Raw genomic sequence first — 72,089 nt, forward strand, 5'->3', positions numbered from 1 at the left:
CCTCCGTATGGGGATCGTTGTCGTTGACGGCGACCCCATCCTTCAATTGTGGTCGCCCATCAAGGTATGGGTCTGAAGTAGTCGTATTGGTTGGCGGGAACTCTGGCTATATAGGGAGGATTGATGACCTCTGGTTCTTCTTCACTTTCGTCTTCATCCATGTCTACCTCGATGTCTTCCTCTTCTTCTTCTTCCTCTGGTTCCTCCCCGGGTTCGTCTTCGGGATCCTCTTCAGGTTCTTCTTCGGGATCCTCTTCAATCAGTTCTTCGGGCTCTTCTTCAATCCAGTCGGCATTTCCCTGATTGGGAAAGTATGGGTCTCGAGGTAGCTGAAATCCTGCCATGTTGTCTGTACGAGAATAGGGGTGTAAGAAGCATGTACGGATAATAATAATAATAATATTATGCTATAACAACAAACAAATACTCTTATAGTATTTTAAGTATTTAGATTTGGTTCTTAGAGTGTTCTGTATAGGGTGTAGTTAGGTGGTTAGATTTGTTGCCCACTATGACTATCCCCTGGTATGTGTAAGTCACTTCTCGAACAGATATAGTTGATCAGGCTACATCCCTCCCAGACTTGGTTCACATATACCAAGGCATACTCATAGTGTACAATTCCTATTCTTTTACTTTATGTTCTCCTAGTTATGAAACTATGCGAGTATATAATGCATGTATGTATACCTTTAAACAAGAAAACTATTTATTTTCTAAAAGTATATCCAATAGAAAAATGTTCAAAGTAGAGACTTTTAGTCCCAAATGTGTTTATAGTTTGTATATGTTATGTGGTTCGATATACTTAATTCACTATAAACCGTGCTCTAATACCAATCTGTCACACCCCCAAACCAAGGATGGCGGAAACGTCCGGGGGTGGAGGACTTCATGTATAGTATCATAACAAAAATTGCAATACTGATTAAAGTAAACACAACCAACATAACTATAATTGAAAGAGTTACACCATTGTATGAGTTTACATGTTTCCGAATCAATTACATTATATTGACAAAAATGAATTGTTTGACGCCTTAACGTCCCATCCTCAAAAGCACTTGGTTACATGTTTAGTGATTTCCTAAAAATAAAAGTTGTTTTGAAAAAGTGTCAACACAGGTTGGTGAGTTCATAAGCATTGGTATGTAGTTATGAAAACATTTTCTTGGAAAAGTAGTGTTCGTTCCAGAAAATCCAATATTTTCCTTAATACGTAAAATGTAGTCTTAAAACCCAAGACCAAAATGTATAAGCAACGTTCCTTACTTATAGTAAATAATGAAAGTTTAAATTGACATAAACTCATTTGATTTCAATGAAACCCCCGTAAATCCTATGTTTGTTAATACTTAATGTGAGTTATTATAACCATGCTATGACATAGATGGCCTGAAACGACGTTCTTCAGGCGTCGGAAATATTATGACATTTGTCATCCCAGACTTGTCGGTCTAGCTGTTGCATGCAGCTAAGGTGTGAGTTTGTCAGACCCAATATAGACCTATATACAACTATCACGCTCTCCCTCCAGGAGACTCTGGTTACAATACATGACTTATTTGTAAAGTGAAGCGAATGTCTCACAAAACTTATTAACAAATTTACGTGTAATGTAATGAAAACCCCTTTTTGTATAAATGTCCCCTTTCATAATGAGTTTGTTATGTAAATGTATCATCAACTATACCTATTATATTTTACCCAAAACGTTTGTAATTCAAAGGAACTCCATTTTATGTGAGTCGAATGTATAGCAAAAACATAACTATGTTTATCATGCCTTATCTTGTAATATTTGTAATGACAAAAGACTCTTACTAATCATTGAGTATTTCCGTTTATATAAATATTCCACAACAGATAACATAGGTAAAATATGAAACCATCAAAGATTAACACTTTTCTCAACATGTTGCAAAGTGTGATGAAAGTTGTAAGATGTCAACTTGTTTTTAACATTTCTGCACTGTTTTGGAAAAATCACAGAAAACTCATACGAAGTTAAAAACTGAACCCGTAAAATCTGGGAGTTTATAAAGTATGTCTAGTTTTTCATAAATTTTATCATGATTTTTAGATGTGTCTAACTTGTGTGAAAATGTCTATATTCAAAGACTGGTCCGGAATTGTACCTATAGTGATAGGCAGTTTTGTAAAAATCGCCATAAATTTTGGAAAAATCGTATGAACATGTGCAAGTAGTCATTTTAAAGGTATAAACCTGAAATATTTGCCTCTAATACATTTTCGAAAACTAAAATGTTTAAGCTGACCAAAACTGTCCGTGAATGGAGTTAAACTTTTCTGATGAAAGCTGTTGGATGAGTTTAGTTATGTTCTTGGTGTTTTAACTTGTATTCCCCCCCCCCCCTTAAAAGTTAAGAAAACATGAAAAGATAGGGGTATGAACTCATATTGAGTGATTTCAGTAGATGGATGATGGAGAAAAGAAGTGTTCAACTCATGAACACTTGGGAGGTGCTTGAAGATTTGAAGATCTAACACAAATATGATGATATTTGTGTAAGCATTCTATGATTTGGATGAAAGATAATAGAATATATAAGTGTAGGAGGAAGATACATACCAAATGTGGAAGGAAAGCTTGGAAACAAGCCTTGAATCTCAAAATCTAGAGAGAGGAAGTGAGAGAGAATGAAGTTGTCACTTGGTGGAAAAATTGAGTAATGTGAGGAGAGGGGAGTGTTTTCCAGCTCTTGACCAAGTGTGTGGCTGCAAAATGGTGGGAAAAGTACTATGGAATGACTAGGTATGGTGTAATAGTAACTGGGGTTGTACTATGAAGGTATGGGGAGGTTGCTTGTGTCCTTGTCCAAAGGATAAGTCAACACTCCACCTAAATATCTCACCAATTAGATTTTATTCTTAGGCAAGGATTTTCCACAAATTATAGTTAAAATATGAATATTTAGGGTTTGTAATGTGAAAATACAAGTTTGGGCAAAAATCCCACGTTAAAATAATTAAAAACAGGCAAAAATGCGAAATTCCGAAATTCAGGCCGAAGGTGCGACGGTTCGGCTCCTAGGGAGCATAGGACCGATGGTTAAGCTTGGTTATGCATGGGAACCGACAGTAGAAGAGGAACCGAGAGTGGAGGGGTTCGGCTGCGCAGGCTCGCTCCTCGGACAGAAGGTGGAGTCCTCTCGAACCGAAGGTAGGAAGGGATGAGCCGAAAGTCAGGTCTCGGTTCAGCATGATTATAGGACCGAAATAGACCGAGTGCTCGGTCCATTTCGGTTGAGAGGGTTTCGGTTCTAAGGAGGTTCGACTCTAAGAGGTTCGGCTCCTAAGAGGGTTCTGTTCCTAAGAGGAGTTTCGGCTCCTTAAGGCTGTTTTTCGCGTAGACTTCCGTTTTGGAGCTGTTTTCGTTAAATTCGAGGGTCGGGATTCCCCGAGTGATTTTTAGAAGTTCAGAGAGATTTCGAGATAGATTTGGGAGGGATTTCACATACTTGGAGAGATTTCTCATACAGAAAGAAATTTGGGAGAAATTTCACATACTTGGAGAGATTTCTCATACAGAGAGAGATAGTGTGAAAACAATTGAGAGAGGTTTCGTTTGTGACATTTTTGAGTGTCCGGATTCGCAACACAAGGTCCGTAAACCCTGTTAAGCCATGTTTAAGGGTCCTACACAATCCCGATGAGTATGCAACATTGTTTTATTGGTTTGGTTCATTACTTACCACAGATTTAGGTTAAGGAAATCTAGATATACGAACTTTTCAATTGATGATTTCTCATTAGAATAGCGAGTTGTATAGATATTACATAACGTAAACCCTAGTATACAAGGGTTAACTGAGTTGACCGGTTTGACTTGTTGACTTTGTTTGACTTTGACTTGACCAGAATTTGACGTTTGTCACATGTATTATGCTTTGAGCATTGTTAGTAAATTTCAAGCAAATCCTGGTAGTGCCCAAAGGATAACGGTCATGAACATTCTCTCGTATTTCCAAAGAAAAAAATATATCTTCCTAGTCCTTGGAAGTAACAATAAGTTAAGTATGAGTGATTACAGTGAGGTCACATTTCAAACTAATCTTGACAACTTTTGTTCTTAATATGGTTGAGTTTTCTTATTCAATAGTGGAGCGGTGACGTGGAAGACTTTCAAGCAGTCAATGATAGATGACTTTACTTCTGAGTCAAAGTACATCACAGCAAGTGAGACATCGAAGCAAGCGGCTTGGTTGAAGAATTAAATCGGAGATCTCAAAGTAGTCGCGACCATTCAAGAGCCAATAGAACTGTTATGTGATAATAAATGGAATTGATAGAAAGTCCACTACATCAGACATAGGATTGAAGAAGGGAATCTTCTGGTGAAGCAAGTATCATCAGAAGACAATTATGTAGATCCGTTAACAAAGGCTTTGAGCCCTAGCATGCTAGGAGCATTGACTTGATAGATGAAATTAGTTTTAGTAGATAGTTAATAGTTTGAAGCTTTGTAACAAGATATATGTAATTAATTTTGTTGAATGAATAATAAAGAATTATTTATGAGTATTATACTATCTTTTTCAATTATTTATTCTTATATTTCACTTTGCATGTTACTTCTAAATAATTTGATCACCCAAAATCTCACAATCGTTCTACTATTCGGAGTAGTGATTTAAGACTGTGATGAAACGCATATTGTCTATATAGATTAGAATGGCCGATGATATTTTATCATAACCTCTAAAACTTAATGGAACTACGAACAAAAAAAAAATTTATAAGAATAATTTCCTTCAACCACTCAATTAACTTTTATACCCTCGCAAAATTTCATACATTTTTTCTCAATTATACATCTCGATGTGATTTTATAAGAAAACCTAACTCGAAATGTAATATTAACGGGTTAAAAATCATCATTTTCAATGTGGACGACATCGTATAGCATAAATAGAACTGAAATAATTTTGAATTTGACTCTAATGCAAATACATCTTACAACCAAATTCCAATTTACCCCTTTTACGCTTTATGAAAAAAATAAAAGAGCTATGCAAAATTAAAAACAAAAACATGGAACTTTAGCAAGTTTCTGGTAGCTACTTTCTTGGAAACATAATAATGTCGTTGGCAAGCTTCTCAATATTCAATGAAGATGAGCCTTTCGGACCAGTTGCAATTTCAATCTTTTTCTTCCACTCCTGAGCCTTGCTCCTTATGCGTTTACCCTTGTCTCCTCCAATCAACTCCTTCGTAAGCCTCTCCACTTCATCCCTGTTCACCTTATGATCGATCTCCATGCCAACTTCCCATTCCATGCACATTTGCCTGCAATTAGTTAGTTGGTCCCATAAAAATGGCCAACATAGCATGGGGACCCCAGCTGTTAAGCTCTCAATGGTTGAACCCCACCCACAGTGAGTCAAGAAGCCACCAATTGAAGGGTGCTTCAACACTTCTTCCTGGGAACACCAGCTTGCGATAAAGCCTCTCTCATTAATCAGCTCTTGGAGTTCACGAGGAAAGGAAGCAGACTCACCAATAACCAAATCAGGTCTGATGATCCAAAGAAAATAATGGTTGCTATTAGCAAGTCCCCAACCAAACTCTAGCAACTGTTCTAAAGACACTGATATTAAGCTTCCAAAATTGACATAAACCACCGAATGTGGTTCCTTTGATTCCAGCCATTTAAGGCACCCATCTTCTTCTTTCCAGAGACTGTAGCCCTTAATATCCAACTTCTTTGTTTCTTCTTCAAGTTGTATTGGATTTAGAAGCAACTCCAATGGTCCAATCGTATACACATGAGGAATCATCGATGTGAAAACTTTGATGACGGTTGACTCTAACTCCTCAAATGTGTGAATGATCATGTTTGAGACCCTCCTAGTTGCCTTTACGCACTCAACGACATAATTATAGGAATCATCATTTGGGTTTGTGGTTCTAATATAACCCGGAAGGTCCTTTAAACGGAACCCTTCTAATCCCGGAATCGAATCAATTACAGTGTCAAGATACCCATTGGTGAAGCAACTTTCATCTGAAACATTAGCAAATCTTAGTTACGTAAACAAATAAGTTATAATATATAATCAACAGATAAGTAAACATTTTCTAAACAAAAGTAAACTACCACTTACGATTCTTCGTCCTTATTTTCTTATATACACGTATAAACAACAATATCAACTTCAAGATTTTTATAATTTGCTTGAGAAATGTAGGGAGCTAACAAGCTAACCTTTAAATGGGATAAGTCCTTTCTCAATTAGAACTGGAGCTTGGTAATATCCCATGAAAGCACAAGCAGCAAAAGTCCAAAAATGGATGATCGGGAGTTTAAGCTGCTCAGCAGCTTCAACGGTGAAAGGCATCATACCATCAGCAAGAATACAAGTACCTGGATTCTTTAACCTTCGCATAAGGTCAAGAAAGGGATCCAAGAAGTTGACTAGAATAGAGGCAGTGACTGCATACATGAAGTTTGGTGTACCCTCGGGAACACCATCGGGAATGGTCTCGAACTGGAACCCTGGTTCACCATCAAGAGAGTTTGGCCCTCCGGACTCGAGTAACTGCCTGTGGTTAACCTCGGTGTTGACGAAGGTTATGTCCAGGCCACCCTTGTGGTGCAGTAGCCTTGCTAGTTTCAGCATGCACTTAATGTGGCTCTGTGCTGGATATGGTACGAACACTACATGTGGCTTGCTTTCAGTTTTCACCAGTACTGTTTCCATCTTATAAATGTCTATAGGTGTGTAAGTTTTATGATAATGCGTAGCCGAGGGTTATTATATAGGGAGACGAGAAGTGATTAGGTGATGATATTGTGTTTGTATGGATTCGAAATCTGCTCTCACCGAAGCACAATATTTTATAAAACACGTTTTATAATATTAATAATATAATAATTTCATAACTGAAGTATAAAATATTTTTTGTTGGCAGCTGGCACACGATTTCATAATCAAATTAAAAATTTTCTTGATATTTATACGTATATTTGCGAACCATGTACCAACACTTCTCTTGTAAACTAATAAACTAGAGGGTGTGCCCTCGCGTACGTTGCTAGGGATCGGGAAATTTTTTTATTATTTTCTTGGTTGTTTCAGATTTCACAGTTCGTGTTTGTTTATGGAACAATTTTTTAGAATATGCATAAGTGACCAAAGTGGAGAAAATATAGAAACTATGGTGGTTAGATGTTGAAAAACGAAAATTAATATTAGAGAAGGGATCAAAATAGTCAAGTTATAGAAAAATATTATGACTTACTGTAATTAACATTAGAGAATTGACCAAAAGTGTCAAGTTGTAGAAAATGGACAAAAATTGATAAAATATAGAAACTATGGTGGTTAGATGCTGGAAAACGAAAAATAATATCAAAGAAGATACCAAAACTGTCAAGTTGTAGAAAATATTATTACTTATTGTGATTAATATTAGAATATGGACCAAAACTGTCAAGTTGTAGAAATTATTATAGCCAGATAATATAACCTTAAAGAACATGGGACCAAATGTATTAACATGACAAACAATTGTTGCCGGAGTTTGAAGTAGAAACCTTTACTATTCAAAATAAATAAATAGATAAATAAATAAAGGTCCAATAAGAAACAGTTACTGTTCCTACAGAACAAAACAATTAATCTATATATAAATATAAGTTATAAATCATCGGCGTTATTTTATACCTCTACCCCTCTTATGTAGTAGGTCAAACGCTTTTATTTTCCACTAATTAATCATGTCTGGATCATAGCTCGGTCTGGATCATAGCTCGTAGATGTTTACATGCTCCTTCCTCGGCCATATGTGATATGTGACATTTTTTCACAAGTTGTAGCACAAATAAGAAAAGAAGAGTAAAGAAAATAAGCACAAATAAGAAAAGAAGAGTAAAGAAAATAAGGAGAATATATATATATATATATATATATATATATATATATATATATATATATATATATATATATATATATATATATATATATAAAAAGAAAAAGAAAATAAAGTTGTTTTTTGTGCTCTTGGGTTTGAAAGAAGTGGAAGAAAAAATTAAATATTTTGTTATTACCTTTAAATTCTTCTAAATCGGAAAGAAAATTAGGAGAGAAAGTATTATTTCATTTCCTTCCATTTCCTTTTCTTTAATAAAACCCTGGAACACCAATTTGGTTTATTTTCTTCTCACTTCCACTCATTTTTTTTTCTCTCATGAAGTTGAACTCGAAAATAGTATGTAAAAGTAACCATCTAGGTTGCAGAGGTCTTTCTGTAGAATCGATTTACCTTTTGGGTTCGTCAGTAAAAAAATAAAATTGGTCGATCATTAGAAGTAGTGGCTAAGCGAAATGACCATAATATGGTTATTTAACAGTTTCTTATGCTGACTAACCAATATATATATATATATATATATATATATATATATATATATATATATATATATATATATATATATATATATATATATATATATATATATATATATATATATATAAAGATTACAGAAAACGTTACACGTTAGCTAGTTGGTGGACTGGAGTTTAGGGACTAATCGGCTAAGCGGAGATTAATCAGGGACCATTAATTATTAAGAAAATTATTCAAAAACTTATAAATCTAACTTTATTCGTAAGAATATAAATAAATAAGCATAAAATTTTAATAATTAGTTTAACATGCACTACAATTTATCAACCAATTAATAAGAAAAGTTATTCAAATTTTAATATATCTTAAGAAAAGAAGTAAATTTGGGTATTTGTATATTTGAAAACATAGAAATTTGGAAAATTTTGGAGAAAAAGTATAAAATTTAATTTTTTTAATTTTTTTTTTATATATTAGTTGACAATTGAAATACTATGAACTTTTGAAATTTTGAAAATTTTGGTTTAATATTTAAAATTTTGAACATTTGAAAATTTGGCCGATTAGCCCGCCTAAGACTGATTAGGGCCGTCTAGGACCGATTAGAACCGTCTAGCTCCGAATTTGAGCCCCTTTGACCAAAACCGATTAAGCTGATCGATTAGCTTTAATCCTATTCGGTTGAAGACCGACCAGTGATTAATCCCCGATTAATCGACCGCCTAGACCGATTTTTCCAACACTGATATATATATATATATATATATATATATATATATATATATATATATATATATATATATATATATATATATAGAGAGAGAGAGAGAGAGAGAGAGAGAGAGGGGAGGAATGATCATTTGAGAACTTATAGCTTCCAAGAACCTGAGAACTAAACAATGACCGATATATTAAAATAATAAAGTGTTAGGATGTTTTGTGGCATTTTCGTAAATACCTGAAAATAAGAAGGGACGGTGGCATCTTATTAAAATAAATCAGTGGCATCTAGGGAAACTGTAATTGATACCCCATTATCAGATTAATCACATCCAACAAGAAGGTGTGATATGGATGTAACGAAGAACGGCACATTTCGAAAGACTGTCCAAAGAAGAAGGAGGTAGTGAGGCCCAATTTCCCACCGAAGCCGAAAGCGAGAGCTTTCCAGATGACCCTGGAAGCCGAAAAGGATGCAGCAGATGTCGCTTCAGGTGCCTTTCTTGTAAATGGATTGTCTATTAATATATTGTTTGATTCCCGAGCAAATTAGTCCTTTATATCACACAAATTTGGTGGAAGACTATCATTGCCTGTAGATAAACTTGATAATGCTTTAGTTGTAGAAGTTGCCAGTAGCAAATTCATACCTGTTAGCGGTTACACTAAGAACATCGTTATCTACTTGAACTGAAACGAATTCCACAAGGACCTGTTACCCATTGAGTTGAATGGTTTCAACATCGTACTAGAACTGGATTGGCTTAGCGTCAATGATGTCGAGATACTGTGCAAGAACAAGATAGTAAGAGTGAACCCACCTGGAAAAAAGTCATTTATGGTGTACGGGGACAAACACAAAGTAAATTCTAGAATCATTTCCCTGATGAATGCCATAGAATGTTTGTCTAAAGGATGAACATCAAACATGGCATTTGTAATCGATGCAAAGAAAGAAAAGAAGGAGATACAAATAATACCAGTGGTGTGTGACTATCCAGAAGTATTTCCCAAATATCTTCCTGGATTCCCCATGATAGACAAGTGTAGTTTCGAATAGACTTGTTTCCAGGATCAACGCCAATAATGAAGGCACCATACCGATTAGCACGACAGAGATGAAGGAGATTATGACGCAACTTCATGAGTTGTTGCACAATGGTTTCATTAGACTTAGTTCATCACCCTGGGGAGCTCCGGTGTTATTCGTAAAGAAGAAAGATGGAAGCATGACGTTGTACATAGATTATAGAGAGCTGAACAAGGCAACGGTAAAGAACATGTACCCATTGCCAAGGATTTATGACCTATTCGATTAGCTGCAAGATTCGAGCTATTTCTCAAAGATCGATATTAGGCCAGGATATCATCAGCTGAAGGTGAGAGAGCAAGATATTGAGAAAACAACATTCAAAACGAGATACAGACACTATGAGTTTGTGGTTATGTCATTTGGACTAACCAATGCTCCAGCAACATTCATGGATTTCATGAATAGGGGGAACGACCTGTATGGATATAAAGAACATTAAAAACAGAGCTCACATGTGAAAGTTATGAATTTTAGAAGTCGAGAGAAGATATTGTGAGGTTGTCCGAGGGGGAACGCCCTACGTAGAAGGAAGGAACGCCCCGCATTCGGAAAAACTAGGCTTTGGATCCTCCAAGTCATTCCATCCGATGGTTGACACACATTGTACAAACCTCGGTATACGCCCCGCTCCTACGCGCTACGTTCGCATGAGCGCCCTACACACCAAGGAACGCGTTGCGCTCCTCCGAGGAACGCCCTATGCAACGACGCTTCGACCCTATAAATAAGATGCGAAGCCAGCCGATTTTCTCACACTTTAAACCTATTCTTTGTTTCTCTACTCTCTCTTTCTCTCTCTCTCTCTCTCTCTCTCTCTCTCTCTCTCTCTCTCTAAACCTACCAAACACCCCCAAGCCTAGGAAACCTCCGTAGCACTAGAATAAAGCCCCGGAGCACCGGAAGGCTCCAAGAAAAAGACTTTTTTAGCTCGGAACTCTGCTCGTGCAGAGCCCGGTTTTCACGCAAACCTCCCGGTTTCGTCAAAGGAAATCATATTTTTAAGAAGCGAAGCGTTGTCCAAGTTGGAATCACCACCATATCAAGTGAGTGCATAGTCACTTTCATCTTACACACATATATGAAGTATTTTATATAAATTACGTGTTACGTGTGCATATTATCTGTTTACTTGAGATCTATATTGGATGAACAGTTTTATGGATGTTTTTAATGATTTAAATTGTATGTGTATTTTATATCTACATATATCCTGGGTAAAACATGGGTAGATGAAATAGTTGATGTGTGATGAAATAAAATGGTGAGAGACCTCGATGTTGACGATGTTCTAGTCATCTAGCGGAGTATATATGAGGACCACAGACTATTCTAAACAATCTAGTGAAACGCTAGCAGGCTCACAACCTGTAGGTGTTTGTGAACGATGTGTTCACCGGTGTACTCTATCCCCCTCATGGTTATCTTACGGACATTTATTTCTGAGGAACCCGTTTAGCAGTAGTGTTCATCCTAGTGTTCCTTAGGCTAGGTCCCTTATAATAGATGCTTTATGGACGTAAAGTGAGGATAACGGGAAAGGGTAATTGGGTTGAATGATTTGATGAAAATAATAAACTTATTTATTGTGGGTTGAAAATCCTATGTGCTCACCAGGCTCCCCAGCCTGACCCACTCAGATTTTGTATTACAGGTAGTAACACAAGAGTATAGATGCGATGAATCGATGAGAGATTATGGATTTTAGGCTAGTAGAAATAAATCGAATGTTCTAAGGTCTATGTTTTATTTATGCCTAATTTGTTTGTGGTCTATGTTGTTTTGTTTATGCTTTTGATCTGTATTCACAATGATATCCCAGGGTTTGTAATGTAATGAAAACACGTTTCTTTGGAAATTCTTTGATAAAACCTTTATCATATTTTTTTGGGAACAAATTCCGCAGCATTTTTCTTAAAAAGTATACTCTGATTTTCAAATAAACCATAAACATATCGGTCTTTTATGGCCGTGAATTTGGGGATGTCACATGCCACCTCCCTCACGATCTGCATGACCATCCTATTTTTCTTCTTTAATTCATATTTTTGTTCTTTGGGTTCTCGACAGTCGACACTCAAAGTCAAAATTGGTTGGTCGCTTTGACTCCTTCAAAGCTTGGAGGCTATAACTTTTCGGTTGAATCTCGATGGACAACCTGACAAAGGACTGAAGCGTGATGGAGCTATAGAACTAAAGAGGAGTTGAATCTCCAATCAAATATAAATCTTTCTACTCCTCTTTTTGTTTTGAGTTATCGACATTGAGAATTCATACTTCAGAATCAATAGTTTCTAATTTTCTATAAACTGTCACCTCCCTCAAGATCTATACGACCATCCCTCTCAATCTCTTTCGTCTTTCAGTGACCATTGCTATAATTTCCTTCTATATGTTTGCTTAATTCGAAATTCAATTGAAAATCTTGAACTGTCAATTCTAAAATATGAACAATTCTTTGGGTTTGTTAGTTGTTTTGATTATATGAACTTGAAGATTATCATTTTATGTTTTTTCATTCTAGGTACAACATACCTATATGATAGATATTGCAGCTGATGAGTGTCCCACAGTGGAATTTGTTGTAAACAATATGCATCGTTTCTTTTATTCAGTTGATTACATGGTTATATCCTCATTTGATTATAAGTTTATACATTATATTCTGTACACAATCATCTTCTTTAGGGATTTAGAGAGAAGAAATACAGAAATAGAGATGGAAATAACACATTAACACTAGAAAGATGCCAAGGTTTTCTTGAGATATTTCTCTGTGAATGTATATTGGGTTGTTGTTATGTTTGGTTTTACTCCTAAAAATCATGATTTTCTTCCTTTACGTTCCTAGACATATTACTTGCTCAAGACAAAATGAAAGGGTAACATGTATTCAACCTATTATATTTATTTCTTCAATATGTTATGGTTATGTCTACGATTATAGGCTTTTAAGGAAAACATTGTGTATATTTGTGTAGATAGGATTTCAACTAGCCACTTGTCTTAAAATCTCACAACTCTTCATATTGGTCTCAAGTACAGGTTCAGGAATTGAAAGTAGTAGAAGGAAAGTTCACTGTTATCTTTGTAAAAACTCTTACCCACAATAGATGTGTAGAAAGTCATTAAAGAAATCTTGAAAGAAGGGGAGTGGTATTGTAACACCCTGTTCCAAATCGTTTCCTAATTCGGGGTTGTGACCCGAGGATCGGACATCATAAGACTTAGGGCCTTTGGGGAAGAGAGATTTAGACCCTTTTTGGGTGTGGGTAATGTAGGTTATATGATTCGGGAGTCCCGTTTGCGATTTAAAGCCCAAGGGTATATCCATAAAGTGGCAGACCAGGCTTTTATGAATATTGGATTTTAGTTCGGGAAATTTTAATGCAAGGATGAGTTGAGAGAAGTGTACAACTTCTCATTTCCTTTTCTTGGATATAAGGATTTTCAAAAATGGGCTTCAAACGAAGAAATAATGGCCAACAGAAGTTGGGCGGTATTAGGGTTAAATATATTATGTTAGGCGTACATAGGAGTACATTGGGCATACTATGCAGAATGATCATGCGTGCTTAAGGGAGTATGTTGGGCATACCAGAAGTACGCATGATGTACTCCAGTCAGACCCGAACCCTAATTTAGGGTCTTAGAACCTATTTAAGCTCCTTAACTCAACACCAAACCCTATTACCTTCAACCTCCATCCTTTAAATCCTAGAAACGAAATCTTAGTCCCCGTTGGTGTGGTTCTTGAGCTTTTGGTGGAATTTCATGAATTTTGGTGATCACTAAAGAAGATGGAGCTTCTTCGAGAAGTGTGGGGTTGCTTGATGCTTTTGGATCCAAGATTTTTGTATCTTGATCTATCTTTTGGAGGCATAAGGTTTCTATCTTGATGAATCTAGATGTTAGATCTGCTTTAAGGAATATTTTGGGGCTCATTTTGTTCCTTAGAGTCAGCCTTGTGAGTATGAGCTTAGAATGCTGGATTTTTGGCATTTTTGAGGTCCCTTGTTCATAAACATGTCATCTTGAAGAGTTATTTTGGAACATTCATTAGTTTGGGTGTTTATTATGGATTTTATTGAGGAATTGGTACCATTAATCCATGTAAAGGAGTAAACTTCCCAACTTTACATGTTAAGACATCTCCTTGGGGTCATATATGAGTTTAGACGTCCTTGTCTTAACCATTAAGAGATTTTGTGGGATTTTGGATCTCTACTGAGTATGTTAGGCGTATGTAGGAGTACGCTCAACGTAATGCATGGTTTGTACATCTTCGACTTGTACCTTGTGCTTTGAGGGTGAGTACACGGGGTGTACTCCCCAACATGACAGTCTTCGGCCTTTTAAGGTTTAGGCCTTGTTGGGCCATTAGACTTCTGACTTTGGGCCATGGATAGACTAAGGCTTTTCTTGGAATTAGGTCCATGTTGGTTTGTTGGCCTAATTAGGAAGATAGGCCATATTGGGCCTTGGGATGCCTTTTAGGAAATTGGGCTTTTTGAGCAAATGGGTTGAGCCTTGGTTTTTGGGCCAAGTAAGAAAATGGTAAAATGGACTTTTATCCTTTAGGAAGTTGGATTATGGTCTGGGCCTTGGATTTTGGGTTATTGGGTTAATTATTAATTATGGTTGTATTTATTGTTAGTTGTTGCGAGGTTATCTGATTCAGCGACCCAAGCAGTTATTTAATTATCAACGGATTGAGGTGCGTCTCCTCACTGTACTCGTGGGTTGAAGGCACCAATGACAACCCACTAGGTTATATTATGTTAGATGTCTTTGTGACTCTTTGATTATATGTAGGGCTAGGCCCAATTGTATGTTGGACTAGGCCCATTATATGATGGGCTAGGCCCGTTTGTATGTTGGCTTGGGCCCTTGGATCAAGAGGGGCTATGCCCATTATATGTTACATAGGTGCTAAATATCTTTATGAATTTCACATTTGTATGATCGGGTTGGGCCCATTGGTTTGGTAGGGCTAGGCCCATTATGGAGGGATGGGCCCAATATGTGGGCTAGGCACAATGGTGTGTATGGTATGTGGTATTTTGGGGTACTCACTAAGCTTTGTGCTTACATTTTTATAGTTATGTTTTTCAGGTACATCCGGTTCGAAAGGGAAGGGACCGGCTTGATTGTAGCGCATCCACCCATGTTTTCACCTTGTCATGATTTTTAGATTGTACTCTGATAACTATTTTCTGATGAAATACTTTTAAATAATTAGAAAAAGGACTGTGGATGTTTGTCTAAAAGATAATTAGTCTTTTGATTGAATTAAAAATGAAATTTTTACCATGTAATTCTCGGGTCGTTACAAGTCTGCGCTCTTCCAATCCTAAAGATTTGATGGATTTCCAATCTATCTCGCAACCTTACGAATAAAACTGTCGAAAACCCGAGCTTACCCATACTAGCGCAAACAACTGAAATCCAGATAAACACTTCCAAAAATGTCAGCAGGTCTAATAACCCCATACTATACCGGAACTAGAGAATCTTCACTCTATCTTCTCATTCTCAGAAGGATCTCTGCAATCTAACCATCTTTAACCTTTGCGATTAAAAATAAAAATTCACTGGTGCTTCCAATGTACAAACACACTCATGCGACTGTCACCTTCATCCTCTTGCTACCGCTCCTTCCCTAGCAACGATAGTGATCGGACCCAAAGGTCCTTCCATAAACGATTGTTGTGTCCTACTTGAACAAATTCTAACACATCCGAATTTTGACTTCGTTGAGGAACTAATTCTGTTAATTCATCCATAGATCTTACAAGAGATACCTCTGAATTGACCCCAACAAAGAACCAGAACAACAATTGAACAAACTAAATCTCTCTCAGCAAGATACGACCCACTAATAACTCTTGGCATGCAAAAAAGGCATATAAAAATTCTCGATGATATAACCTAGTCAATAACAGAGAACTACACCAAAGATGATGCTTACACATACTGACACAAGATTCCAAATCAAATTTAAATATTGACAATAGGGCATGGAAGAATATAAAATATAACATACCTACGGCAGCATCTGCTGAGAACACTGTCATCCCCCGAATGACATTGCAATGCTTGGCTCCTCGCTTCTAGGGCTCCTGCCCTACGCACATGACCCTTAATGATCCTTAAAGTAACTAGAGCAAGTTCACTCACTACTCCACCCCTCAACATCGGACAGTCGACTTTCGTATGACCTACCTGGTTGCAATGAAAACACATTGGCACCGACCCACAGGCAATCCCTACTAAAATGACCCATCTCAGAATAACTAAAATATCATCAACCTGTCTCTGGACATTCTCTCTCATGGATCCTCCCACACATGGCACAACGGACCTGACCCTGATGGCCTCCAGAACGTAAATCCTAAGTATTGGGCCTCTTCGCCCGACTCACTACAATCTGAGTCTGCTCTAACTTCTTCTTCCCTAGGTGAACCAAATCAATATCATGCTCTCAGGCTCTAGCAATTATATCATTCAGGGTCTTGCACCCTGACAAACTCACAGACTCCTTGATGCCATCCTTCAGTATATCATGATACCTTCGCTTCTTCACCTCCTCCCACCAATCTTGGGCTCTGTCTTTTAGAAGACAAGAGGAAAATGTGACATTTGACTCCTCAGGGGCAGAAACTCGTCTAGAAATCCTTATCCATATCCGCTAACCATCTCGTACCGGCAATGGGGTCCTTCTCCCCAAAGAACTCGAAAGCTCCACAAGTACGGAACTCGTAGAAGGAAAGAGTACAAGCTCTGACAATAGTCGTAATATCAGTGTGGAATGCTCCCAAACGCTCATATAAGAGTGATGCATAGGCTAGGGTAGCCTTATCAGTTTGACTCTTAGGAACCTGGTGGTTGGATCAGGTATGAGACTGGTAGTCTCAGCGGCGGATTAGGGACTTTATATCCCAATTTAGTGGAAGGTCATCGTCAATCTAGATATTTCGGGAAAGATGCAAGTGTAAATCCTTGGATCTCCGGTTATGACTTATGAGTCGTGTCGGCTTTTAGATGAAACTAGCGTTGGGAGTTGTTAGTGTATATATGCAAGATATTTACTTCAAAAATTTATGGATTAAGGAATCTATATGCCAAGGATATCAGTTGCAAAGTTAAGGGTCAAAGGACGTTTTCAGTTTTGATGGAAGAATGAGGCCCTAGTGATTGTGTTTCGGAATGGTTCCACCTGTGTCGAGGTCATGCAAGTTATGGGGCTTCGGAATTATAACAGTAACATATTGGTTTGACATTTTAGGGATTAGTGATTCATTCAACATTAGGAGGTTTTGTTCGGAACATTGGTACCCAAGAGGGTGGTGAATAGTGATTTCGAGGATGAAATCTAACTTAATTAGGGGAGAGTTATAACACCCTCTTCCTATTCATTTCCTAATTCAGGGCCGTTACCCAAGGATCGGACATCATCAGGCTTAGGGCCTTTGGAAAAGAGAGATTTATACCATTTCTAGGTGTGGGTTATGTAGGTTAGATGATCTGGGAGCTCGGTTTCTGATTTGAAGCCCAAGGGTATAACCGTAAGGTGGTAGTTTGAGCTTTTATGAATATTGGATTTTAGTTCAGGAAGTTTTAAGGCAAGGATAAGTTGATAGAAGTGTAGAACTTCTCGTTACCTTTCCGTGGATATAAGAATCGTTGAAAACGGGCTTAGAAGGAAGAAGTAATGGCCTTCAGAAGTTTGGTTGCATTAGGGTTAAACCTAGTACGTTGGGTGTATATAGGAGTACGTTGGGCATACTAGACAGAATGATTGTGGGTGCTTAAAGGAGTACGTTGGGCGTACCAGAAGTACGTATGACGTACTCCAATAAGACCCAAACCCTAATTTAGCATCTTGGATCGTACTTAAGCTCCTTAACTCAACACCAAACCCTATTATCTTCAGTCTTCATCCCCTTAAACCCTAGAAATGAAACCCTAGTCCTATTTGTGTAGTGCTTGAGATTTTAGTGGTATTTCATGAATTTTGGTGATCATTAAAGAAGAGTGTGCTTCTTGGAGAAGTGTGGGATTACTTGAAGCTTTTGGATCCACGATTTGTGTATCTTGATCTATCTTATGGAGGTATAAAGTCTCTATCTTGATGAATTTAGGTGTGATACATAGTTTAAAGAATATTTCGGGTTCATTTTGGTCCTTAGAGTCATCCTTGTGAGTATGAGCTACTCAAAGAGCTTAGAATGCTGGATTTTGGTACTTGTGAGGTCCATTGTTCTTAAAAATTTCATCTTGATGAGTTATTTTGGACCATACATGAGTTTGGGTTGTTTATTATGGATTATAATGAGGAATTCTTCCCATTAAGCCATATAAAAGGGTAAAGTTACCCACTTTACATGTTAAGACATCTCCTTAGGGTCATATATGAGTTTGGAAGTCCTTGTCTTAATCATTAAGAATTTTTGTCGGATTTTCGATCTCTGTTAAGTACGTTGGGCATACGTAGGAGTACGCTTAGCGTAATGCATGGTTTGTGCATGTTGGGCTTGTACCTTGTGCTTCAAGGGTGAGTACGTGGGGTGTACTCCCCAGCATGAAAATTTTGGGCCTTTTAAGGTTTGAGCCTTGTTGGGCCATTGGAATTCTAACTTCGGCCCATCGATAGACTAAGGGTTTTCTTGTAATTAGGTGCATGTTGGTTTTTGGGCCCAATTAGGAAAATGGGTCATATTGGGCGTTAGGATGCCTTTTAGGAAATGAGGATTTTTTAGAAAATGGGTTGGGCCTTGGTTTTTGGGCCAAATAAGACCATTTTACCCTTTAGGAAGTTTGATTATGGTTTAGGCCTTGGGTTTTGGATTATTGGGTTAATTATTAATTAATTTGTATTTAGTGTTATTTGGTGTGAGGTTATGCGGTTCAGCAACCCGAGCAATTATTTGATTATTAGTAGATTTAGGTAAGTCTCCTCAGTGTACTAGGGGGTCGAAGGCACCAATGTCGGTCCACTAGGTTATTTTGTGTTAGATGTCTTTATGAATCTTGCATTGTATGTTTGCTAGGCCTAATTGTACGTTGTCCTAGGCCCATCGTATGACGGGCTAAGCATATTTGTATGTTAGGTTGGGCCTATGGATCAGGACGAGCTAGGCCGACTGTATGTTCTGTAGGTCCTAATTGTCTTTGTGGCTTTTGCATTTGTATGATCGGGATTGGCCTATTGGTTTGGCAGGGCTAGGTTCAATATGGTGGGTTGGACCCAATGTGAGCGCTAGGCCAAATGGTATGCATGGTATGTGACATTTTGAAGAGCTCATTCACCTTTGTGTTTATGGTTTTATGGTTATGTATTCAGGTACTTCCGGTTCGAAAGGGAAGAGACCGACTTGATCGCACTGCTGTTGGATTAATGTCTAAGTCCATAACTATAATTGGTAAGACTTGACCCGACCCGGCATGGTCCATTTGGGTTGCATACCATCATGCACTTGGATAGACTATAATGAGAGAAATAAGACACTTATGGTTATTAATATATTATGAGTTCTAGTATATTAATAATAAGAATAATAAGATTATTTAATTAGTATTGATCAAGAATTAATCTAGGATTAATTAAGTGATCAAAAGAAGACTAATTAAATATATGGGTTGATTGTGTAAATCATCCATACTTGTATAGTGGGCTAATGCTCCATGGATAATCAAGTTGGGCTAAAACCCATAGGATGGTCCATGGATTCTCCATGGTGTATTTGTACCCATGGATCATGGAAATGAAAGGCCATGTCAATTAGGGTTTACATGGTGTAACCCTAACTATATAAGCATCTTATTCTTGACCAAATCGGCCACTAGTGTGTGAAAATAAAGGGCTAGCCGATTTCATGAGTTATAGAATTCTCTCAAGCTATTCTAAGTGTTTTGGTGATTGTGATTCCACTTGAGGCTTCCACACTATTGAGGCTAAGCTCTTAAAGCTTGAAGACATCAAGCTACAACAAAAGGTATGTATTCTATCTTGATACACTCATTGATTTGTATGCTAGATTAGGATTAATACCTTGGTTGTTCTTATTTGCATGTATAATAGAGAAAACATAGATCCAAGGTATTTAGGGTTGCATGTACACTTAGGAGTGTTAGAATGCTCAAAACCCAACAGTGGTATTAGAGCCACGGGTTGTTTTCTGTTATATTGATGCAAATATTTTATTTTCAAAGTTGAAAAAAAAAACATGAAGTTCGTCAAATTTTAAGATAATTACTTGTTCTTGTGAAAAACTAATTATTTGTAAAATTTGAATAATTTTCTTTATGAGTTGAATTAGGTCAAATTTAATAAAAGATAAAATGATATGATTATTTTATTAGTTTTAAAAGTTTGATCTAAAGAGTTTTATTTTTTGAAACCTCCATAAGTTATGGATATGAAAAGGTTTTAAAAAAAAAAAATTGATTCAAAGTTTTTTATGGAGTTACAAAACTTGGTCTTAATGTTTTAAAGAATTCCATAACTTGTTCTTAAGATATGGAACATGAAAAGTTTTTTTTTTTTTTGAATTATCTTGTTCTTATGAGTTGCTTAGATTAATAGAAAAGTTAGTTGAAATAGTTGTTTTCAATCCATTTTAATCTAAGAGTTGAGTATAAAATGTGTTTGTGTAACTTGTCCTCAAGTTACATGAAGAGTCACATTAAAGACTCATAAAATTCATAAAAGTTGGCAATGGTTACAAAATGAAGAGTCTTGTGTCATTGAATAATTTTTTATGACTCCATAACTTGTCCTCAAGTTATGGAAGTTCAAGAGTCACTTCATTAAAGAATAAATATGTAACCATAATTAAATCCATAAGTTATAAAATAAAGAAAAGTTAGTTCTTTTATTAGTTTAAAGTCTTCCATAACTTGTCCTCAAGTTATGGAACTTGAAGAGTTTTTGGATTAAAACTACTTTAAACACATAAGTTATGGAATTAATTAGTTTTGAATAGTTTCAAAACTTGCCCTCAAGTTTTGGAATTTGAAAAGTTTTCCTTATGAATACTTTAATTCCAAGTTAGCCCTTAGAATTTTAAAAGTTAAAATTCAACCCTTATACTTTATAATATTATAAGTTAATAATATATATGTATAAGAGTAAAGTCAGTCTTACCGCTAGTACGCCTCATTCACGAAGCCAGTCTATAAGGTGGGTATAAGGTTGTTGCCTATAAAATGGCAACTTAATGGGTGTCCACTCTCACCCACCGCTTGCTTGACTGGTGGAGGGTCGTTAGCCGAACGGGTTTGACAGGACTATAATTCTCCTTTCATTAAAAGTATTAATGATAAATACTAAGTAACTAAACTCTTAATAATTCCCAATCTTAGTTACTTAGGAAAATGTGAATAAGGTGCTACTCCATGAAATTACACTTTACACTTTGTCAAAGTCGTTAGTGGAGCGTGTGTGGTTAACCGGCACACTAACTTGGACTTAACAAGGTAGGTAAAGGGTGACTTAATATTTATCATAGTATCGATGGAGCGTGTGTGGTTAACCGGCACATCGATTGAGGGGTAATTTATTAAGGGTACCAAGTGATTTGCATGGTTACTTCACACCTTGTTTTGTGATCCTCGGCATCCCAGTCACAAAACCTGAAGGGCACACTCGAGATTGAAACATGCCTTTGAACAGTTCAATGAATCTCAAAGATCTAGGAGTTTCAAAACCAATTAAAACCTAATAATACATTTCGTTTATCTTGGTGGAAATTGGTGAATCGTCATTCACCTACCTTCAAATATTTTATAGCTTGGATTACGGCATACCTCTTCTAAGTTATAAAATAGTTTGTTGGGTCCTAGCCTTAATATTTCATATTGGGTGTCATATTAAGGACTTTAAATCAACTATCTTGAATATCTCCCAAAAGTTGTCTGGTTTAGGCACCTATGATCTTCCCAAATCTTTTGAAACAAGGTTTCCTAATGAAGATGATGCCCCATGGATATCATACTTCTTTCTCCTCCTCCATCCATTCTCCATAACCCACAAGTTCTTGAAAAGTTTAAGGTCACTCAAGCCCTATTGGCAAGGCAAGGTCTAGGTGTGATCACATCTTGGAGATGTAGTCACATATTGACAAGCCGGGAGAGTTGGGTGTCAAAGTCTTGAGAAAGTTGGTGGTTCAATCACTTTCTAAGTCACATAGTGAGTTCCTTTGGGACACCTATGAAACAGACTATGACAAGACCCTTAATGATCTTATCTATTTGCTAAGATCAACTTCCTAAAACTCTATGGACATTGACAATGATGACATTGGATATCTAGTAAAGCATTCTCTTCCCAATGGAAAGGGATCGGCCATAGTCAACTCGGTTGACCAAATGGTAAAGAGAAAAGCTATGTCTGTGATAGTCTAATGTACCATTATCAAAGGGTCCATATGTTTATATTGCCAAAGGAAGGGGCATTGGTTGCGAAGCTGCCAGATTTACCTAAGGATGTTAAAGTCAATAAGTTTGACTCTACTTCAGGTAAATTCCACTATCTAACTCTGTTAAGTTTCTATTCTGAGATTCTTGATACTTGATGTGACTGGGTCACATGGTGATGTTTTAAGAATCAAAGAAAAAGTGAAGAAACTTAAAGAAAGAATATGCTGAATCTGATGGCGTAGATGGATTTGTATCGCATAGTTTGAAGACCGGATTCTTGAGCTACTTCTTAGGAGTTATGAGATATTGCTTAGGAATAGGTAACAACAAGTTTTCATATGGATTGTAAGGATAAGTTTTCCGCAAAGTTTAAAAATAAAAGAAAATTTTTGATTTTATTTATTTTAAAATATCCTTATAATGGCATTTGAGGAAAATTGTTGCTTATATGATTCCATTAATAGCAAGAGTGGAAATATGAAATTGATTCTTTCATTTGTGGTAATGTCTAAATTTACCAAATAAGGAAAGATTCTCATCACCCAAGTCTCAATTGGACCGGGACTTGGAATCATGCAAGTTGTATAGCATGATGAATGAGAACTTTCAAGTATTGGAAAATTAAGACTAATTACTTGTTCACATGGATGTGTGAGTCAAGTAAAGGACTAAGGGATCGAGTACACATTCTTGTGCACTGATTAAGTCTACCACGAAAGTTTGATAAGACTATTCGTCATAGTTTACTAAAGCTCAGTAAATATGATTATACTTACATGCTTAAGTATAACTCTGAGACATTGGAAAAAGGTTCCAATGTAAGGCAAAGCGAATAAGAAGAATCAAATTAGGCAGAAGGATAAAAGTTTCTCAAATCTGAAAAAATGGGAGAGTACTTTAGTATCAGTTTTGTGATCATCTTAATGATTAAGAAACCATAGCACAATTAGTTCTCTAAGGAAGTCTTAGTGCATTCTTATGACTAAGAAGAGGGATCTTGAATTGTTGAAATGGTTAAATCAAGAAGATGAGTCATACTACAAGCCTTAGAGTCATACTCCAAGATTGTAATTTGAGTGACATGTCTTAAAGAAGGTTTAAAACACTTGTCAAATGTAAGAGTAAAAGTTTTCTACTCTTGTACATTTGAAATTGGTAAGTTGTGATGTTTTGGATAAAACAAAGATCAACTTAGGCCAATTGTGTGAAGTGTTTGTCTTGATTAGAATCCACACTATCTCTTGGATATTTGACAAGGGAGTCTTATAGGTCAAGAGGACAGTGGGAGTCTTAAAGGTCTTGAAAGTCTCAAGAACTAATCAAGAACAAAACCTGAAGGTCTTCCCTAGCACACGACTTGAGGTTCATAACCTATCGTGTTGACATATTCTGTGCCCATTCCAGTTAAAGTTGGCTTTGCATATGAGTTCTTAGAGTTCTCAATTGGTTGCACAACAACTTGGAAGCAATGGCAGGCCCTTGAGCTGCCAGGTGGCAAGAAATTAAGATTGAGTTCAGTCCATATGAGTTTGGGTTTGTCATTATCCTTGTCTTGTGACTATGATTTTGACCATTCACATGGATAAGAACACATACACCATTAAATCTAAGTGTCATAAGGTTTCTCTCCGATTCATGAAAATGATGGTGAGGAAACACTTTCACTAAGTAGACTTTAGCTAGATAGCAATTGTGATATTTGCATTCTCAAAGTCGTTAGTGGAGCGTGTGTGGTTTACCGGCACACTAACCTGGACTTGTGAGAAGTGGCAAAAGGTCTAACCATTATGATTACGGCATACCTCTTCATAATTTTTTAGACACACAAGTGTGCTATCTAAGGGAAGGTGTGTGATTTTGATAAAGTTTTATCAAAACAATCTAGTATCAGAAATCTGAACTTTGGTAAGAAAGTCAATGAAGTATTGATTTCTAGAAGTCCAGCTGATTTCTGGGTACATGTCAAAGCTAGTGGGAGCATAAGTGTTATGCTAATAATCATCATGTTAGTGGGAGCATGATAATTATGATAAGTATTGCAAGTTAGCAATGTTAATTATAGAAAAACAAAAGTTTCAATTGGGAAAGAGTTGTTTTGCTATAATTAAGGGAGAGGAAATTATACTTCATCTCAAATCTATAAGCTTAGATCGTGAGGTTTTAATCATTTAGTCAAGGATATATATATGAATTTCATGTTGGAATGGCTCAACATAAGGAAATTCTGTATATGGGTCCATTATTTGCGTTCTAAAATTCGATTATGATTACGGCATCCCTTTTCATAATCTGAATTATGAGAACTTGGCAAATAGAAATGGAAATGTTATAGCAAAAGACTGGTTTAGTCTTTATGTGAGACATCATGAATCGTGTCCCATATGCTTCGGATATAGGATCGATTACATGTGCTATATTCATCCATTCTAAAATTTTCCAGATGCCTGGGGCATTAAGAAGGGAAAAGGTTTAGAACTGGATATGACTAAAAGGATTAAACAATTGTCGAGGACAATCTAAGGTTTACCAAAGATTGGTTGCTCAAGGACAGTTGGAAGTATAGTGATAATTAACTCTTGTTTAGAAGTGATAGTCAAAATGGAATCTGGAAATGTTTCAAAGTTAGAATTTTCAATCTGTTTAAGAAAATTAATGCAAGAAGGATGTTTCCAAGGAGCTGATCTCCTTTGGAATACTCTGTAATGGTTGTTGTCAAGTCTTTATGACTTTGTACATAATTATTATAAGAGGATCAATGCATATAAGTTTAGAATCTAACAGATTTCAGTAAATGGCATGAATTTGGAATTCTTGCATTTGCAGTAAGGATTTGGGAGTGTGAAAAGAGAATCATTGAAGTTATGTTCAATTGATCTAGTTCACAAAGTAAAGATCATAGACAAACATAGTATGCATACTTGGTGTATGGCATGACTAGTGTTTAGAAAACATAGTGTGCATGCTTGGAGCATGGGACAACTATTGTTTTAAATTCAAGAATAAAGTTGATAGTTGAAACAGTATACAATGAATAATGTGTAATCATATGGTGATAAATAAAAGGTGTTTTATTTATGTTAAAAGGGTTGATACCATATTGGATTCAATTATTATTGTGTTTCATTTTGCATGTTTTGACTTCCCGAATAAACTAGGTTATTCTTCCAGAATGACTAAGTTATTCAAACCATCCACAGTCGGTCATATGTTGGAAGTAGATATGAATTAAGACTGTCATGGGTTGGCTTGTAGAGGTCTAAGGTGTTGGACAAAGGGCTACAACACTCATGAGTGCTCATAAGTTCTGAGTATTGGATTCAACCCGTGCTCATTGGAATCACTTCATGGATTTAATCATGAGTGATCATGAGACGATAATATCTTATATTCTTCAAACCTAGAAATATGAGTTGTTACTATGAGTTGGTTGTACATTGATTGCACGAAAACGCATTTGGTAACTTGGTGCTATAAAACGTGCCTTTGTGTATGATTCAACAAGTAGTAGAACAAGCCATATGAGTCGAAGTTTATCCATTCCTTTTACCTTCGGGATAAAAGCGATATCTGTGGGCCCCTCGATGATTTGATGATGACAAATGGAAGTGCTCGGCCGGGCCAGGACTGATTTGATTTGTTCAATTAGTCAGTCGTCATAAATCGGAAATCGGGAAACAACAAATGGACAGAGAGAATGATTATAATCCATGTCTCAGTCCATATGATATCTAGAATGGAGGAATATATGATCCCTTATCTAATGGACAAGTCACTGACAAAGGTCAGAGTTCATCTACAAGGTCAGAGTTCGACAGAAGCTTTTGAGAGCTACGATTGCCAGTTGGTTCCTGAAGTCATACGCAATAATAGTTTTAGACTTATCCAAGTGGGAGACTATTGGATTAATGTCTAAGTCCATAACTATAATTGGTAAGACTTGACCCGACCCGGCATGGTCCATTTGGGTTGCATACCATCATGCACTTGGATAGACTATAATGAGAGAAATAAGACACTTATGGTTATTAATATATTATAAGTTCTAGTATATTAATAATAAGAAAAATAAGATTATTTAATTAGTATTGATCAAGAATTAATCTAGGATTAATTAAGTGATCAAAAGAAGACTAATTAAATATATGGGTTGATTGTGTAAATCATCCATACTTGTATAGTGGGCTAATGCTCCATGGATAATCAAGTTGGGCTAAAACCCATAGGATGGTCCATGGATGCTCCATGGTGTATTTGTACCCATGGATCATGGAAATGAAAGGCCATGTCAATTAGGGTTTACATGGTGTAACCCTAACTATATAAGCATCTTATTCTTGACCAAATCGGCCACTAGTGTGTGAAAATAAAGGGCTAGCCGATTTCATGAGTTATAGAATTCTCTCAAGCTATTCTAAGTGTTTTGGTGATTGTGATTCCACTTGAGGCTTCCACACTATTGGGGCTAAGCTCTTAAAGCTTGAAGACATCAAGCTACAACAAAAGGTATGTATTCTATCTTGATACACTCATTGATTTGTATGCTAGATTAGGATTAATACCTTTGTTGTTCTCATTTGCATGTATAATAAAGAAAACATAGATCCAAGGTATTTAGGGTTGCATGTACACTTAGGAGTGTTAGAATGCTCAAAACCCAACAACTGCATCCACCCATGTTTCCACATAATGATAATTTTGGGATTGTACTCTGATAACTATTTTCTTATGAAATACTTTTGAATAATTAGAAAAGGGATAATGGATGTTTGGTTAAAAGATAATTAGTATTTTGATCGAATGAAAAATGAAATATTTACCTTGTAATTTTTGGGGCGTTACAAGTGTGAATTCCCAAATGAAGGAGCTATTCTTTAGGGATGGTTGGCTTATTTGAGTTGATTCTTTTCATGATTCTTTAAATTTTTAATAATATGATGCCTAAAGTTACTTCTTATTTTGATAATTCATAGTGAAGTTGATTGGTAAGCTACAATATGATACAATATTCATCAAGAAAGGTCATGAAGGTTTATAAATATAAGTACATTGCTATTATGTATAAAAAAAGTATGTTGCCTGTATTATGTATAAAAGATCAACCCTTTTGCCTATATGAAATTATGATTTGTTTTTTTTTTCTTTTTATGTTCATGCAAATGTGTTTGTGAAAGGGACTAATGAGGATGGTGTATATGAATGTGAGTCCATTGGTAATGTTGCATGTGCACATGTTATGTCTTGACAATTGGAGACGGCGACTTCTTGTAATGATTTATCAGATCGTTGTTATCAACATATGTTATATATGTGAATGTTGTATTTTATTTAGTAAATTAAGTTAACAAAAAAATTTGATTAAATGTTAACAATAGCCATAGTTTAATCTATTATGTGTCACTAAATGTTAGAAATAGTCATGACGAACAAAATAACGCGTGACTAAAAATAGTTTATGTTCACCGTTTAATATATTACGTGTCACTAAAGTTAACAATAGTAATGACAAACAAAAAAACATGTGACTAAATATAGTTTATGGTCACGACTTAATATATTATGTGTCACTACAAGTCAACAATAGTCCTTGCAAAAGAAACGTGTAACCAGTAGAACTTTATGGTCACAGTTTAATATATTCATTGTCACTAAAAGTCAACAACAGTCATGAAAAAAGAAAAAAAAATGTGTGACTAAATGTACCTTATGGTCACGCTTTAATTAATTATGTGTCATTAAAAGTAAGAATAGTCATTAAAACAAAAAAAACTTGTCAGGAAAAGTAGTTTATGGTGACAGTTATCAAAAAATGAATGAAAAACTACAAATATTCATACCTTATGGTGACGAATTTTACCTACAGTAACAGTTTTTATGAGTTATTGTCACCACAGTTACACGTTACCATAACTTATCTTTAATGATGCCACCTTTCCTTTGACATTGAATAAAAAAATCCGTCATAAAATATCTATAGTGGCAAGTTTTTTGTGTTGCCAAAGCCCAAGTTTATACTAGTGTGTACTTTTTGCATTAAAAATTGTGGAACCATCATCACATTACTCCTCTATCAGGCATTGCTCTATGTTGTCATCTCAACATATTGCCACATGGTACAGCCTTGGGTTCGTGTTCTAACGTACACCAAACATGAGTGGTGAGGGACCATCTTGTATAGCATGTAAATCTCGAAGAAACAACTTTTACCATAATCACACATCGTGTTTGCCATCGACCTATATTCCGATTCAATCGAGGACCTCGACACAACCGTTTTCTTCTTTGTTTTCCATAAGATTGGTGATCCCCCTAAGTTTATAAAATATCCCATGTATAACCTTCTTATATTAGGACACCATAACTGACCGACATCACAATAAGTAGTAACATCTTAAGTTCCAATTGAATAGAAAAAATAATCCTCGACTAGGAGTGGCTTACAAATAGCAGAGTACTCTATATGCAACATCCATGTAAGATTTCCGATGATTTCTTTAAAATTAACTAAGCTGATTTACGACAAATGTTATGTCTGGCCAAGTAATTGTGAGATAAAGTAGACACCCACGTATTCTTCCGTAACGAGAAGCATCTACTTATGTGATTTCGTCATATTTTTGTAGCTTTATGTTTTGCTCCATTGGGAAGGCATTAGAGAATATCCAATGTATATTTTAATGAGCAACTTGAATACCAATGAAATATTTGAGTGAGCCAAAATCTTTAATTCTAAAACAGTTTTGCAAATAAGCTTTCACCTTGTTAATTTTATTGATTTATTTACCCGTAAACATAAATAAGAGTAATAACATATACAAGATTTCTTCTAATTTTAAACCTAGAATGATCAGCTTTGCTTTATTGAAATTCGATTTCTATAAGGGCGTTTGTGGACTTTTGATACCAATTTCTAGAGGCCTGACGAAGGCCATAAATTGCCTTGTGTAACTTCCATACCAGTTTTCCATTTTCTCACAGACCTTCAGGTATTTTATTATAAACATCTTCCTCAAGATCTCCATCCAAGAAGGCATTGTTCACGTCGATTTGATGTACTTCCCACTTGTTCTATATAGAAACTCCTAACGCACACTGAAATACCACTAGTTTTTCCAACAAAGAGAAACTTTCATGGAAATCAATGCATTCGATCCGAGTGTATTCTTACATTAATAATATGGCTTTGTACCTTTCCAATTCTACATTAGGCTTGTATTTTATTCCGTCGGGAGTTCTTTCAAAAACCAAGTGTCATTTTCTTTACGAGTGGTTACCTCCTTTTTCGTTGCTTCAATCCATCTTGGATCTTTCAAAGCTTGAGTAAAGTCTTTTGATTCGTTGTTATAAGTAACCGAAGCGTAGAATGCCTGAAGAGTTTTCGCAAATTTAATTATAAGAAACAAATTTGGGAAGAGTATGTGCGGGTAGATTAGTTATAAATCGGTCACGAAATATTCCAAATGCTTAGATCTTGAGTGTGCATGTGTACCTTGTCTGATTCATGTTTCAATATTAGTTTGTGTAGTCGTGTCATTGGTTAGGGATTCCTTTTTCATCCTGTGGTGTGCTGAAATTTGTTATTAGTGATTCGCGGGCTTTCATCTAGTTGATTAGTAATAACATCATTGTTGCCCTGCACTTTATCCATGAAATCAACAAGGTTTTCATTTGGAATTACCTTTTTTCCTTCATACTTGTTTATAGATGTCATTGACACTTTCTTTCTCTCAATAAACTTTAAATAATAAAGTCCATCTCACTCGTTACCCATCCAAATCACATTCTTGATAAGTAAATCTTGTATGTAACATAATCAGACAGGAACGTTAAAGTACAACCGAAATCATTAGCTTGTTTGCTAACGGGAATTAAATGGAAATCAAAATTAGGTGCATTCAAGACATTTTTCAATTTAAAATTAGATATTTGTATGTTACCACTTCTTTTACTGTCACTGATTTTCGATTTGGTATAGTGACAATAGTTGTGCTCTTTATCAAGATATAAACCCATTCTTGTCCAAACTATCTAATTACCACATGTATATTATATAGTCAAATACTGTTAATACTAGATTATCACATTTATTAGCTGTAATATGTACTTATATAAACAGCCTTGTATCCTTTGTAATCATATTCAACAACAATCAATATAATTGCACGTATTCTTTATATGATATCAGGGCCTGGTGATACCGAATTCTCTACTCCTATCACACCTGCAAATTCCTCTCCTTCTTCACCCACACAAAATCAATGACTGGAGATACCAGCTCTTCTCTCGTCACCAACATCCTTGCAAAAGACAACATTATTGTTGTTAACTTTCCCTCAACACTCAAACTCACCTCTACCAACTACCTAGGTGGGAAAACTCAGATCGAAGCCCTGCAACAGGGACTTAATATTTACCGATTTGTTGATGGAACTCACATGGCGCCATAACCGACTATTGCTGAAGATGGATCAGTCATTCCCCATAAAGCCTACTCATAGTGGTTTTGTCAAGATCGCCTTCTGTTTGGAGCACTGGTAGGAACCCTTTCCCCATAAATTGTTCCCCTAATCTCAAACGCCTCTTCATCATATGAAGCGTGGAAAACCCTAGCCGGAACCTATGTCTCACCATCACGAGGGCACATCAAACAACTTCAATATCGACTGAAGAAAATCACCAAAACCTCAGATCAAAACATTACATAGTACATGCAAAATGTCAAAACGGTGGTGGATGAACTAGCGACACTTGGAAAGAAACTTGATCAGGAAGACATTGTTGATGTCATTCTCAACGGATTAGATCAAACAACTTACAAACCTATAAAAAAATGATGTTCATGCAAGAGATTCTACCATCACTTTCAACGAGTTGCATGAAAAATTGATCAACCGTGAACTCACTCTAGCTCAACAAGTACCCATTACTGGCATTCATCAACCTATCACAGCATTTTATGCAAACCACCAGCCCACTAGAAAATCTTGGCCTTCCAGACAGGATAATAATAATGTTGGATTGCTTCCCACTCCATCAAAACAGAGTTCTCAAGTCACTGGACCACGCCCCTTCTTAGGCAAATACCAATGGTGTCACCAAAAAGGCCATTCCTTGAGCAATTGCTCAACTTTTAAGAATTTTTTTCCTAACATTTATGTGCCTCCTATTCATCAAAACTTGCAGGTCAAAAAGGCTCAGGCACATGTCATGAGCACTCATCCAGGATCTACACCAACTACCACCAATTGGCTTTTTGATAGTGGTGCAAGCTTTCATGCCACCAACGATCTAAACAACCTATCCATTCATGCGCCTTATGATGGGACAGAGGAATTGGTTATTGGAGATGGTTCGTATTTACAAATATCTCACATTGGCTCACTCATTCTTTACACACCTCACACACCACTACTCCTTACAAATGTCTTATATGTTCCTTCTTTATCTCGCAATATCATTTCCATATCCAGATCATGCATTGATAACAAATTCCTAATTGAGTTCTATTATTTTGTCTTTGTCATTAAGGATCTGGTCTCCAAAACTCCACTCTTCAAGGGCCCAACAACCTAGGGCATGTATGAACTTCGTCCCTCCATCACTCCTCAAATCTTCACCATGCATTGAACTAGTTTATCTACATGGCATCATCGACTTGGTCATCCCCAAAATAAAGTGTTCAAACAGTTGTCTTCCACTTTATCTTTTAATTCTAGATCTATTAACAATTGTAACTCTTGTCGAATCAATAAAACTCATAAGTTGCCATTTCATCACTCTTCACTCACATCACATACACCGTTAGAACTCTTATTTTCTGATGCCTGGTGCTCACCTGTTGAATCCTATGATCACTGCCACTACTACATTATTTTTGTTGATCACTTCACTAAGTACAATTGGTTATATCCCATGGAAAAGAAGTTTGACTCTCTCAACATCTTTACTCGTTTTCAACTTATAGATGAAAACTTCTTTTAAACGAAAATCAAACAATTTTTCTCTGACAATGGTGATGAATACTTGAAACTCAAAACTCACCTTTCATCTTATGGCATCACTCACCTCACCTCTCCGCTCCACACCCCTGAACACAATGACTATGCCGAAAGAAGACGTCGACACATTGTCGAAACAGGTCTTACTCTACTCTCTCACGCTAACATGCCAGTCACATTTTGGCCATTTGCTTTCACTACTGCTGCATATCTGATCAACCGAATGCCCACCTCCACTTTAAACAATCTATCTCCTTTCTACTGTCTTTTTAACAAAGAACCAAACTATTCTAAGCTAAAAAGCTTTGGATGTCTATGCTATCCTTGGTTAAGACCATATTCTCCACACAAACTCCACTCCAGATGCACACCATGCATCTTTGTTGGGTATTCTCCACCTCAAAGTGCATATTATGCTTACGATCCCCTATCATTCAAGTTATACACTTCACGTAATGTTATATTTGTTGAAGAAGAGTTTCCATTCACCAAACTTACAAACAGCCCATCAACTACCTCTACACCAAACTTAGACCACTGGTATCCACTCTCCATTGGAGTCACAACAGATAACAACCATATTCCCACCTCACCTTTACCACAAAACTCACCCTTACTCCCTCACACGCAAATCATTCCACACCTCTTTATGTTGCCATTCCAGCAAACGCATCACCAGCCACCCCTGCCTCCATCGTCTCATATGTTGCTTCCCCTCCTCTCTCTCCTAATGTTGAACACACTCCTCCCCCCCCCCCTCCCCCCCCCCACCAATGGTCACATGACCAAACCCTAAACCAAAGCCAAAGTATTTTAATTCTGAATTTCACTTATATACAGCTTCCCCTACATATCCCTATGAACCTTCAACTATCTCTTAAGCACTCAAATACCCCTCATGGCGCAATGCCATGCAAGATGAGTTCAATGCCCTTGAAATAAAAGATACATGGTCACTTGTACCACCTTCTGAAGCACCCAACCCTGTAGGCTGCAAATGGGTTTATCGAACCAAATATAAACCCAATGGTTCTATCAATCGATTGAAAGCCCGCCTAGTTGCCAAAGGTTTTCACCAACGCCCCAACATTGATTATCGGGAAACCTTTAGTCTGGTACTTAAACCGGCTACTCTTCGTCTCATTCTCTCCTTAGCCATTTCACAAAAATGGTCTCTAAGACAACTAGATATAAATAATGCCTTCTTGCAAGGTAGACTTCATGAAAATGTCTATATGAGTCAACCTCCTGGTTTTTTCAACCCCTCACTACCACACCATGTTTGCAAACTCAACAAAGAAATATATGGGTTGCGTCAAGCATCTCGTGCTTGGTATGATGAACTGAAATCTTACCTTATTTCTGTTGGATTTAAGCCTACAATATCCGACACTTCCTTATTCGTTCATAAAAGTGACTCTTTCTTCATTCTTGTTCTTGTTTATGTTGACGATATAATCGTCACAGGGCCATCACCAACTCACCTGTCAAATTTCATTACTCATCTTGCAACCAAGTTTTCCCTGAAAGATCTTGGTTCTCTCTCTCTTACTTTCTTGGCGTTGAAGTTATTCCCCACACTCACGATGTCCTTTTGTCACAACGCAAATACATCCTTGATATTCTCTCACGAGCAAATATGAGTGATTGTAAACCAATATCTACTCCAATATCTAGTTCTGAGCCCCTCACATTACAAGGCGACACCCTTCACTCTTCACCTATAGAGTATCGTACACTTGTGGGAGCCTTGCAATATTTGTCCCTTACAAGACCATACATAGCATTCACCGTTAATCATTTGTCACAGTTCATGCATGGTCCAACCTCAATCCATTGGAAAGCCTTAAAATGATTACTCTGATATCTACATGGAACACTTCACCATGGTATTATATTGCGTAACAATTCTTCTCTGACACTGCATGCATTCACTGATGCCGATTGGGCAGGAGATAAAGACAACTACAGAAGCACTACAAGATATATCATTTATCTCGGATGCAATCCCATCTCATGGAGCTCTAAATGACAAAGTACTCTTGCAAAAAGCCCCACTAAAGCAAAATTCAGAACCGTTGCCTTGACCACTACAAAAGTTCAATGCCTAACATCCTTATTAAGTGAAATTGGTTTTTTATCTACCACAACTCCTACCATATACTGTGATAACCTTAGTGCCACATCCTATTCAGCAAACCCAATTTTCCATTCACGAACGAAGCACCTCGCTTTGGACTTTCACTTTGTAAGGGAAAAGGGTCAACAAGGTACACTTAGAGTTCAACATATTACAGGAGATGATCAGTTGGCGGATGCCCTCACCAAACCTTTGCTAAGACCACGTTTTCATTTTCTAATCTCCAAGATTGGTCTCTTGTCAGGATCCTCCGTCCTGTGGGGGCATATAAAGATATAAACCCATTCTTATCCAAATTATCCAATTATCACATGTATATTATATAGTCAAATATTGTTATATAGTTTCCTATATTATCTCATTTATTAGCTGTAATATGTATTATATAAACAGCCTTGTATCCTCTGTAATCATATTCAACAACAATCAATATAATTGCACGTATTCTTTATACTATTTTCATCAATCATGGCTTTTCACCACTTCGTGGGATGAGTTATATGATCACTAGAACCAGATTTAATTATCCAATCATCTTGTCTTTCTACCTTACCAATCATCTCTTTTGTTGTGTTGGTTCTTTACTCGTTCATCTTTGTTGATCTCACAATTGGAACAATATTCTATAATCTTCTTTGTTAAGAACATGTGGTTGTTGTGACATATCTTAGCTATTGGACACCACAACTGCATGTTATTGTTTGCATTTGTTTGACTGGTTATTAGAGGTGGCGGATTTCGTAGACCACTAATCGCGATAACCAATAACCTTAAAACACCCATCAACTGTGTGCCCCGATTTCTGGTAGTGGAAGCGCCATCTATCATCATTCCTCCTACTCTTGTTCTTTTTTTCTTTCTTGTATATTTTATTCTACGAGTTACCTTTTGTAACGATTCTTGAATCAATTTTGTTACTAATTCGAAAAGCGGCTGCCTCTCCTATGGAATTCCTTGATGTACCGATCTTATTCTGTTGTTCGTCTTTACTTAGAAGATGTTATGCATTGCCTAGTGTTTTTATTGGATCGATACTGAGAATCTGAGTCCTCAAAGCTCCTTATTCTTCATTAAGCTCCATTTGAGAATTATCCAGACATGCCTTTTCTCTTAATTTCATAATTTATGTCGTGATATAATAACGTGCATCCTTGGCATTCTCATATTTTCTTGACGAATCATAGTGATCGTCCTTCTTAATTAACAGGTTCTTGGGGCATTCTCTCTTTCAAATCTATCTTCAAAATCTAGCCATATATCACGGGCAGTAATTGCATATTTATCGCTACTTTTGATTTCTTTTTTCATAGAACTAAGAAGCCACCCAATCACCATGTTGTTGCATCTTTTCTAGTTCATCAGGTCAGCTGATCTTTCTTGCGATATGGGAAAGGAATTGTTCACGAAACCCACCTTATTCTTTGAGGACCAAGGTATTCATCATCTCATTCTTCCGGTCACTATAGTTTTCTTCATGGAGAAAATTTTCTCAAGAATTATTTTTCCTTAAATGATGGATGATCAGAGGATGGAAGAAAATATGGCAACGAAACGTCAATGGTGGTCTTTGGTGATAGCTCTATTTTTCAAGCAATTATATTGTTCTTTTCCCATATTTTTCTGTGATACCATATAAATTTAAAGACGGAGAAAACTATTTATTGTTATCCAATTGATGCAATTCTAATACATGTATTTATACAATGGTCACACTTGAATCCTAATCTCTATCAAAATGATTCAAAAAAGGATAAATATACTTAAAGATAATGATTTATCTCATTAAGGCTATTGTTGTTTTTTAATTTTATTGAGCAATAAAGAAATAAGGATATAATAGACATGCATGTCTATGGACCATAATCGAAAAAAACCAATCTAAATGAATGGCCCAAACTAAAAGAAGACTAAATTACAGAAATGGTTATTGTGGTTTGGTCGAATTTTAAGTTTTTTTTCTTTAAGACTAAAATTTGATATGTTATATCCCTATGGTTTTTGAAAATTGCACTGTACGTCCTTAGTCCATATGAAAAGACCAAATTACCCATTTTTTTTTCTTTTTCTTCTAACAATTTATTATATATATATATATATATATATATATATATATATATATATATATATATATATATATATATATATATATTAGTTTTTATTTATCTATACTTTAATAGATAGGTTGCGACGTCGTTTCTACCTCTACCGAAACCAACAGATCTACACTTTACCAGCAAATCACCGTCATCATCGACCTCTATAAGCCGTGATCTGAAACCATCGGGCCTCTACTTGTCGTCAGAGTTATGATAACAGGGCCATCGTATGTATTTCTTACTATGGATTGTCGGTGGTAACCTTGGATTACAAGAGAGAGAGAGAGAGAGAGAGAATGGTGGGGTTTTTTTGGACTTTCCAAGGCAGATCCGGTTGGTGGTGGTGGTGTTCAACAGGCGGCAGTGGTCCGACAATTGGTGGTGGTCGGCAACAATGAAAAGATTGTGAGATGGAGAAAGATGCAAATCAAAAATAGGGAAGAAAGAAAGAAGGTACGTAGGTTAGTGGGAGGTGGGGTGTGATATTCCTTTTTCATTTTCCTAATTGAAATAGTAAGAAAATTATTAAAAGAAGCAAAAAAGTATTAGTGAAGGGCATATTCATCATTTCAGGTGGGATATTGTCAGTGTTGCAAAACTCGGCCTACTCGGCCGAGTACTCGGCCGATTACTCGGAATCGGCCCTCCACCGAGGCGAGTAATGTCAACTCGGCCAAAAAACTCGGATTTAGTCAAAATCGGCCAAAAATCGGTCAAACTCGGTCAAAAATCGGACAAACTCGGTCAAACTCGGGCCTACTCGGTCTTACTCGGGCCTACTCGGTCAAACTCGGCCAACTCGGTCAAAATCGGTCAAACTCGGTCAAAGGGTCAAAATTGTCATAAAAAGAGAAAAAAATCAAGAATTTCAAGATTAATATGTATAATGCACTTAATGATTTATTATTTAACACAGACATGTGATTATTACTATATATATATCTTCAATTTTCAGTAATTATCCACGTAGTGAGACAATTATGTGTATTTTAGTTTTTATGTATTCACATGTATCTGATTTTGGTTATATATTTCAAACAAATTATGATTTTAACTTATGATTTTGACATATATAATTTTCCAGAAAATATTTCTACATGAATTACCAAATCCGAGTACTCCCTGAGTACTCGCTACTCCCCAGTCGGCCGAGCAGGTACCAAATAGCGAGTTCTACAACCTTGGATATTGTCCAAAATCACAAAAAATACAAACCATATGGATCAAAACCACGCAAGGTATCCAAAATTGAACCATCGATGTACCAAACTTTTTTTGGACAAAAGTCGCATATTTCTGACAACCACATGTACCATTTTTGCAATTTTATTATTATTATTATTATTATTATTATTATTATTATTATTATTATTTATTTTTTACTTTATTTATTTATCTTTGTTTTGGTAGTTTAAAAATATTTTAATATTTTTAACGTTTTATTTAATTACATTTTTGAATGTTTTTTTTAACGTTTCGTTCGTCCAATATAATTTTTTAATGTTGTTTTTTATGTGTTTTTTGTTTACATCATTCACTTATATTGACGGTTGTGAACGAACTATAAGTTTAGTAACCTTCGTGAATTGTTTAGCGGGATGTTCATTTATGTTTACTTATTTAATAAATGAACGAACATGAACAAAAATCATCGTTCGTTTAGTTAAACGAATGAAAATGAACAATAGTCACGTTCGTTCATTTATGTTCGTGAGCGTTCGTTTGCGATGTTCGTTTATGTTCATTTATATTTGTTCGTTTAATTTATTTATATTCATTTATGTTCAATTTTTTTTATTATATTACCATATTTTATGTTTGTTTATGTTGATATATATGTTCAATTGTGTTTGATTATCTTTCTTCGTTTATGTTCGTTTAGTACGTTCATGTACATAAACGAACGAACATGAACAATATAATTTTTTAAATGAACGAACACGAAAAAGAAAATCTCGTTTGTTTATCTGTTTGTCTGGTTTTTGTATAGCTCTTGTTCGTGTTCATTTGGTTCGTTTACAACCCTACTTATATGTTAGGGTTAGTACTTTTATTCAATTTGTGGTTTTCTGTATTTTTCTGTTTATATCATTCATTTATATGTTAATGTTTCTTCACTTATTGCCTAAATAATTATATTTTTTTTGTATTACTATTTTTGAAAAAAAACAAAGTAAACCTCTCTCTCTCTCTCTCTCTCTCTCTCTCTATATATATATATATATATATATATATATATATATATATATATATGTATATATAGGAGTAGGATCAAATGAGAACACCCAAAAGGTTGAGAACGCGAGAACGGATCTGAATCATTTAAAAAACTAAAACTAAGGTTATTATTGAATGGGCCATTTATGTAAAGTTTTTAAAGTTATAGGTATTAAAATGTAACTTCGAATGGTGATAAGGGTATTATAGTAATTGGATCTTTACCACCGTTCTTTAATCCCTATAATTCCTCAATCACTCACTTATTTCCTTCAATTTCCCGTCTCTCTCTCCACATCTCTCTCTGTAAACCTAGGTAGGTCTCTACCCTATATCATTGATTCACCACCAAAACAGAATTGATGAAGCCAAAAAAGGGGAAAAGGAAACCAGATATCCAAATTGTTGTTGATAAGAGGAGAAGGACTCACGAACAAAGTAGGGATCGGGAGGCATAATCGATTGGGGAATCTTCGATCCTCGTCTGATCGAGTGACAATTAACGGTTGATCTACTTATCACTGGTGTAGAAGAGGCGTCGACCTTCCCGTGATCTACTCCAAATCGATCGACGAGTATTGTGCCAACGTGTCGATTTCCAAAGTGAGTCTCATTTTCCAATGTGTCGTTTGAATCGCATACAGGTAATTCAATGCATAAATTGGATGTCAAATATTTGATACATAAATCGCATACAACTTATCTTCTTCCACCATTCAAGCAAATACATGATTGCATATTGTTTTGGTTACAAATATTCCACACCTACATCTAGATTCAAGAGGCGACATTCTTTTGCATGTGTATGTTTCTCAGGTATGGTACTTTACTCATTTAAATCGACTAATAAGGGAAGAAGATAAGTTGTGCACATGAGGTGCTCGATGAAATGCCTGAATTCAGAAAACTGAAACTTGAATGCTTGTTCGATTCTTTCTCAATCTTTTCTTTAATTTTTTTTCCAACGATATTCAATGAATGAAAATCGAAGCTAACATTTTGGTACACCCTCAATGATGAACAAAAACAATAGAACATTCAAATTTATCTATATTGATGCAAACAAAATTACTTAAATATTTCTATCTGTTTGCCACTTGTTTTTTTTCCTTTTCTATAATAATCATACATGAATATAGTTATAATTATACATTAATATAACTATAACCATATATACAAGCGTTTGTGAATAAATGAAGATGTATATATACATTCCTTATACATTATTATAATTTGTGAATTGTTTTTTTTTTTAATATCATTGAACGCATTTTACAGGTATGAATTTAAGAATAACAATGATCACAAGTGCCTTTGTTTTTTGGTGTGATGTTGGATACTAGCAGAAAATCATAAATCAAAGCTGTTTGAGTCTCACTCTAACTCACAGTAGTTGGATATAAGAGGCATAAAGATCAAGAGGGTAGCATGAGACGATAAAAGCAAGATTTGGATGCATTACAAAAGGCAAAAAGCACCAACATCATTAATCGTTAATGGTTACTAGCGATCCAAAGATCAAGAGATAAGTGTTGAGTCCCTTTCATTAATGATTATAACACTTTGATACCTTAATGAATATAGCACTTGATGTAGGTTTTGGATACTAAAAAAGATAAAGGAACCAACAAGGTAACTCAAAGATATGGTGTAACAGCCCGAAATCTCAGGTATTATTAAATTATGTTTTTGGGGTGATTTAAGAGGGGACTCGGCGAGTTGGAGCCTAGACTCGCCGAGTAGGATCGCAGACTTGGTCGCGGGTTCGCGACTGGACTCGACGAGTCCAGATATGGACTCGGCGAGTCTACGCTGTTTAGCGAAAACCCTAACCGTTCAGGTTTGGGACGTATAAAGGAGACTTATTGGCCGTCATTATTCATTTTAGCCTTCTGAGAAGAACCCTAAATCGATTGGGTGCATCTGGAGCAAGGATCATAGGCCATTGTTGATTATAGAAGAGTGATTGTGCAAGGAAGAGAAGAGATTGGCTAAAGGAGCAGTAAGGGGGTCACATTCTGAGGATTTGGGGACACAGAGAATACATCATCCAGGAAAGAATTCGTGTATGCTCTGCTATATTGATGTATTTATGGATTTAGGGTTTATGGAACCCTTGTGTGATTAGATTGACTGTTACCCTAGTCCCCTAAACGAGTGTAACCCTGTATTGAGACCCTTGGAGGTCCAGAATGTCCCATGTCTATGCATTTCGGGAATTGATGAAGGTTTTGGATTGGAATCCTTATGCCTTAGGTCAAAATGTAAATTATGAATCACATGGTGTATCATGAGCACTGAAATGAGGGCTTCACGTGGTGGATCATCCTAGGAAGGCCAGACCTAGGAATGGTCGAAGCAGTCCTGACCTTAGGATGTAGTTTGAGCGGTTGCATGGCATGGACTCACCGAGTTCGATGAGCAGACTCGGCGAGTAGCTTGAAGATTAACTGGAACTCGTCGAGTTGTTCTTCAGACTCGGCGAGTTGAGTCGGGGTGGCCCCGCGATTCTTCCAGGAGTAACTCGTCGGGTCAAGGAAGATACTCGACGAGTAGATAGGGAATTCCAGAGAGTTGGAGGACGTCTAGACTCGCCGAGTCGCCATGGTACTCGCCAAGTCCGGTCGAGTTGACCGTTGACCGTTGACTAGAGTTGACCTAAGTCTGACTTCTTAGGGATAGTCACACTTAGAATATATAAGTGTTAATGAGATATGTGATGTGATAGGGAGGTTGTAGCTCGTCGGATTGTGCACGAGTGATTTCAGGATTCGTTAGCTTTCAGCATTCGCGAGGTGAGTCTTCTCACTATACTGTACCCGGAAGGGTTTTGACTGTGTGACCGGAAGGTCAGGTATGATATGTGATATGTATGCTATATGTGGTAAGCTGTTTGTTATATGTGCTATGTATGTTATGGGCCGGAAGGCGATTATGTCATGGGCCGGAAGGCGTTGTGTTGATGACCGGAAAGTCAGGGCCTAGAAAGGCGTATGTGCGTAAGTTGTATATTGGGGAACTCACTAAGCATTTATGCTTACAGTCGTTATGTATGCGTTTCAGGTACTAGCGAGAACCGTGGGAAGGCGCCGGCGTGATCGATACACACTGAAGGATGCTTCTATGATCTTGGGATTTATACAATTTGTATTTTATATGACACTTAAATTATTTATGTTTTGTTTTGAATTAGAATACTTTATCTTTTTAAAAGAAAATTTTGTTTGAAAAATTTGCGTTGTTACAATTGGTATTAGAGCCTTGGTTTGAGGGATTCGGGTGCACCTTCGGGCGTAACTGAACTCAAACCGAGGATTTGGGAAAAACTTTTACAAATAAAGGCATAAACTTTTATGAATGATTTTGTGGTGAACAAGAAAGAAGCAGTGTGTACGATCAGTCAGCGCCCAAACGGTAACGATCCCCAAAATACCTTACAATATTATATGATATGAATTGTTATGCATGCCAGAAGACTAGGTATTCATGATAGGACTAGAATGGCCTGATTTATGATGCCTTAGTCTAGGGAAGTTTGCCAGTATGAGATGCTTTGCTAGTGTGCGAGTAGATAGTGCATAGCCGAAGTAGAGTACTCACTATCCGGGGTTCGGGGAGGAAGACTTGGGATGAATGCTGATGCGGTGTGGTCGGTAGTATTGGGCCCGTACTACCGAAGACACCGGGTCAGTGGGAGACCCAAGTAAGAATCCCTGGATATCGGAGACTGAGTAGGGTTGCGTTATCGAGTTCGATTACACTCGATGGAGTCTCTGATAGTTTTATGTTGTATTTCAGAGACATCAGGTTAGACCACGCCACGGAGTGAGTTCGAGCAGTGTGAGTGACGAGGAGATTCGTCAGATGATTCACGAGGAGGTAGCAGCGGCGATCCGGGCTGAAATCTCGGAGATGTTTGGGTCTATTAAGACCACCCTGATGGAGACGTTTGATGAGCGGTACGCCGCATTGACTGAGGCTGCAACCGCTGCAGCTACCGCAGCTGTGGCCGCTGCTAGGCCACAAGGGGGTGATTCGTTGCTGTTCCGAGAGTTCAGCAACACGAAGCCACCGGAGTTTGATGGGACGCAGGATCCGATTGCTGCGATGAGGTGGATCGCGGATATAGAGGGGTGCTTCTACACTTGTTCATGCCCGGAGCACCTGAGGGTACGGTTCGCTTTGAACCAGCTCCGTCTGGGAGCGAAGGACTGGTGGAAGTTCGTGACGGCGAACTTCACTTTGGCAGAAACTGCGGCAGTGACATGGGAGGGGTTCACTGCCATGTTCAGGGATGAGTACGTTCCCCCGGTGGAGCGGGAACGATTGGTTCAGCAGTTCTTAACCCTCAAGCAGGGTACCGACTCGGTGGCGGCGATCACGCGGAAGTTTCATGAGAGGGCGATGTTTTGCCCCGAACTGGTGGCCTCAGAGCAGGCTCGGATGAGCCGGTACTTGGGTGTTCTGAGGAGGGAGATCCGGGAGTTTGTGTCAAACTCCACTTACCACACTTTTACTGAGCTTCAGGCGAATGCCAGGAAGCGTGAGATCGAGTTAGAGACTCAGGCCAGGGAGGAGGCCGAGTCTCAGCAGACAGACCGGCGGCCGGCTCAGTCTCAGCCGGCAGCCAAGCGGATCAAGTCCGCCGATTCGAGGACGGGAGGTTCGAAGAACCACACTTGCGGAAAGTGCGGCAAGGGTCATGATGGGGCGTGTCGAGCCGGTGCTTGCTACAAGTGCGGCAAGGAGGGGCACATTGCTAGGGAGTGCCCCAAGGGGTTTATGGTTTGCTTTCATTGCAACCAGACCGGCCATCGGAAGGCCGAGTGCCCTCAGCTTCGTCAGGGATCTGCGCCTACTGCCAGGACTACTGAGACTCGACCGGTGAAGGTCGAGGCCCCAAGGGCTCGTGGGAGAGCCTTTCAGCTGACCGCGGAGGAGGTCCGCGCTGAGCCCGATGTTGTGGCAGGTATGTTGTAATTCATGTATTTATTTTTAATGTCGAGATGTTATGCTTATGTTATTATATGCGTAGGTACTTTCCTTGTGAACTCTGTGCCTGCCTTAGTGTTATTTGACTCGGGTGTGAGTAGATCCTTTGTATCTTTAGCCTTTAGTCAGCATATCAGCGTTAATCGTGAGTCATTGAGTCGACCTTTGAGAGTTTCTATAGCTGACGAGAAATCGATTTATGCCACGGAGGTTCTTCGGGGATGTGTGCTAGAGATTTTCGGGGTTGAGTTTCCGATTGACCTGATTCCTATTGCGATGGGTGATGTCTGTGTCATTGTGGGCATGGACTGGTTGAGCCGATTCGGTGCTGTCATCGACTGTGAGAGTCAGCTGGTGACTATATGAGACCATAGTGGGGGAGTTCTTTCGGTATACGGCGAGGGTACCCGTTCGGGATCTGCTTTTTGTTCGGCCGCTAGGGCGAGGCAGTGTCTACAGCAGGGCTGTAAGGGTTTCGTGGCGTATATGATGGATACGCGGGAGGTTTCCGAGAGACCGAGGTCAGTGGAGGAGGTCCCAGTGGTGCGTGAGTTTCCAGATGTTTTTCCCGAGGAGCTGCCGGGAGTACCTCCTGTGAGACAAATAGAGTTGGTATTGACCTGGTTCCAGGGGCCGCGCCTATTGCTAAGGTGCCTTATCGTCTTGCACCTCCAGAGATGCAAGAGTTGTCCTCGCAGCTCCAGGAGTTGCTGGGGAAGGGATTCATTCGACCGAGCAGTTCACCGTGGGGAGCACCTATTCTGTTCGTCAAGAAGAAGGATGGTTCACACCGGATGTGTATTGATTACCGGGAGTTGAACAAGTTGACGGTCAAGAACCGTTATCCGTTACCGAGAATCGATGACTTATTCGATCAGTTGCAGGGAGCATCTTGGTTTTCCAAGATCAATCTGAGGTCAGGGTACCATCAGGTGAGAGTGCGGGATGAGGACGTTCAGAAGACAGCGTTTAGGACACGATATGGGCATTATGAGTTTGTGGTGATGCCTTTCGGGCTCACCAATGCCCCGGCTTTTTTCATGGATCTCATGAACAGGGTATGCAGACCGATGTTGGATCGGTCAGTGATTGTATTTATCAACGACATTCTGGTGTATTCAAGGTCTAGAGAGCAGCATGAGGAGCATTTGAGGGAGGTCCTTGAGATATTGAGGTCGAAGAAGCTTTATGCAAAGTTCTCCAAATGTGACTTCTGGTTGCGGGAGGTCCAATTTTTAGGACATGTGGTTAATCAGAAAAGGATATTGGTCGATCCGGCCAAGATTGAGGCGGTGATGAGTTGGGAGGTGCCGAAGTGTAACAGCCCGAAATCTCAGGTATTGTTTAAATTATGTTTTTGGGTGATTTAAGAGGGGACTCGGCGAGTTGGGGCCTAGACTCGCCGAGTAGGATCGCAGACTTGGTCGCGGGATCGCGACTGGACTCGACGAGTCCAGGTATGGACTCGGCGAGTCGACGCTGTTTAGCGGAAACCCTAACCGTTCAGGTTTGGGACGTATAAAAGGGACTCATTGGCCGTCATTGTTCGTTTTAGCCTTCTGAGAAGAACCCTAGATCGATTGGGTGCAGCTGGAGCAAGGATCTTAGGCCATTGTGGGTTATAGAAGAGTGGTTGTGCAAGGAAGAGAAAGGATTGGCTAAAGGGGCAGCAAGGGGTCACATTCTGAGGATTGGGAATACAGAGAATACATCATCCAGGTAAGAATTCGTGTGTGCTCTGCTATATTGATGTATTTATGAAATTAGGGTTTATAGAACCCATTTTGTGATTAGATGAAGTAGTGCCCTGTTACCCACGACTATAATCTTGTAGTAGGACCTTTAGAGGTCCAGCAGGTCCCATGCATGTGAAATTCGGGACGAGACCTATCTCAGGAAGCAGTTACTCGTCTGCATGGCATGGACTCACCGAGTTGTTCTTCAGACTCGGCGAGTAGCTTGAAGATTTACTGGGACTCGCCGAGTTGTTCTTTAGACTCGGCGAGTGGAGTCGGGGTGGCCCCGCGATTCTTCCAGGAGTAACTCGTCGGGTCGAGGAGGGTACTCGACGAGTAGATAAGGAATCTCAGAAAGTTGGAAGACGTCCAGACTCGCCGAGTCGTCATGGTACTCGCCGAGTCCGGTCGAGTTGACAGTTGACCGTTGACCGGAGTTGACCTAAGTCTGACTTCTTAGGGATAGTCACACTTAGAAGATATAAGTATTAATGAGATATGAAATGCTATAGGGAGGTTGTAGCTCGTCGGTTGTGCACGAGTCATTTCGGGATTTGCTAGCGTTCAGCTTTTACGAGGTGAGTCTTCTCACTATACTGTACCCGGAAGGGTTTGACTGTGTGACCGGAAGGTCGGATATGAAATGTGATATGTATGCTATATGTGGTAAGTTAATTGTTATGTGTGCTATGTATGTTATGGGCCGGAAGGCGATTATATTATGGGCCGGAAGGCGATATGATGTGTGATGGACCGGAAGGTCGGCGTGGGTAAGGCCGGAAGGTTTACCCAGCAGGGACGGAAGTCCCCTGAGACACATGGACCGGAAGGTCGGGCCTGGAAAGGCGTACGTGCGTAAGTTGTATATTGGGGAACTCACTAAGCATTTATGCTTACAGTTGTTGTGCATGTATTTCAGGTACTAGCGAGGACCGTGGGAAGGCGCCGGCATGATCGATACACACTGAAGATTGTCTTTATGATCTTGGGATTTTGAATAAATGTATTTGACAGAATACTTAACTACTTATGCCTTGTTTTAAATGGAATTAATTATATTTTAAAAATGAAAAATTTGTTTGTCGTGAGTCGACTGTGAGCGTCAGTTGTTACACGAAGTCACCCTCTGAGATCAGGAGTTTCCTTGGGTTGGCAGGGTATTATCGGAGATTCATTAAGGATTTCTCCAAGATCGCAGTGCCGCTCACCAGATTGACCCGGAAGGGTGTTGCATTCTCATGGGGGCCCGAACAGCAGACCTCCTTTGAGACACTTCACCAAAGGTTGTGCGAAGCCCCGGTATTAGCTCTCCCGGAAGGGATGGAAGATTTTGTAGTATATTGTGACGCATCGATTTCGGGACTGGGTGCAGTGTTGATGCAGAGGGGTCATGTGATAGCGTATGCATCGAGGCAGCTGAAGCCTCATGAGGCGAGATATCCCATGCATGATTTAGAGTTGGGGGCAGTAGTGTTCGCTCTCAAGATTTGGCGTCACTACCTGTATGGAGTTCGATGTACGATATACACGGATCATAAAAGCTTGAAGTATTTGATGAATCAGCCCAACCTAAATATGCGTCAGAGGAGGTGGTTGGATGTAGTCAAGGATTATGATTGTGAGATCCTGTACCACCCGGGCAAGGCTAATGTGGTAGCCGATGCATTGAGCCGCAGGGCGGAGAGCACTCCATTGCGAGGGGTATGTTTGAGGCTGACTGTGATGACACCAGTATTGGATGCTATTCGTGGGGCACAGGCCGAGGCTGTGCGGCCAGAAATGTAGAAGAAAGAGCGGGTTGTGGGGTTAATTTCAGAGTTCGTTAAGGATGGGCGAGGGCTTATGACGTTTCAGGGTCGGATCTGGGTACCGTTCGTGGGAGGTACGCGTATTACCTTGATGGAAGAGGCTCATAGGTCGAAATTCTCGATCCATCCCGGTGCTACAAAGATGTATTTGGATTTGAGGAAAGAGTATTGGTGGCCCTGTATGAAGAGGGACGTGGCATGGTTCGTGGAGAGGTGCTTGACCTGCCGTAGGGTTAAGGCCGAGCACCAGAGACCGCATGGCAAGTTACAGCCATTGGAGATCCCCGAGTGGAAGTGGGATCAGATCACTATGGATTTCATCACCAAATTGCCGAGGACTGCTAGGGGAGTTGACGCAATTTGGGTGATTGTGGATAGGTTGACGAAGAGTGCACACTTCCTTGCCATCAGCGAGAGTTCTTCAGCGGAGAAGTTGGCGGAGATGTATGTGAGAGAAGTAGTATCTCGGCATGGAGTGCCGATCTCGATTGTTTCGGACCGTGATGTGCGCTTCACTTCCAGATTCTGGAAGAAATTCCATGAGGAGCTGGGTACTAAATTGCATTTTAGTACCGCATACCATCCCCAGACAGACGGTCAGAGCGGGCGGACGATTCAGACGCTGGAGGACATGCTTCGAGCGTGTGTGTTAGACTTCGGGGGTAGCTGGGATGCATACTTGCCCTTAGCAGAGTTTTCCTACAACAACAGCCATCATTCGAGCATTGGTATGCCACCTTTCGAGCTGTTGTATGGTAGGAGGTGTCGGACCCCCATTTGTTGGGGAGAGGTGGGACAGAGAGTGATGGGTAACACAGAAATCGTGCTTCAGACGACAGAGCAGATTCAGCAAGTTAGACAGAGGTTATTGACCGCCCAGAGCCGACAGAAGAGTTATGCGGACAGACGCCGATCCGAGCTTGAGTTTCAAGTCGGCGACTTCGTTCTCCTGAAGGTCTCTCCTTGGAAAGGAGTGATTCGATTCAGGAAGAGGGGCAAGTTGGGGCCCCGGTATATTGGGCCATTTCGTGTGATTGCAAAGATAGGTCGGGTAGCCTATCGGTTGGACTTGCCAGCGGGGTTGGGACAGATCCACGACACTTTTCATGTGTCGCAATTGAGGAAATGCATAGCCGATGAGTCGGCAGTAGTCCCATTGGAGGATATTCAGGTGGATGCGAGCCTGAATTATGCTGAGAGACCAGTGGCCATCAGGGATCGGAAGATCAAGGTTCTGAGGAACAAGGAGGTACCTCTGGTGTTGGTTCAGTGGCAACACCGTAAGGGATCGGAAATGACTTGGGAGCCGGAACGTGAGATGCGGGAGCAGCATCCGGAACTATTTGCAGAGTGAGACTTCGAGGGCGAAGTCTAATCCTAGTGGGGGAGAGTTGTAACAGCCCGAAATCTCAGGTATTATTAAATTATGTTTTTGGGGTGATTTAAGAGGGGACTCGGCGAGTTGGAGCCTAGACTCGCCGAGTAGGATCGCAGACTTGGTCGCAGGTTCGCGACTGGACTCGACGAGTCCAGATATGGACTCGGCGAGTCTACGCTGTTTAGCGAAAACCCTAACCGTTCAGGTTTGGGACGTATAAAGGAGACTTATTGGCCGTCATTATTCATTTTAGCCTTCTGAGAAGAACCCTAAATCGATTGGGTGCATCTGGAGCAAGGATCATAGGCCATTGTTGATTATAGAAGAGTGATTGTGCAAGGAAGAGAAGAGATTGGCTAAAGGAGCAGTAAGGGGGTCACATTCTGAGGATTTGGGGACACAGAGAATACATCATCCAGGTAAGAATTCGTGTATGCTCTGCTATATTGATGTATTTATGGATTTAGGGTTTATGGAACCCTTGTGTGATTAGATTGACTGTTACCCTAGTCCCCTAAACGAGTGTAACCCTGTATTGAGACCCTTGGAGGTCCAGAATGTCCCATGTCTATGCATTTCGGGAATTGATGAAGGTTTTGGATTGGAATCCTTATGCCTTAGGTCAAAATGTAAATTATGAATCACATGGTGTATCATGAGCACTGAAATGAGGGCTTCACGTGGTGGATCATCCTAGGAAGGCCAGACCTAGGAATGGTCGAAGCAGTCCTGACCTTAGGATGCAGTTTGAGCGGTTGCATGGCATGGACTCGCCGAGTTCGATGAGCAGACTCGGCGAGTAGCTTGAAGATTAACTGGAACTCGTCGAGTTGTTCTTCAGACTCGGCGAGTTGAGTCGGGGTGGCCCCGCGATTCTTCCAGGAGTAACTCGTCGGGTCAAGGAAGATACTCGACGAGTAGATAGGGAATTCCAGAGAGTTGGAGGACGTCTAGACTCGCCGAGTCGCCATGGTACTCGCCGAGTCCGTTCGAGTTGACCGTTGACCGTTGACCGTTGACCAGAGTTGACCTAAGTCTGACTTCTTAGGGATAGTCACACTTAGAAGATATAAGTGTTAATGAGATATGTGATGTGATAGGGAGGTTGTAGCTCGTCGGATTGTGCACGAGTGATTTCAGGATTCGTTAGCTTTCAGCATTCGCGAGGTGAGTCTTCTCACTATACTGTACCCGGAAGGGTTTTGACTGTGTGACCGGAAGGTCAGGTATGATATGTGATATGTATGCTATATGTGTTAAGCTGTTTGTTATATGTGCTATGTATGTTATGGGCCGGAAGGCGATTATGTCATGGGCCGGAAGGCGTTGTGTTGATGACCGGAAAGTCAGAGCCTGGAAAGGCGTATGTGCGTAAGTTGTATATTGGGGAACTCACTAAGCATTTATGCTTACAGTCGTTATGTATGCGTTTCAGGTACTAGCGAGAACCGTGGGAAGACGCTGGCGTGATCGATACACACTGAAGGATGCTTCTATGATCTTGGGATTTATACAATTTTTATTTTATATGACACTTAAATTACTTTTGTCTTGTTTTGAATTAGAATACTTTATCTTTTTAAAAGAAAAATTTGTTTGAAAAATTTGCGTTGTTACATATGGTTTTCAATCTAATTTCTACTAACAAGACAAGTAAGATCATATCTATTTAAAAATTTTCATACTTCATAGACAATGGACGTTGATAAAAGGTTAAAACTGATGAATTAATCTAGTGATTTTTGTGTTAGGTCCATTGAGAAGAAAAAAGGAAAAAATAGCAATTGGAAGCAAATTTTTAAGAAAAAGGAGCTCGATGTTTCATATAAGTATTCTTTTATGTTGATAGAAAAACAGCTAACTTATGTATTGTAATTTCATTTTTGATTAGAAGTATATTTATTTATGATTGAAATGTATTCAATGTTGATTAGGGGTATTTGTATCTTGGTTGAATAAATGATAATGAACATATATTGGTGTTTATCATTTTCTTTTAGATGTAATTTATGTACTATTTTGTTATATTCATTTGTGATTAAAACAATATCCATTTGTGATATTTGTGAATAACATTGTATATTCATTGGTGATTGTGAATAGAAGTGTATTAAAATGGGATCGTAAATAAAAGTGGAATCATTTGTGATTTGAGGCGTATTGATTTCCTTTTAAAGAAAAAGAAACTGTCATAAATTATTTTTCGGAAAAATCATCATGAAAAAAAATTTATATATATTCCATTAACTAAAAAGAACTATTAATTTTTTTAGGTAATTAAAATCATTATCCCTATATTTTAGGAAATCATTAATTAATATTTATATAAAGTTACTAAGATACCCTTATAAAATAATTGAACCAGAACTGTTCTCGTGTTGTTAACCTTTTAGGTATTCTCATTTGATCATCTCCACATATATATATATACATATATATATATATATATATATATATATATATATATATATATATATATATATATATATATATATATATATATATATATATATATATATATATATATATATCTAAAAATCACACTGAAATATTTATAGTGTAATATTCTATTACTTTTTCAAAAAAACGGTAATTTTATTTTATTTATTTTTTTTAGGTAAAGAAAGTGACGAAACTCATAATTTAAAAAAAGAATTTTCAGATTTTTCCTTTTATTTTTTTATTTTAAAATTACTTTTAGATTTCGTCTTATGGTTTCACATAATAACATGATTTCAAATGAAACTTTATATATATATATATATATATATATATATATATATATATATATATATATATATATATATATATATATATATATATATATATAATTGTTAAAAAAAATGAAAGAAATGGTAACTTGGTTATTTTATATGGACTAAGGACTTGCAGTGCAATTTTCACAAACTACAAGGATCTAAGCTATCAAAATTTAAACTTAAGGACTAAAACTGAGAATTCGACCAAACCATGGGTAGATCTTATATAGGACTAGGGGGATGCGGATGTGGCCCCTCCTAATATTTTTGGAAGAAGTAGTCTTTATATTTTTAATTTTATACGTATTAGGTTAAAAATATAAAATTTAACTGTTGTCTCTTCTGTTTACTAATTTTTATACAAATTATATATTCAGCCCAAAAGAATAGATTGAAGCTCCGAACCAAACTATAAACTATAAGGACCATTTCTGTAGTTTACTCATAAAATAATAAAAGCAATTAAAAACCAAATACCGAGTATACATATAATTTACTCATATTTTAATTATATTCATGTAGTCAACAATGTATCGCTAAATTTTTTATATTTATTTACGACTTTAATCCATGTACAACAAAATAATAAAATAATATGCTTTAACTATCAATTCAACATTAGTAATGTAATAATGTTGGTAGAATCGGTATTGAGATTGATGACATTAAAAGGCTCTTTCTGACATTAAGGCTCAAAGATCAATAAAAACGTGAATGCTATTAAATTATTGAATAATCGACGTTCAAATCTGGGAGATATATCGATTTATTTATTAGAACTTAACAAATTATTGCAATTCAAATATATAATTAACGAAAAATAAAACTGAAAAATATCCTTAAAGTTTGTGGTTTTTTTTTAAATGGTGTAAATATAACGGAATTTACCCGATCTGATGATAAACCTGATTGATCTACCCCAATCGAGGATGCATATGTTCTGCAAAAATAAGTACCGGGTATGGGGCAAGGGATCTCGTTAGGCTACAGCTGGGATGGGGCTTGCGTCGGGCAATGTATAACTATCCCTAACCTGTCCGTCCTCCGCTTTAATTACATCATATATATATATATATATATATATATATATATATATATATATATATATATATATATATATATATATATATATATACACACACACACACACACACACACACACACACTAGCCGTTTATCCGCGCCAAGCGACGATTGTGTATAATTTTTCAAAAATTAGTTTTTATTGGCGATTAGTTATTTCGTGCAAATACTAAAAGATACCCTTGTCATAAATCGAACATAGAAAATTTTCCAATTATGTTCGGTTTTGACCATTCATTAGGACTCTTTTAGGTTATCCGGTTTGCCAAATTGAATTTGAAAATGCATTTCAAAATCAACAAAATCGAAAGAGAAAAACCAATTGTTTTTTGTGCCATTCAATAAAAAATGCAAAGGTTACCATTTAAAAAAAATCAAATTGAAAGCATAGTGTCTTTACATGTATACTTTATTTTACGTTGTATTGCAACCTATACTTACATGTTATAAAAAGTATTAATTTAAAATGATTACTTACAACCTAAACTATGTATAAAAAAAGCAATGAATGAAAAAAGTTTTGTTATGTAAAGGTCGTTATGCTATTTTATAGTGTAATTGGAACGATCCCTATAAATATGGTCACTGAAACTTTGGTTTGAGGTGTTTCCAAACACCTGGTGACATATAACATGATTGATACTATTCTAGATACAAAAAGTTTGAATACAATGAAATAATTGAAATATGACACTACAAATTAATTGATAAAAAGATAATGACGAACCAGTAGTAAAATATCATCCTAAAGAATAGAAGTAATAACATTTATTCTTTGGAAACTATGCTTAAAACACAAAATTCATCTAATTAGAGAGCTCTTAACATCTAAGTGAAGTTACTTAAATGTACGTTTAACATAAATTAAGAAAGCAAACAGAAGCACTAAGCCTTAATCCCAGAATTCAAGTTTATTATTTACTAAAATCATTATACATTAAAGAGTCAAACCACAAACAAAATTGCAAGCAAATAGATTTTTCAATCAGAACCTTTACATACTCTCTTTATAAAGAAAAGCAACAATATACACACATGTATTTACCAATTATAGCAACCTACTTACTATTTATACCAAATATCAGCAATATACTTACGTTTGTTTACCAATAATAGAAATGTGCTTACTCGTTTTGCCAAAAACATCAACATACTTACATTTATTGATAAATAATAGCAATGCACTTACTTTTTTCTAAGAAAAACAATAATATACTTCCATTTATTTACCAATAATAGCAATGTACTTAATATATATATATATATATATATATATATATATATATATATATATATATATATATATTATAAAAAACAACACATAACTACATAACTACTAATAACAACATTCAATTAGGTACAATACCATTCCACCTGTTGAATCTCAAATCTATGAAAACAAAAAATAAGAAAACTATAAGTAAGTAATATACCACATTTTTTTTAATTATTTCATTTATTTTCATATAAATTATCTAATCAACTTACAAATCAGTAAAGTTTTTCACATCCTCTGGATTAGGAAATGACATATTTGATGATCCAACATCCTTCTGATAGTACAATGCTCGAGTTTATTACAAAAAATTTACTAACAAAAAAAAATAACAAAAATAATATCTGATATATTTGATGCCATTAAAAAGAGCATACTTGACATACTTCTATACATTTCCATTCTATCAAATAAAAGGTAAAATGGTATTCTGAATGCTAAAAAATGAATGTTACTTTTACTATTTATTATTAATGAATGCTAAATAATAATGGAAATATACTTACATAAACTAACCAAATGGCCATTTTAATTTCAAAAGCTTGTAGAAAGTAGAAACTGTCAATATATAATACACACAGTCACATAAACAACTACATAAATAAACATATTAATTTTAGTGAAGGTTTTAAAATTTATGTATCTCCATTTGAAGTTCATTGGATATCTTTTGGAAAATTAGAAAAATTATGTAGATATTTGTGTATTTTGTGTGTGTGAGTGTGAGGCTACCAACCTATAGGGATCTTGAGCTTCGGTTTGAGACCAAGGTCGAGACCTAAATTCATTTGTTCATCCGGGACTGAAATGAACCATCAAATATGCTCCTATATATTATCTTTTATGAATTAAACTCCCAATAATATCAATTATACAAAAATAACCCAAAAATGACAGGAAAACCTTGTAATTCATGAATAAAAGAAAACATAATTCCAATGACTGAGGCGAGGATTAAAAATCGAACTTTTTTTTAAAACTCGAAAATGTATTTTTATAATTTTGTATGTTCATCTCTTCCTATTTTCACCCATCTGTCATTTCCGACATTAGTTTTCATAAAAATACAAATCTCGTCTTGCATGTGGAAATTTAGAAAAAACAAATTTAGGAAAAAAATTATAATTATATAATTCAAATTAACAACTAATTTACAAAATGAGCATTTTCTTAATTCAATATGGAATCACGCATAAATTAACTTTAGATGGCAAAAGTTATATTACCTCAACAACATTTGTATCATCTGGTTTATTGAATGACCTTTTTTGTTAAAACCTTCTTTTTTTCATTCAAATGTCATCTCTTTGCAATCTGCATTATTAGGAAGAAGAGGTGGCTGCAACATTCCAATTCTCCACGTAGAAAGAAGAGGTGATTGTAACATTCCAAACATTATTAGTGATTAATGGCTCATAGGAAGAACAAAAACAAAGATAATCAATTACATAAAATCCTAAACATTGATTAATGGATAGAAAACTAAAAACCCTGAATATGTATAAATCATTCGAAAAAACAAACACAAAAGAACTAATTAAAGCAAAGATAAATTAGAATAAGACCTTAAAAGTGATTTTGACAAAAAAAAACCATACAAATCCAACTTGGAATCAGATGTGTAGATAATGAAGGTAGATGATGGTGTTTGATGTAAAATTCAAACCTAAGAATGCATTTCCTCAAAAAATGACAATAGTTTGAAGCCTTAAACTTAAACTCAAAACTGGGAAGCAAAATTTCAATTTGAACCTGTGAAATCAAAACATTAGCCTATATTGCATAAGAAACCATAATCAGAAAAAAGATTATTAAAAAACTTGGAATAAAAAACATAAATATAGAAGAAAACTAACCCTCATATGTTTTTTTTGTCGTGGCAATGGTAGAGGAGGATTGAAAGCAAAAGTTAGCATTCACTTCTCTTCTTCTTCTTCCATAAAAATCTGTTTTGATATCTGTGTGTAATAATTAAATGACATGAAGTGATCAAACTAAAAAATCCAAGAAATTCTAAAATTCATTGTTCCTGGTGGCAAATGAAATTTTGAAAGCAGTAATTGTCATGGACCAATTGCGTATCCAATGAGCTAGAATGGTGTGAAGTACTAATTAGTAAATTAAGATTTCTTGATAAGACACATCATAGAGCAGATAAATTAATGTGAACATAAATGATACATGTTTGGTTTATCACAATATCCAAGCTCCATGACCTTACTACAAGCTTCTCAATTACCTCAAAGTAATACAAATAATAGCTTTTCCAAGAAAATGAGTTGCAGCCTGAATATAGAGAACTTTGTTGTCACCAAATATGTAAAAATCCTAAGTATCAAGACATGCAACAAGGAATATAACATAAACTAATTTTTTTTATTAAATTAACAAAAAATCTTTGCAAATATAGCAACAAAACTACAAGTAATATTTGCAGCCATTATCAAAGACGAACAAAATTCTAGAAAATTGCCTTATTACCTTTGTTCAGATAGTCATGAAAACCCACAAATAGTAGATTTTATTTCTAATTTAATGGACAAACTCACATCTGGAATATTAGCTTATATACAGATTTATGGAAATTAACGACTTTAATCAGTTTCAAAGCTCATCCACATACTTTTTGTACGTGTACATACTTAATGAAGGTGTTTGTGAGAGCTATTCATGAAGCTAACTACATGAATGAGATGAAAATCAGCAATTATGATTCATACTAGCTTATGTTGGTGTAGCATAGCCTCTAAACCTCCGAGCCTCTTCTTTATTAAGGAATCAAAACAAAGAAAAACAAATTATCAATTAATAAAGTTGAAAATCATAAAATAACCCACCATTATAAAACCCTAGAAGCTTGCGATGAATAATAAACCAAATGACTTACACAGGAAGAGAACTTATAAATAGAAATCCCAAAACTAAAAAAAATAGAGCACCAGCTACCTTAATCTTTACATTGCCTTTCCAGATATGGGTGTTTTGTGGAAGAAATTAGTATCAATTTAACAAATACCGCTTCCTTTTACATAAATCTGAAGTTGCAAACCAAAATCCCTAATTTATGCTCAATAAAAAGCGCATTTATATAGGAAACAGATGTTTGTGTGAGAGAGAGTGAGAGGATATGTGACAACCCGGAATTTTCATTCGTACAAACTCTAAAGTCAATCACTTCAATTAAATAATTGTTAGCCAATTCTATCTTGTAAGTACACTTGCCCTAGCTTCTTGTGTGCTTAATATGAACTTGATAACACTTGAAAATCATCAAGAATCATAAGAACAAAGGAGTTCACGGCCAAGGATGTTCTTGGGCCGTAAACCCCTCTTAAGGTGGCTAAATGGACCCTAGTTCCTTCCTAAGCCTTGGATGCCAACCTTGATCCTTTCTAGAAGGGTTTAAGACCTTAAACAACAATCAAAACAAGTCCCTTTAAGAGTTTACGGCCGTAATCACATAAGGATATGGTCCTTAGGCCGTTAACTCTACAAGGTAGTGTTAGTGTGCCCCTAATGCTTTCATAAGGCTTGGACTTGATCATCGGATGCTAAATCATGATTTGTAAGACCTTAAAACACAATTTGGCACTTAGTACCATGAGGTTACGGCCATAAACTCATGGGTAAATGGTCATGGGCTATGAACTCCACAAGGAGTGGTCCTTGGACCATAAACTCCAATGCCATGCCATACAACCCTTAGATGTAACCTGTTGGTACCATTAACACTTGAATCAAAGTGTTTATATGTCCTAGCGTGTCTTAACTAGATTAATTATTGATTAAATGTCTAATTAGATATATATATGTTTATTATATGTTAACTAGGATCATTGTGTGTGTTCAAGTCCTCACTTGACAACTAGCACCTTGTCCAAAACTTCAGTTCAATCCACTCACTACAGGTGAGTTTATACCCCTTAATTAACCTTTGAAATGTTATTAAATGTTTTTAAATGATTTTATGGGGGGGGGGGGATACAAGTTTAATCATGTTAGTTATTAGATCAATCACATGTGATTAATAACTAGCATACAAATGGATTTTCTATACTTTAAACTTGTATTCTCAGGTCATCAGTAGACAGGTACCGATGCCAGCTTTTGAGAAGATGGAGCGCATAAAAGACACATCTTATATTTTGATTCATGTTTTGGTGTCTTATATGCTACAAAACACACTTGTATTAAAATTAAATATTTAATGCAATTGATGATGTTGTTTACTTGTTTACTGTTACATTGTGTTGTGATACTGTACATGACGTCCTCCGTGTCACACCCTGAAACCAAAGGCATAAATGTTCCAGGGCGGAGGATATCTTGAATATCATAACCAATGTACATAGTAATCATAGTAAACACAAAACTTTACATTACATAGATTCATTTACATTGTCCGAAAACAAGAGTTACATACGTTATATATATATATATATATATATATATATATATATATATATATATATATATATCACATAAACAAAAGTAATGACGTGTCTTCTACGTACTCCGTCTTCGCCAAAAGGATCGCTGGGCACCTATCTAATGTGGACCTGAGAATACAAGCAGTTTGAAATCAGCATAAAGCCGGTGAGTTCATAAGTGTTTTGTTTTCTGAAAATGAACATGTTTCCTTTGGTTTTCCGAAAAATTTGGTTATCCAAGAAAATCGCATATTTTCTTGTAAGTATACTTTAGTTATCTGTTTATTATACGATCCGATTATGTACAGTTCAATTATCCCAGGAAAAACCCTTATTTTCCTAAAAGTAAAGTTTAGTTAAGTACCACAATGTATAGTTTAATACATAAAACTATATATTTGTGACAACCGTCAATTTTCGATCAAGTCAAAGTCAACTAAAGTCAAGAAGTCAAACCGGTCAACCCAATTCGCCGTGAGTATTAGAGTTTACGTTATATAACTTCTAAACAACTCTCTATTCTAATGAGAGATCATAAATCGAAAAGTGCGTTCACCTAAATCTCCTTAACCTAAAACGGTGGTACGTAGAAAGCCAAACCGATACAACAATGTTACATACTCATCGGGAGTATGCAAGATCCCTAATCAAGGCTTAACGGGGTTTAAGGACCTTGCAGTGCGTAGCCGGACACTCAAAAAGGTCACCAATGAAACCTCTCCCACATATCTCTAAGTATGTGAAACCTCTCCCACATATCTCTAAGTATGTGAAACCTCTCCCACATATCCCTAAGTATGTGAAACCTCTCCCACATATCCCTAAGTATGTGAAACCTCTCCCACATATCTCTAAGTATGTGAAACCTCTCCCACATATCCCTAAGTATGTGAAACCTCTCCCACATATCTCTAAGTATGTGAAATCTCTCCAAGTACGTCAAATCTCTCCCAAATCTCTCTAAGTATGTGAAATCTCTCCCAAATATCTCTCCGTATGTGAAATCTCTCCAAGTATGTCAAATCTCTCCCAAATCTCCCTAAGTATGTGAAACCTCTCCCAAATATCTCTCCGTATGTGAAATCTCTCCAAGTATGTCAAATCTCTCCCAAATCTCCCTAAGTATGTGAAACCTCTCCCAAATATCTCTCCGTATGTGAAATCTGTCCAAGTATGTCAAATCTCTCCCAAATCTCCCTAAGTATGTGAAATCTCTCCCAAATATCTCTCTGTATGTGAAATCTCTCCAAGTATGTCAAATCTCTCCCAAATCTCTCTGAGAACGAGGAATCTCTCTCAAATCTCTCTCGAGATCTCTCCCAACTTTCTATAATCACTCGGGGCATCCCGACCCTCGAATTTGGCGAAAAATAGCCCAAGAACGGAAGTCTACGTGAAAAACGGACTTAAGGAAACGAACCCTCCGAACCGAAAGTACTATTCATGAACCGAACCGAAAGCACTATTCATGAGGGTCCGAACCGAAAGTACTGTTCATGAGCTGGACCGAAGTTACTGTTCATCCGAACCGAACCCGACATTGAAGGAGATCCGAACCGAACCTCACATGGAAGGAAGGTCCGAACCGAAGTTACTGTTCACTACAGTTCCTTCGGTTCTGGCTTCCCTTCGGACCGAACCCCACCTTCATTTCTCGCCTTCGCTTCGGGCAGCTACTCCTCGGACCGAGCTTCGCTTTCGCCTCCCGCCTTCTAACTCAGCCTAGCGCGTCCGAACCAAGCACCATCCGACCAAACTTCGGCCCAGAGACCGAGCCTCGGCCGAGATCCGAAGGGTCTCGCTGGGCAGCTCGGATTTCACCCATTTTTGCATATTTTTGCGTTTTAAACCCATTTTTAATTATTTTAACATAGGATTTTCACCCAAAACTTTATTTTTAATTATAAGACCCCTAAATTAATGATTTAATCACATTTTAAGGATAAAATCTTATTTAAAAAGGAGTTGGTAAAGTACAAAAAGAAGAGTGTTGACTTAACCTTATTTTATGACGCAAGCAACCCCCATACCCACTCCATGACCACCCACACTCCTTTCCACCATACCTTGTACCTTTTACCTCCGTCACAAGCCATCCCCACGTTTTTGAGAGCTGGATAATCATCCTCTCTCCTCATTTTCTCTCATTTGCTCTCATTTCACAAGAAGATCAAACTCTTTTCTCTCTCACTTTCTCTCTCTAGAAATTCAAGATTCAAGGGCTGATCTTGAGTCTTTCCTCCACATTTGGTAAGCATAATTCATTCTCTTTATGATTATCTCAATTATTTCCACTCAAATCATGGATAGCTTACACAAACTCCATTATATTTGTGTTAGAGCTTCGAATCTTCAAGTGATTCTTCAAGTGTTCTTGGGTTGAACACCTCTCTTCTTCAACACTTATCCACTGAAATCACACAAGGTGAGTTCATACCCCTACATTTTCATGTTTTCTCAAGTTTTTAGGGGGGGAATACAAGTCAAAACATCAAGAACATATTTAAATTCTTCTAACAGCTTTCATCAGAAAAGTTAGACTCCATTCACGGACTGTTTTGGACACCTTAAACATTTTAGTTTTCAAAACTGTTTTAGGTGCATGTAGTTCCACTTCTTATCTTTAAAATGACTACTTGCACATCCCCATACGATTTTTCTACAATTTATGGTGATTTTTACAAAACTGCCTATCATTCCAAGCACCAATCCGGACCAGTCTGTAATTATGGACTTTTTCACCCAAGTTGGAGGTCATTAAAAATCATGATAAAAATTATGAGTAAATTAGACACATTTTTCGAACTCCCAGAATTTACGGATTTAGTTTTCGACTTCGTATGATTTTTCTATGGCTTTTCTAAAACAGTGTAGGAAGGTCTAATTTAGTTAACATCATATAATTTTCATAACACCTTGTAACATGTTGAGCAGGGTGCATATTATTATGTGTTCATGTATATTTGCAATATACGACATTCTTGTGTTAGTATCTAGACATAAACCTGTTAACAAATGGATTTTTACTAGACAAAGCATAGATTACACAAAGCGTTATTATTGAAGTATACCCATTACACACAAACGTTAAATAAACTATGTTAAGTAAAAATTACGTACTTTACTGTTACTACCTTCGTTTTGCCAAACTATAATAGGTATAGTTTACGATGGATTTCAAAATGCATACATTACAAAAAGGAAACTTTCATTATGATTAAGTGTAAATTCGTTAATAACTTTGTGAGATATCCTCTTCACGTAAATCATAAGTCCTGTATTGTAACCAAAGTCTCCTGGAAGGAGAGCGTGATAGTTGTATATAGATCTATATTGGGTTTGACACCCCACACCTTGCTGCTAGCTACAGTTGGACCTGCAGGTCTACGGGTGACAAGTGTCATTTCAGTTCTACGACGCCCGAAGAACGTCGTATTCAGGCCATCTAGGTCATAGTATGGTTATAATAGCTCACAGAAAGTATTAACAAACTTAAGAATATACGAGAGTTTCATTGATTTCATACGCGTTTGTGTTGAAATAAACACACATTATTTTCTGTAAATAAGAAAGATTACTCATATATTTCAGTCCTTGGATACAAGACTACATTATTCATTATAAAGAAAATATCGGATTTTCTGAATACATATCATATCATTTTTACAAGGAAAACGTTCTATTTCTCCAATAAAATCTCTTATGAACTCACCAACCTTTGTGTTGACACTTTTCAAAACTACTTGTATTCTCAGGAATTCAGTGAAATCGGGAAACCAACAACGTTTTGAGGATGGGACGATAAATCGTCAAAAAGTTCATTTTGTTTAATAATGTAATTGATTCGATTCATGTAAACATATACATTGGTGTAACTTTTTCAGTTATATTTATGTTGGTTGTATTTACTTTGAGCACTATTATACTCGTTGTTGTGATACTCTACATGAAGTCCTCCACCCTCGAACGTTTCCGCCATCCTTGGTTTGGGGGTGTGACAATATTGAAAACCATTGGGAATTACCATCCAGTACAACAGTAGATATTTTTAATACATAAAAATATTGATTGAAAACCATGGGCATACCATCCTGTACTAGATATAAGGTAGTTTTAATACACAAAACTATAGATTGAAAGTCATGGGAATACCATCCCATACTAGATATAGATTGAAAACCATGGGACTACCATCCCGTACTAGATATAGATTGAAAACCATAGGATTACCATCCCATACTAGATATATATTGAAAACCTTGGGACTACCATCCCGTACTAGATATAGATTGAAAACCATGGGACTACCATCCCGTACTAGATATAGATTGAAAACCATGAGACTACCATCCCGTACTAGATATAGATTGAAAACCATGGGACTACCATCCCATACTAGATATAGATTGAAAACCATGGGACTACCATCCCGTACTAGATATAGATTGAAAACCATGGGACTACCATCCCGTACTAGATATAGTTGAAAACCATGAGACTACCATCCCGTACTAGATATAGATTGAAAACCATTGGACTACCATCCCGTACTAGATATAGATTGAAAACCATGGGACTACCATCCCGTACTAGATATAAGAACTATAGATTGAAGATAGATATAAAATCAAATCCGTGAATAAACTTATATTAATACTTATTGTAAGTCGGGTAACCATGCTGATACCATCCCGTACTAGATATAGATTGAAAACCATGGGACTACCATCCCGTTCTAGATATAAGTGATGGGTTTTAGCCATAAGAACTTTCCTATGTGCGCATGCAAAACCCTAATGCTCGGATCTAGGATTTCTAATAAACATGCTTTGAATCCAAGACTTCTAATAACTAATTAGGCTAAATAAAAACATTGAAATAGATCTAGAACCATACCTTTGAGTTCCTTGTTGATCTTGAGGTCTTGGAGCTTCTAGAGTCACAAATGTCACTCCTCTGATGGCTTACAAACACCAATAGCAAGGAGGATGATTTAGGAGAGAGGAGAGGGGATGAATTCGACCAGAGGTTCCTTACTTTAGGCTCAGTCACGAATTCCATCAGCCATGGGGTCTATTTATACTTGTAGACTCCTTAAGGATTACAGATAAGTCCCTATCAGATAATCTTCTCTTAAGGCTATCCAAATCCATTCCCAGATAACTCTAATGGACGATTTTAGCTATCCTAATCCTCTTAGAATCCGTCCATAGTATATCCAAATGGATTTACAGTCTAAAGTTTAACTATCAAACAATTGACAGTTTATACCCCTTTATTTAATTAATCTCTTTAAGTCACCAAATTAATTCTAATTAATTCTATGACTTATATTAATCAAATAACAATATATTATTCATTATATTATTCCCATAATATATTAATAATATTTACTCTCTCTTATTAAATCATCCTATCAAGTTGCTATGGTGAAGGCAACCCAAAAGGACCATGCACAACCGGATATAGTTACAGCCTTAGACACTCTTCCAACAGTCTCCCACTTGGATAAGTCTAGTAACTATACAAGTACAATTCGGTTTGCAATCGTAGCTCTCAAAGACGCTGTCAAACTCTGATCTAATCAATCTTGTCCTTTAGATAAGGGATCGTATAGTCCTCTGTTAGATATCAGGCTGACAATCCTATGGAATGGTTAGTCAAGCATTTAGGTTTCTCGATCTCTGATTTATTTGACATAGAACTTAATCGAACACATCAATTTAGTTCTGACCGGGCCCGACACATAAGTCAAATCAAATCATCGAGCGGCCGAGATATCGCTTTTACCTTCTTAGATAAAAGTTACAGATAAACTTCGACTTATATGCATTTACTTATTCATTAACCAACTATACACAACAATGCGTTTTATAACACCGAGTTACTGATGCGTTTTTGCATTATCAATGTACAACCAATTTAACAAATAACAAACCATATATCTAGGTTTTAAGACTATATGATATTATCGTCTTGCGATCACCCTTTTATATCTTATTCCATAAGGTGATTCCAGCAAGCGCAGGTTTGTTCCAATGCTCAAAACTAGTTCATAAACACTCATGAACGTTGCAGCAACCCTTTGCTATGTCTAACACCATTTAGACAATCTACACACCAATTCATGACAATCTTCATTCATATCTACTTCCAACATATGAACGATTGTGGAAAATTTGAACAATTCTATTATTCCTAATAATTTCAATTATTCTGGAAGTCAAAACATGCAAAGTGAAACAATAGTTAAACGATTAACATAAGACAATAACATTACTCATAAATAAAACTCCTTTATTTAATCATCAAATGTTAATTACATTTATCTATTACACATTTCTAATACTATCTAATCTATGCTAATATCATCCTTCAGCCCAATGCTCCTAGCATGCAGCAAGTGCTTAACCCTACTCAGTCCCTTCGTAAGCGGATCTACTAGGTTATCTTCTGATGATATCCTCTTCACTACGAGTTGTCCTTCTTCTACACGATGTCTAATGAAGTGATATTTTCTGTCGATGTGTCTTGATCTACCATGATCCCTTGGTTCCTTGGTTAAGGCAACCGCACCTTCGTTATCACAGAAAATCTCCATGGGCTCCTTTATGGCAGGTACGACTCCAAGATCACCGATGAAGTTCTTTAGCCATATTGCTTCCTTCGACGCTTCGCTCGCTGCTTCTCCATGTCACTGCTTCTCCATGTCACTGCTTCTCCATCTAGGGTAAAGACCCAGCCCGACTGCGAACGGTAGTTGTCCCTGTTGGTCTGAAAACTGGCGTCACTATACCCTCGCACCTTCAAGTCATCACTCCCCCCGAGGACTAAGAACCATTCCTTTCTCCTTCGAAGGTACTTAAGGATATTCTTCACCGCAATCCAATGTGCTTTGCCAGGATTCCCTTGATATCTGCTAACCATGCTCAAAGCGAAGGCTACATCAGGGCGAGTACAAGTCATAGCGTACATGATTGAGCCAACTGCGGAAGCGTATGGTACTCGGCTCATTTCTGCTATCTCAGCTTCGGTACTCGGACTTTGAGTCTTACTCAACTTGGCATTACTTTGTATTGGTAATTCTCCCTTCTTTGAGTTTTCCATACTAAAACGTTTTAGTACCTTCTCCAAGTAAGTGTTCTGACTAAGTCCAATTAGTCTCTTACTTCTTTCTCTCACTATCCTTAATCCCAAAATGTAAGAAGCCTCTCCGAGGTCCTTCATAGCGAAGTACTTCCTGATCCAGGACTTAACTTCCTGCAGAGTCGGGATGTCGTTTCCTATGAGTAATATGTCATCGACATATAGAACGAGAAAGCTTACTATACTCCCACTGGCTTTGACATATACACAAGACTCGTCTTCGCTTCGTACAAATCCAAACTCTTTGACTTTCTCATCGAAGAAAAGATTCCATCTGCGAGACGCTTGCTTAAGTCCATAAATGGACTTCTCAAGCTTACACACTCTATTAGGATGCTTCGGATCCACAAACCCCTCGGGCTGAGCCATGTAAACATCCTCAGCCAACTTCCCATTAAGAAAAGCGGTCTTGACATCCATTTGCCAAATCTCATAATCATGAAATGCGGCAATAGCTAGCATCACTCTTATAGATTTAATCTTCGCAACTGGTGAGAAGGTCTCATCATAGTCAACTCCAGGAGTTTGAGTAAAGCCCTTCGCAACCAATCGCGCTTTATATGTGTGCACGTTTCCATCCACGTCGGTCTTCTTCTTGAAGATCCATTTGCACCCAACGGTCTTACGTCCGGGCACATAATCAACCAAATTCCAAACTTGGTTATCATACATGGATTGGATCTCGCTATCCATTGCCTCTTTCCATTTTGCAGACTCCGGGCCTGCCATGGCTTCCTTATAGCTATTAGGTTCATCAAGATTTATTAGTGTACCATCACTAATATACGTGTCCCCTTCGGTAGTAATATGTAAACCATAAAACTGGGGTAGAACTCTAACTCTGTCGGAACGTCTAAGAGGTAAGGATTCGTCAATTGGTTCAACCGGAGTTTCCTCCTCGGGTTGAGTGCCAGCGGCAGAGGTTCCTTCATCTATCGACTCTTGAATCTCTTCAAGCTCGATTTGCCTCCCACTGTCTCCTTGGCTTATGATTTCTCGCTCTCGGAAAACTCCTCTCCTCGCAACGAAGACCACGTTGTCCTTCGGTCTATAGAAGAGATATCCAAAGGATGTCTGCGGGTAGCCGATGAAAATACATCGCTCACTTCGAGGTTCAAGCTTGTCTTGAGTATCTCGTCTTACGAAAACCTCGCAACCCCAAACCTTGATATGTGCCAACGAGGGAGCTTTCCCTGTCCACATCTCGTGAGGTGTTTTGGCAACCTTCTTAGTAGGGACTCGGTTAAGGATATGGGCGGCAGTCTCTAAGGCATACCCCCAGAAAGAAATAGGTAGTGAAGCACGACTCATCATTGAGCGAACCATATCCAATAAGGTTCGATTACGCCTTTCTCCCACACCATTCAACTGCGGTGTCCTAGGAGGCGTCAATTGCGAAACTATTCCACACTCCTTGAGATAATCGTGGAATTCAAGACTTAGGTACTCTCCTCCTCGATCGGATCGAAGCATCTTGATTTTCCTGCCCAATTGATTCTCCACTTCATTCTTGAACTCTTTGAACTTTTCAAAGGTTTCTGACTTTTGCTTGATTAAGTAGATATACCCATATCTACTATAGTCATCGGTAAAAGTCACGTAGAAGCGGTTCCCATCCTTCGTGGTTGATCTAAATGGTCCACATACATCGGTATGTATTAGGTCCAATAGACCCTCGCCCCTTTGACATGTACTCGTGAAGGGTGACTTAGTCATCTTTCCAAGTAAACAAGATTCGCATGTGTCATCTTCCCTAAGGTCGAATGACTCCAACACTCCATCCTTTTGGAGTTGGGCTATGCGTTTCTTGTTGACATGTCCAAGACGACAATGCCACAAGGATGCTTTATCCATACTAGTGGAAGAATCAATATTCAAAACATCATTTCCTAAGTTATCAACAATCATAACGGTTTCATATATTCCATTACATGGTATAGCTTCAAAGTAAAAGGCACCATTTAGATAAGCCAAAATAGAACCATTCTCATTATTAAAAGAAAATCTAAATCCTTGTCTATACAAACCATGAAATGAAATGATGTTTCTAGCCATTTCTGGCGAATAGCAACAATTGTTCAAATCTAAAACCAAACTATTCCTAAGCACTAAAGAATACACTCCAATCTTGGTCACAGGCGACGATCTTCTGTTCCCCATGATTAGATGTATCCTTCCTTGCTCCACATCCCTACTTCTTCTTAGTCCCTGCACATTAGAACAAATATGGTAACCACAACCGGTATCAAGGACCCAAGAAATAGCATGATTAGAATCGTTAGATTTAATTGTGTATATACCTGCGAAAGATGGCTTGATCTTTCCTTCTTTGATTGCTTGCAGGTACTCTGGGCAGCTTCTCTTCCAATGTCCTATCTTGTGGCAGTGGTGACACTCTGCCTCCTTCGGGTTAGGACAGGGCTTAGCGGGATCAACTTTGGTCCCACTAGAAGAGGCACCATCTCGGGCTTTCGCCTTGCGATAGTTCTTCGATGAAGCTTTCCTCTTCTTTCCCTTTCCTTGACCAATAGCCAAGATAGGAGCAGCGGGCGGATTGGGAGTAGGTGCGATAGACTTGTCCTTGAAGTTGCTCTCAGCGACTCTCAAGAGACCTTGGAGTTTGCTTAGGGTGACCTCCTCTTTGTTCATGTGGTAGGTCATCCTAAATTAGTTGTACATCGGAGGCAAAGAGTGAAGCACCATGTCGATCGCCAAGTCTTCCCCGAAGTCAACATTTAACTTGCGAAGGCGGTCGACATACCTTTGCTTCTTTTGCAAGTGCACGGTAAGAGATTCTCCATGACCCATCTTCGCGGAAATCATGTTAGTGAAAATCTCATACCGCTCTTGTCTCGCGTTTTGGTGGTACCTCTCCAATAAGTCTTGGTGCATCTCGTACGGGTACATGTCCTCGTAGGACTTTTGGAATTCGGAGTTCATGGTAGCGATCATGATGCAATGTACCTTCGTTGCATCTCGCTCATGAGTTTCAAAGGCGGTGATTTCGGCTAGAGTAGCGATTTCGGTGTTGATTTTCTCGAGCTTCTCATCAAGGACATACTCCTTGTCCTCATAGCGAGCAATGGTGCGAATGTATCTTATCCATTCGCTAAAGTTCGTTCCATCGAAGGTGACCTTTTGGCAAAGGCTCATCAACGTGAAAGAACTAGCAGCAGCGTTGTTTGCGTTCGACGTCTATAATTAGAAAAGGACAAAGATATATTAGAATATGAATCCCTAATTATCACCCAATAAGAAAAATTAGGGCTAGGATCCAACAATAACATTTACATATTAGAAAAGGGATGCCGTAATCTAACATGCAAATACATTGAAGGTAAGTGAATGACGATTCACTAATTCTCCATCACAAAAACCTAAACTATTAGACCTAAGTGTTTTTGAGAATTCCTAGGTTCGGATGAGATTCATTGAAACTATTCAATGGCATGTTTAAATCTCGATATGCCCCTCTTGTTTGTGACTGGGATACCGAGGATCACAAAGCGGGTGTGAATAACCATGCAAATTCACATGGTGCCTTCATTGTAACGATCACCTATTCGATGTGCCGGTAAACCACACACGCTCCATCGAACTATGATATACAATGAATCACCCTTTGCCACCTTCGCTTAGAACCAATTAGTGTGCCGGTAAACCACACACGCTCCACTAACTTCTTAGCAAGGTACAAAGTGTAATTTCATGGGATTGCATCAATTCACTTTTCCTAAAGTAACTAAGATTGGGAATTTTAAAATATGTGTAGTTACTTTATATTTCTTATTATACTTTTAATGAGAGAATGAGGTTGCCCTATCCTACCCGTTCGGCTAACGACCCTCCACCAATCAAGCAAGCGGTGGGTGTGAGTGTACACCTATTAAGCGCCATTTTATAGGCTGCAACCTTATACCCACCTTATAGATCGGCTTCGTGAATGAGGCCTACTAACGGTAAGACTAGCATTTAGTTATACATATATATATATATATATATATATATATATATATATATATATATATATATATATATATATATATATATTATACTAGTAATATCATATTAGTATAGGGTTGTATTTTAAACGTTTTAAAATCTAGGGTTTTGAAATTTAAGTTGTCTAAATTAAAACTTTTAATCATAAATATAAATTTCAAAACTTGAGGGCAAGTTTTAAACATTTAAAACATGGAGGATCAAGTAACAAATAATTCCAATTAACAATTAATATCCTAATTATCTATATTTGATTTATTCAAGATTTCTTATAAGATAATTATCAAAATAATCAAAATAATTAATTAATTATCATATAAGGAAATTAAATATTTAATTAGTTGATAATTACCTTTAACTAGATCAAGATAACAGTTATATTTATCAGAAAAACGAATTAATATTGATCTAATTAGTTTATGGAAAGTTTAGATAAGATAATTACAAAGAAATCCCGAATCTGGCCATTCCTGACGCCTGGACTCGCCGAGTGCACAAAGGGACTCGCCGAGTCAGGCCTACTCGCCGAGTCCACTTTGAGACTCGCCGAGTCCATGAGTCAGAAACCTAAAAATCGAATTTTGCAGGTTTGTTTCAGTTAATCAAGCAACAATTTATAGAAAACCAAGCTAGGCTCTGATACCACTGATGGGTTTTAGCCATAAGAACTTTCCTATGTGCGCATGCAAAACCCTAATGCTCGGATCTAGGCTTTCTAATAAACATGCTTTGAATCCAAGACTTCTAATAACTAATTAGGCTAAATAACAACATTGAAATAGATCTAGAACCATACCTTTGAGTTCCTTGTTGATCTTGAGGTCTTGGAGCTTCTAGAGTCACAAATGTCACTCCTCTGATGGCTTACAAACACCAATAGCAAGGAGGATGATTTAGGAGAGAGGAGAGGGGATGAATTCGACCAGAGGTTCCTTACTTTAGGCTCAGTCACGAATTCCATCAGCCATGGGGTCTATTTATACTTGTAGACTCCTTAAGGATTACAGATAAGTCCCTATCAGATAATCTTCTCTTAAGGCTATCCAAATCCATTCCCAGATAACTCTAATGGACGATTTTAGCTATCCTAATCCTCTTAGAATCCGTCCATAGTATATCCAAATGGATTTACAGTCTAAAGTTTAATTATCAAACAATTGACAGTTTATACCCCTTTATTTAATTAATCTCTTTAAGTCACCAAATTAATTCTAATTAATTCTATGACTTATATTAATCAAATAACAATATATTATTCATTATATTATTCCCATAATATATTAATAATATTTATTCTCTCTTATTAAATCATCCTATCAAGTTGCTATGGTGAAGGCAACCCAAAAGGACCATGCACAACCGGATATAGTTACAGCCTTAGACACTATTCCAACAATAAGAACTATAGATTGAAGATAGATATAAAATCAAATCCGTGAATAAACTTATATTAATACTTATTGTGAGTCGGGTAACCATGCTGATACGACACCGAGACCTCCTTGACGTTCGTCAGACGTCAGACGATATCCAAAATTTGTCACCCCAGGCGTGCCCGCCTAATTGTAGCTAGCAGTTTAGTTGTGGGATTGTCAATACCGAATAGATCTATTCACCAATTCCACGCTCTCCCTCCAGGAGACTCTGGTTACACTTTCGGGGAGGTTTTACTGATAACCCAAAGGGTTTAATAACGACGAAGTCTCACAAGCTAGTATTAAATTATTCACGGTGTTCTCAGACGTTATCAAACATACTAATCGTTTTGGAACATAATACGCTAAAAACAGTTTAATACAAAGAAACTATCTAGCATAATACTTTATAATAAACAGAGATAAACTTAATCTGACATAGTTTATCTATTAACATTACATGAAATCCGAATTCATAAAACGAGAACTGAAGATCCCAAATTATTCCCATAACAATTTGTTTTGTTTGATTGTTTCCTTTACTGAAATCCATGTAGTTATGATCGATAAAACATCCCTTATGCTCAACATAATACATAAGGAGTAAAGATATCTATAAGTTTGCCAGATATTTATAGAAATACATCAGTTTTAGGTTTTGAAAACATTTATATTTTGCTTGTATTCCCCCATGAAAACATTTGAAAAACACGGAAAAAGTGTAGGGGTATGAACTCACCAGTCGAGGAACGTGTCGTCTAGGATGCTAAGTGTCAGATCGGGGCTTGAAAACGCGCGAGGTTACTATGTAATATGAAAAGATACACATTTGTATCTAATTAGGCTTTGGACTACTATTCAAATGAGAATTTACACTCCGAGATGCGAAAACACTCTATTTCAAGTGTTAAAAATGACCCGGGTGACATTTAGGGACGCATATGGCTTGAATATGGAGTTTACTCTTCAAGAGTAAACTCCTAAGAGAATTTACAGCCCTAATGATCCACT

The 72,089-nt window shown here is 37.3% G+C and overlaps 1 protein-coding gene across 1 annotated transcript; it reads right to left on the bottom strand.

Moving 5' to 3' along the window:
- Positions 1 to 4,848: 4,848 nt before the first annotated feature.
- On the bottom strand, positions 4,849 to 6,738 carry LOC111917375 (UDP-glycosyltransferase 85C2). Its single transcript, XM_023913067.3, has 2 exons — positions 6,230 to 6,738; positions 4,849 to 6,028 (listed from the first exon to the last, which is right to left on the bottom strand). Exons 1-2 carry the CDS (start codon positions 6,723 to 6,725, stop codon positions 5,082 to 5,084), a joined length of 1,443 nt encoding a protein of 480 aa, XP_023768835.1. The 5' UTR covers positions 6,726 to 6,738; the 3' UTR covers positions 4,849 to 5,081.
- Positions 6,739 to 72,089: the final 65,351 nt, after the last annotated feature.

This window comes from Lactuca sativa, chromosome 1 (assembly GCF_002870075.4).
Source record: "Lactuca sativa cultivar Salinas chromosome 1, Lsat_Salinas_v11, whole genome shotgun sequence".
Lineage (NCBI taxonomy): Eukaryota > Viridiplantae > Streptophyta > Magnoliopsida > Asterales > Asteraceae > Lactuca > Lactuca sativa.

What these genes read in the sequence shown, in the direction of transcription:
- LOC111917375 (XM_023913067.3), bottom strand. Translation starts at nt 6,725, where the DNA reads ATGGAAACAGTACTGGTGAAAACTGAAAGCAAGCCACATGTAGTGTTC. An exon ending in AGGACTTATCCCATTTAAAG is followed by an intron (nt 6,029 to 6,229) that starts GTTAGCTTGTTA and finishes CTAATGTTTCAG; the next exon opens with ATGAAAGTTGCTTCACCAAT.